We start from the raw sequence: 72,089 nt of genomic DNA on the forward strand, positions 1-72,089 counted from the left end.
TTGGAGCCTCGCCCTCTAGGACATCCTGAATGAATAATTGGAGCCTCGCCCTCTAGGACATCCTGAATGAATAATTGGAGCCTCGCCCTCTAGGACATCCTGAATGAATAATTGGAGCCTCGCCCTCTAGGACATCCTGAATGAATAATTGGAGCCTCGCCCTCTAGGACATCCTGAATGAATAATTGGAGCCTCGCCCTCTAGGACATCCTGAATGAATAATTGGAGCCTCGCCCTCTAGGACATCCTGAATGAATAATTGGAGCCTCGCCCTCGAGGACATCCTAAATGAATAATTGGAGCCTCGCCCTCTAGGACATCCTGAATGAAAAATTGGAGCCTCGCCCTCGAGGACATCCTGAATGAATAATTGGAGCCTCGCCCTCTAGGACATCCTGAATGAATAATTGGAGCCTCGCCCTCGAGGACATCCTGAATGAATAATTGGAGCCTCGCCCTCTAGGACATCCTGAATGAATAATTGGAGCCTCGCCCTCTAGGACATCCTGAATGAATAATTGGAGCCTCGCCCTCTAGGACATCCTGAATGAATAATTGGAGCCTCGCCCTCTAGGACATCCTGAATGAATAATTGTAGCCTCGCCCTCGAGGACATCCTAAATGAATAATTGGAGCCTCGCCCTCTAGGACATCCTGAATGAAAAATTGGAGCCTCGCCCTCGAGGACATCCTGAATGAATAATTGGAGCCTCGCCCTCTAGGACATCCTGAATGAATAATTGGAGCCTCGCCCTCGAGGACATCCTGAATGAATAATTGGAGCCTCGCCCTCTAGGACATCCTGAATGAATAATTGGAGCCTCGCCCTCTAGGACATCCTGAATGAATAATTGGAGCCTCGCCCTCTAGGACATCCTGAATGAATAATTGGAGCCTCGCCCTCTAGGACATCCTGAATGAATAATTGTAGCCTCGCCCTCGAGGACATCCTGATTGAATAATTGGAGCCTCGCCCTCTAGGACATCCTGAATGAAAAATTGGAGCCTCACCCTCTAGGACATCATGAATGAATAATTGGAGCCTCGCCCTCTAGGACATCCTGAATGAATAATTGGAGCCTCGCCCTCTAGGACATCCTGAATGAATAATTGGAGCCTCGCCTATCCCAACCCTATCCTCGCCTATCTTATGGAAGAGTTCCTAATCCTATGATAAAGGAAGACTCCACCTTTTTTCCTTGTTTGGTTTATTAAAACTCAAAAAGGGTAGGGCATAAACGAAATGATTCAAGATAATTACTATACTAAGAAACGAACTGAAATTTTAACAACACATCTTTTCCTGCCGGTCGTGGCACTCCAAGCTCCTCCAAAGCAGATCTTCCTCCGTTCCCCCTGGGTCAGCGTCATCCCTGGACACATCCCATATTAATAATGCAATTCACTTCATTTGCATAAAGCATACAACACTTCACCTTTACCAAAACACAATAATTTCAGTTCACCATTAAAATAATAAAACATCTGCAACATTTGGCAATACGTTTGCTTTGACACAAATGTTGACTTTTTTTATTGAAAAGAAGGGGCTGATCACTCGCTTTTGAAATTCAAGTATGAAACATGCTATGTTTGGTTTGGGAGTGCCCTCTAGGACATCCTGAATGAATAATTGGAGCCTCGCCCTCCAGGCCATCCTGAGTTTCTGACATCACATAATGTTGGCCATCAAGTTGGCCTGGACGAAAAATTTCTCATGAGATCTAATGAGCTTCTCAACACATTTCTTATCAGCTCTCGTGAGAAATGGTAGGAGATTATTGTTAGTGTGGTGGTGGTGCAGTCGTGTTTGATCGAACTACAGTTGAGAATGGGAGAGGGGAGGGATGCGGTGTTGGAGCTGAGAGAGGGGAGGATGTGGAATTGGAGTTGGAAGAGGGGAGGATGTGGAATTGGAGTTGGAAGAGGGGAGGATGTGGAATTGGAGTTGGGAGAGGGGAGGATGTGGAATTGGAGTTGGGAGAGGGGAGGAATGGAAATTGGAGTTGGGAGAGGGGGGATGTGGAATTGGAGTTGGGAGAGGGGAGGATGTGGAATTGGAGTTGGGAGTGGGGAGAATGTGGAATTGGAGTTGGAAGAGGGGAGGATGTGGAATTGGAGTTGGGAGAGGGGAGGATGTGGAATTGGAGTTGGGAGAGGGGAGGATGTGGAATTGGAGTTGGGAGAGGGGAGGAATGGAAATTGGAGTTGGGAGAGGGGGGATGTGGAATTGGAGTTGGGAGAGGGGAGGATGTGGAATTGGAGTTGGGAGAGGGGAGAATGTGGAATTGGAGTTGGGAGAGGGGAGGATGTGGAATTGGAGTTGGTAAAGGTGAGGATGTGGAATTGGAGTTGGGAGAAGGGAGGATGTGGAATTGGAGTTGGGAGAGGGGGGATGTGGAATTGGAGTTGGGAGAGGGGAGGATGTGGAATTGGAGTTGGGAGAGGGGAGGATGTGGAATTGGAGTTGGGAGAGGGGAGGATGTGGAATTGGAGTTGGGAGAGGGGAGGAATGGAAATTGGAGTTGGGAGAGGGGGGATGTGGAATTGGAGTTGGGAGAGGGGAGGATGTGGAATTGGAGTTGGGAGAGGGGAGAATGTGGAATTGGAGTTGGGAGAGGGGAGGATGTGGAATTGGAGTTGGTAAAGGTGAGGATGTGGAATTGGAGTTGGGAGAAGGGAGGATGTGGAATTGGAGTTGGGAGAGGGGGGATGTGGAATTGGAGTTGGGAGAGGGGAGGATGTGGAATTGGAGTTGGGAGTGGGGAAGATGTGGAATTGGAGTTGGGAGAGGGGAGGATGTGGAATTGGAGTTGGGAGAGGGGAGGATGTGGAATTGGAGTTGGGAGAGGGGAGGATGTGGAATTGGAGTTGGGAGAGGGGAGGATGTGGAATTGGAGTTGGGAGAGGGGGTGATGTGGAATTGGAGTTGGGAGAGGGGGGATGTGGAATTGGAGTTGGGAGAGGGGAGGATGTGGAATTGGAGTTGGGAGAAGGGAGGATGTGGAATTGGAGTTGGGAGAGGGGGGATGTGGAATTGGAGTTGGGAGAGGGGAGGATGTGGAATTGGAGTTGGGAGTGGGGAAGATGTGGAATTGGAGTTGGGAGAGGGGAGGATGTGGAATTGGAGTTGGGAGAGGGGAGGATGTGGAATTGGAGTTGGGAGAGGGGGTGATGTGGAATTGGAGTTGGGAGAGGGGGGATGTGGAATTGGAGTTGGGAGAGGGGAGGATGTGGATTTGGAGTTGGGAGAGGGGCTGATGTGGAATTGGAGTTGGGAGAGGGGAGGATGTGGAATTGGAGTTGGGAGAGGAGGAATGTGGAATTGGATTTGGACAAGGGGGGATGTGGAATCGGCGTTGGGAGAGGAGGGATGTGGAATTGAAGTTGGGAGAGGGGGGATGTGGAATTGGAGTTGGGAGAGGAGGGATGTGGAATTGGAGTTGGGAGAGGGGTGATGTGGAATTGGAGTTGGGAGAGGGGGTGATGTGGAATTGGAGTTGGGAGAGGGGGTGATGTGGAATTAGTGTTGGGAGAGGGGGTGATGTGGAATTGGAGTTGGGAGAGGGGGTGATGTGGAATTAGTGTTGGGAGAGGGGGTGATGTGGAATTGGAGTTGGGAGAGGAGGGATGTGGAATTGGAGTTGGGAGAGTGGGTGATGTGGAATTAGTGTTGGGAGAGGAGGGTGATGTGCAATTGGAGTTGGGAGAGGGGGTGATGTGGAATTGGAGTTGGGAGTGGGGGGATGTGGAATTGGAGTTGGGAGTGGGGGGGATGTGGAATTGGAGTTGGGAATGGGGGGATGTGGAATTGGAGTTGGGAGTGGGGGGGATGTGGAATTGGAGTTGGGAGAGGGGGTGATGTGGAATTGGAGTTGGGAGTGGGGAGATGTGGAATTGCAGTTGGGAGTGGGGGGGATGTGGAATTTGGAGTTGGGAGAGGGGGTGATGTGGAATTGGAGTTGGGAGTGGGGGGGATGTGGAATTGGAGTTGGGAGTGGGGGGGATGTGGAATTGGAGTTGGGAGTGGGGGGGATGTGGAATTGGAGTTGGGAGAGGGAGGGATGTGGAATTGGAGTTCGGAGAGGGAGGGATGTGGAATTGGAGTTGGGGGAGGAGGGATGTAGAATTAGATTTGGACGAGGGGGGATGTGGAATCGGCGTTGGGAGAGGAGGGATGTGGAATTGAAGTTGGGAGTGGGGGGATGTGGAATTGGAGTTGGGAGAGGGGCTGATGTGGAATTGGAGTTTGGAGAGGGGTGATGTGGAATTGGATTTGGGAGAGGGGGTGATGTGGAATTGGAGTTGGGAGAGGGGGTGATGTGGAATTGGAGTTCGGAGAGTGGTGGATGTGGAATTGGAGTTGGGAGAGGGGAGGATGTGGAATTGGAGTTGGGAGAGGGGCTGATGTGGAATTGGAGTTGGGAGAGGGGGTGATGTGGAATTAGTGTTGGGAGAGGGGGTGATGTGGAATTGGAGTTGGGAGAGGGGTGATGTGGAATTGGAGTTGGGAGAGGGGTGATGTGGAATTGGAGTTGGGAGAGGGGTGATGTGGAATTGGAGTTGGGAGAGGGGTGATGTGGAATTGAAGTTGGGAGTGGGGGGATGTGGAATTGGAGTTGGGAGAGGGAGGATGTGGAATTAGTGTTGGGAGAGGGGGTGATGTGGAATTGGAGTTGGGAGTGGGGGGATGTGGAATTGGAGTTGGGAGTGGGGGGGATGTGGAATTGGAGTTGAGAGAGGGAGGGATGTAGAATTGGGAGAGGGAGGGATGTGGAATTGGAGTTGGGAGAGGAGGGATGTGGAATTAGATTTGGATGAGGGGGGATGTGGAATCGGCGTTGGGAGAGGAGGGATGTGGAATTGAAGTTGGGAGTGGGGGGATGTGGAATTAGAGATGGGGGATGTGGAATTGGAGTTGGGGGAAGGGCTAAATTAAGCGTACCTTCCACAGGTACTTTTTGCCCTCGACATCGAGAGGGTCACCGATACTGTTTCCTCGTCATGTCACAGTGCCACTCAATTAAGTACTTACCTGTGCATCCACATCCCCAGTCATCCACTGAGCTACCCACTGTTGTCGGTCGAAGTCTCTTGGCCACTCTACTACTGCCACCATCAGCTTTGACGTCGGTGACCCTCAAGTCCTCAAGGGTGACAGAGACAAATGCAAAGCTCATGACAAGTATTTGGTTACTTGGATTTCTCCTGACAATGGATGGTGCCAACTCAGAAAATTTACCTGTTCTCAACTTCGAAGCAAAGCCTATGATGTTCGAGCATGTGATTGCTATCCTGTTGTGTCCACATTAATAGGCCAGGCCCCCGTTCACCCAGTTCGAGGCCGGGATGTAACTTCAGAGTCCGAGTCCGATTCTGAATCTACCTCACCTTAGCATCCTCCACAGGACACGGCAGGCCCTTCCGTGCCCATGCCAGGGTCCATCTCACAGGAGGCCCCATTACATGCAATGGGTCCTGCCCCCATCGGATTTGGTTATGCTGCCTACACCTCCGGAAGCTATTGTCAGACCACCAGATACACCCACTGGTGGCGTCTCAGCTGCTGAACCATCCAGTCCAAAGGAGACTTCTTCTCTCCTTCTCCACCTTCTCCACCTTCAAGGAGGTCGGGCAGTTCACGCCGCCCTCCGGCATGGCAGCAGAGTGGAGATTGGCTCTTGGAATCAAGCGAAGGATGAAGACAATTTTAATGTTGTTGGTTTTATTCCACTTTTACAAATGTTTGTTGTACCTCTCCAGAGCCCCCGCTGGGTATGTGGGTGGCCCCCTGCAAACCTCATGTGGGGCCCTTTCTATTGGAGGGCTAATAATATGTTGACAGATCTTCAGGTGAAGAATCGATTCATACCTTGGTTCCGGAGGGGTTAGCGAAGTATTAAAATGACCAGCTCTGTCTGTCTGTCTCTGCGTCTAGCTGTCTTTCTTCCTTCCGCAAGATGGAGGAAATGACGTAAAATCGAGTAAACGATTCAAAGTAAATTTCATTCGATTTTCTTTGAGGTTGTTGGAAAGCTATTTAACAAGTAATAAAAACATTGAAAAAAAACTAAAAAGGATGTCGGGATTGTAGTGAAACGTAGGCATCTAAGTTATAGCCCAGGTGTAGTAACATCTTCTGTCCACGAAAGTGCTCTCATAAATATCCGCTCGCTGACTGCGAGGGGCAGACCTGTGACCATTACGCACTTACTTAGGAAGGTGAGAAATCACGTTGGCATGAGGCTTGCTTATGTGTACCCTATATGATGTATACTCTTGATGCCTATTAGAGAACTGAAATGATGGTTGCCATGTATTCTTTCTAGATGCTGTTCAAGATTGATTCAGATTAAACTCGGACGAGAAAGCTGTTGTGAGACTCAGATTTTTACAACACTTAATCTGAATCATCTCCTGTCATCGTTCGAGATGCATAAGCTCCTGCAACTACCTACCTTCATTGGGGATCCTCAGGCGGATGACGCGGCGAGTCAGCTCACACATTGGTTATGTTTGCTTGAAAGCTACATGGAAACGTATACCGACATCACGGACGCACAGAAATGTGCTGTGCTCAACTGTCACGTGACTAACACCATTCACGATTACATCTCGCATTGCCCCACATATGCAACTTCGATAACAACGCTTCGAAGTATCTACATCAAGCCACGAAGTGTAGCTTATACCCGATACAAGCTCGCTACTCGGAGGCAGGACCCCACGGAATCGCTCGATCACTTCCTTCAAGAACTCCATCAGTTGGGGAAGGAATGTGCACATGAGGTCCGAACGCATGAACAAATGTGTGACGATTTAATGCAGGACACCTTTGTGTCCGGGCTCCATTCACCTTCAATTCATCCACCTTTGTTGGAAAAGCCCACCTTAACCCTACAAGAGGCGTATGATCAGGCATGAGTACTCCAGCTGGCACAGGCTCATCGGAGCCGTACGGTCGACCCTATGTAACTGCCGATCTCACTGGGGAGAGACGTTCAGAGAATTTCTCTACTATGGAGCACGAGGTTGCTGATACCCCTATGGAGTCGAGGCCATCAGATGACCTCGGAGCCGAAGGTACGAGTCTGGCGGCGACTGCCTCTTTCGGAGGCAACACTAAGTGTTTCTTCTGCGGCAATCGGAGGCACCCCAGAGCTACATGACCGGCACAGGATGCAACGTGTCACACGTGTGCTAAGAAAGGTCATTATGCGAAGGTTTGCCGCACTTTGAGAGGAGGGCGTCCGACTCTGGCGGGAATTACCTCTACGAGCGAGGCCTGACCTGAGCCTAAAGAAGTTCCAGCACTGCCTGGCCTGCGCGGTTTGGCAAGTGCCGTAGTACCGGTGCTGATCGAAGGACAGTCTGCTAACGCACTTGTGGACACTGGGTCGACGGAGAGCTACGTCGACTTGGGTCTTGTACGACGGCATGGATGGCCGATTCTTGGGACCTCGCGAAGAATCTTCATGGCCTCTCAGTCACTCTGGATGCGCACCAAAGGGGAATGCCGTGTCAAATTAGTGATTAATGGTACAATGTATCCGGATGTCCGTCTGATGATTCTGTCTACTTTATGCGCCGATGTACTGTTGGGACATGATTTCCTTCATCGGCATGGACATTTGGAAATGACGTTTAACGGTGACTCTACTCTCTCTGTGTGTGATTTGACCGGAATGACTATAGAGCTGCTGTCACTATTTCCGAGTCTAACCTCCGACTGCATGCCGGTCGCGATCAAGTTGAGATGTCACTCACGGGCCGATACACAATTCATTGCCGAAGAGACTGGGCGGCTTTTAAAAGAAGGGATTATCGAACAAAGTCGATCACCTTGGCGAGCACAAGTACTGGTAGTCCAAACTGAGAATCATCGTAAGCGGATGGTGATTGATTACTCACAAAGTATAAATGGATTTACGCAGCTGGATGCCTACCCACTTCCGGGTCTAGATGCGCTAGTTCGATCAGTGGTCGCTCAATACGCGGTCTACAGCACGCTCGATTTGCGCAGTGCATACCATCAGATTCCTATCCATGATGACGACAAAATCTATACGGCGTTCAAGTCGGGACAATGGTTGCATCAATTCACGCGTTTGCCCTTCGGTGTAACTAACGGATTTCATGCTTTCAAAGGGCAATTGACGACATAATTGCCAAAGAGCTATTAACAGATGTCTTTGTGTATCTTGATAATCTCACAGTGTGCAGTCGAGATCAAGCGGACCATGATGCTAATCTGCGATGCTTCTTACAGGTCGCGCGTCAGTATAATTTAACTTTCAACAAGGACAAATGTCCCTACTCCGCAAGGATGATTGATCTTTTAGGGTACACGGTTACCCAAGGGAAGACAACTCCCGACAAAGAGCGACCCTTGCTAGACATGGCGGTGCCGCATGATTGTGCATCCTTGAGAAGAGCTCTCGGTTTGTTTGCACATTATTTTCGTTGGGCCCAGAATTACTCCGAGAAGCTTCGTCCCCTCGTTGATTGTAAAACATTCCCAATGACCGAGGCAGCCAAGGCCGCATTTCAAAGGCTGAAGCTAGACATAGCTAGCGTGGCAGTCTCCTCTGTAGACGAAAACACACCCTTTGTCTTGGAAACTGGCGCGTCGGACTGTGCCATAGCGGCGACCCTGACTCAAGGGGGGAAACCGGTCGCCTTCTTCTCTCGTACTCTCCCAGATAGTGAGAGACGTCATTCAGCTGTCGAAAAGGAAGCCTATGCCATGGTGGAAGCGATATGACGATGGTGGCCATATTTGCTTGGCAAGACATTCAAAGTGATTACAGATCAACAGAGCGTTGTGTTCATGTACGACACGCGACACGCCCAGCGCATTAAAAACGAGAAAATTACTGGATGGCGTATCAAATTGGCTGACTATAGCTTCAAGATCAGGCTGACTATATCACGCGGGGCAGGAGGATTTAGCTGCAGATGCATTATCCAGGTCTGGGGTGTGCGTGGGTCTCACCACCGGTGAGGATCTTCACGAACTTCATGAATCGCTATGTCACCCAGGAGCAACACTATCAGCCCATTTCATGCGTAGTCGAAACTTACCCTACTCCGTGGAGGACATTCGTCATTTGTGCCGAGCGGGTCCTGTTTGCGCGGAACTGAAACCGCGCTTCTACAAACCTGAAATGGGGACTTTGATTCAAGCTAGTCGGCCGTGGGAGAGATTAGCCATGAATTTCAAAGGGCCTTTGCCAGCGTCCGGCTCATATCGTTATCTTCTCACGATTATCGATGAGTATTCCCAATTCCCGTTCACATTTCCGTGTCATGACATGTCTTCTGAGTTGGTTATTCGCTGCTTGAGGCTTGTTTGCGATGTTCGGCTATCCTGCGTTCATCCATACTGACAGGGGCGCTGTTTTCATGTCTCAGGACGTACGAGCATTTCTGTTGCAGCGGAATATTGCTTCTAGCTGCACCACACCATATCGCCCGCTAGTGAATGGACAAATTGAGGGATTTAAAGGCATCATATGGAGAGCCATTACCCTAGGGCTCAAGACCCGATGGTTGGGGATGGACAAATGGACTTGGGTGATGCCGGGGCTCTACATGCGATTCGGTCCCGACTGTGTACCGCTACAAATGAAATTCCTCATGATCGCCTATTTCGCTATCAGCGTCGTACAGGTAATGCACAGTCATTGCCCGCTTGGATCTCCACACCCGGACCGGTCTATCTCAAATGCGCCGTGCGTCCAAGCTAATACGATCCGCTCATTGACAAGGTACAGCTCATTCATGCTAATCCGGAATTCGCTCATGTCAAAATGCCGGATGGTCGTGAAACCATTGTGTCGGTGCGTCACCTGGCTCCTTGAGGGGAAGCTGATGAGACTGGGTCCAGTACAGAGGTTCTGATGGTTGGATCTCCGTCTCCTCCTCATCGGTCGCCCGACCCAACCGGGACTGTCGTACTGACTCAGACGCCTGAGGTGATTAGCAGTCCGACTGGGGAGGATTTAGATACACCCGCCGACAGCTCAGATGTGTATCCAACTCGCACGAGGAGAGAAAGTCATCGACCGGAGCGCTTCGGTTGGTAGTAACTCCTTGATAGGTGTTTTATGTTCTTTTGCATTCTACATACTTGTTTGCTGATTAGTGCTACGTGTATACATTTAAATGGCTTGCTTGCAAAGTTTTTGAACTCTGGGAGGAATGTAGTGAAACGTAGGCATCTAAGTTATAGCGCAGGTGTAGTAACATCTTCTGCCCACTAAAGTGCTCTCATAAATATCCGCTCGCTGATTGCGAGGGGCAGACATGTGACCATTTCGCGCGTACTTAGGAAGGTGAGAAATCACTTTGGCATGAGGCTTGCTTATGTGTACCCTATATGATGTATACTCTTGATCCCTATTAGAGAACTGAAATGATGGTTGCCATGTATTCTTTCGAGATGCTGTTCGAGATTGATTCAGATTAAACTCGGAACGAGAAAGCTGTTGTGAGACTCAGATTTTTACAAGAGGGATGTTACTGGAAAAAGTATGGAAACAAGAAGAAATCAAAACCGCGAACAATGATACCCCGGGGACCAAAACGCCCCATTCTGATTGGACAAGTGTGCAACAACGTCCTTCACCGCGGCAGCCCGAACCCGATTATGCAAAGTTTGAACTGAATTGATCCCAAAAATGAAGGAGGTGCAAGTTTTTCATGAAATCCAATATGGCCGCAATGCCACGTGACCTATGACATCATCCATCATGAAGTCCCATCCAGCCGCCTGGTCACGTGACCTATGACATCATTAATTTTGATCAATTTTGTTTTCTTTTTCATTGCCAGACCATGTGACCGATCAAATATATATTTTTGATATTCAAGTTCTTATTGATGAATAGAAACCACAAAAAAATGTTTTGTGTTAATCTGATTTTTTTTTTTTACCTCAACCTGGCTGCCAAACCGCTTCACCAATGACGTCATGTCATACAACTTTTTTGTGCCATGGGATCAAATCGATGGCATTTGCGGTTTTGGAGAAGAAGATTTTTAAAGTTTTCACTTAAATCCAAGCTAGTTGCCATGGTGATTGCAAAATCAAAATTTGGAAAAAATATGGCATGAATTCCCATTGGCCCCAACATTCCTGGAAAGTTTCAACTTGATCGTTGATTGGAGCAATAGTGCTGACACTACAGCTTCCACAAAATTTGGCAGAAAGAATAATAAGTCCAATAACAAAAGGAGACCAAGTCTCTTATAGATTTGGTCCCCTAATGAGCAATTATACTTGGAAATAAATCAATGTCTCTTTAAACATAAAGATACAGGTTTCTATTTTAAAAGTCCGTCTATCTTTCTGAATCGGATGAAGATGTTAATGTATGGTAAAAGGAACCATTTAAGATTTTAGAACAAAGCATGATGGACACGGAAGGAGCACAACACCAACAACAAGAACAACAACAGCAACAACAGCTCTGCCACGAAATGTCCAGTTTTTGCGTGTTTCATTGTGTTTTTCATCCTCATTGAAATTTACACATAGATATACCATGTGGTTGTGAAGTGCAACATGAAGTCTTTGATTAAATCCGTCAGTGAAGCGATTGGGAGCCGGTAGATATGTAGACTTGTGTTATTGGAAACGACTATGTTGCACAACTGGACTTTCAAGATGCTTTAGCTGATGTGGGAGGCCCCTCTTTGGGTGTGGCCACCAGCGGCTGCTGGCTCCGTGGGCGCCTAACGAAGGCTCTCACAACATAGTCTTTCTCCATTTAAGTACTTCACTGGGGCTTAAAATGCTTAATTTCAAAATGTTTGCTTTAAAATGCTTGCTTTGATGTGCTCACTCTAAAATGCTTACTTCAAAATGTTTGCTTTAAAATGCTTGCTTTGATGTGCTCATTCTAATATGCTTACTTCAAAATGCTTAATTTCAAAATGTTTGCTTGAATATGCTCATTTCAAAATGTTTAATTTGAAAATGTTTGCTTTAAAATGCTTACTTCAAAATGTTTAATTTGAAAATGTTTGCTTTAAAATGCTTACTTCAAAATGTTTAATTTGAAAATGTTTGCTTTAAAATGCTTACTTCAAAATGTTTAATTTGAAAATGTTTGCTTTAAAATGCTTACTTCAAAATGTTTAATTTCAATATGTTTGCTTTAATATGCTCATTTCAAAATATTTAATTTGAAAATGTTTGCTTTAAAATGCTTACTTCAAAATGTTTAATTTGAAAATGTTTGCTTTAAAATGCTTACTTCAAAATGTTTAATTTCAATATGTTTGCTTTAATATGCTCATTTCAAAATATTTAATTTGAAAATGTTTGCTTTAAAATGCTTACTTTAAAATGTTTAATTTGAAAATGTTTGCTTTAAAATGCTTACTTTAAAATGTTTAATTTGAAAATGTTTGCTTTAAAATGCTTACTTTAAAATGTTTAATTTGAAAATGTTTGCTTTAAAATGCTTACTTCAAAATGTTTAATTTGAAAATGTTTGCTTTAAAAATGCATACCTCAAAATGTTTAATTTGAAAATGTTTGCTTTAAAATGCTAACTTCAAAATGTTTAATTTGAAAATGTTTGCTTTAAAAATGCATACATCAAAATGTTTAATTTGAAAATGTTTGCTTTAAAATGCTAACTTCAAAATGTTTAATTTCAAAATGTTTGCTTTAAAATGTTAACTTCAAAATGTTTAATTTCGAAATGCTTGCTTTAAAATGCTAACTTCAAAATGTTTAATTTCAAAATGTTTGCTTTAAAATGTTAACTTCAAAATGTTTAATTTCAAAATGTGTGCTTTAATCTGCTTACTTCAAAATGATTCATTTCAAAATGTTTGCTTTAATCTGCTTACTTCAAAATGATTCATTTCAAAATGTTTGCTTTAAAATGCTAACTTCAAAATGTTTAATTTCAAAATGTTTGCTTTAAAATGCTAACTTCAAAATGTTTAATTTCAAAATGTTTGCTTTAATCTGCTTACTTCAAAATGATTCATTTCAAAATGTTTGCTTTAAAATGCTTACTTCAAAATGTTTAATTTCAAAATGTTTGCTTTAAAATGTTAACTTCAAAATGTTTAATTTCAAAATGTTTGCTTTAATCTGCTTACTTCAAAATGTTTAATTTCAAAATGTTTGCTTTAATCTGCTTACTTCAAAATGATTCATTTCAAAATGTTTGCTTTAAAATGCTAACTTCAAAATGTTTAATTTCAAAATGTTTGCTTTAATCTGCTTACTTCAAAATGTTTAATTTCAAAATGTTTGCTTTAAAATGCTAACTTCAAAATGATTCATTTCAAAATGTTTGCTTTAAAATGCTAACTTCAAAATGTTTAATTTCAAAATGTTTGCTTTAATCTGCTTACTTCAAAATGTTTAATTTCAAAATGTTTGCTTTAAAATGCTAACTTCAAAATTATTCATTTCAAAATGTTTGCTTTAAAATGCTAACTTCAAAATGTTTAATTTCAAAATGTTTGCTTTAAAATGCTAACTTCAAAATGTTTAATTTCAAAATGTTTGCTTTAATCTGCTTACTTCAAAATGATTCATTTCAAAATGTTTGCTTTAAAATGCTAACTTCAAAATGTTTAATTTCAAAATGTTTGCTTTAAAATGCTAACTTCAAAATGTTTAATTTCAAATTGCTTGCTTTAAAATGCTTACTTCAAAATGATTCATTTCAAAATGTTTGCTTTAAAATGCTAACTTCAAAATGTTTAATTTCAAAATGTTTGCTTTAAAATGCTAACTTCAAAATGTTTAATTTCAAAATGTTTGCTTTAAAATGTTAACTTCAAAATGTTTAATTTCAAAATGTTTGCTTTAATCTGCTTACTTCAAAATGTTTAATTTCAAAATGTTTGCTTTAATCTGCTTACTTCAAAATGATTCATTTCAAAATGTTTGCTTTAAAATGCTAACTTCAAAATGTTTAATTTCAAAATGTTTGCTTTAATCTGCTTACTTCAAAATGTTTAATTTCAAAATGTTTGCTTTAAAATGCTAACTTCAAAATGATTCATTTCAAAATGTTTGCTTTAAAATGCTAACTTCAAAATGTTTAATTTCAAAATGTTTGCTTTAATCTGCTTACTTCAAAATGTTTAATTTCAAAATGTTTGCTTTAAAATGCTAACTTCAAAATGATTCATTTCAAAATGTTTGCTTTAAAATGCTAACTTCAAAATGTTTAATTTCAAAATATTTGCTTTAAAATGCTAACTTCAAAATGTTTAATTTCAAAATATTTGCTTTAAAATGCTAACTTCAAAATGTTTAATTTCAAAATGTTTGCTTTAATCTGCTTACTTCAAAATGATTCATTTCAAAATGTTTGCTTTAAAATGCTAACTTCAAAATGTTTAATTTCAAAATGCTTGCTTTAAAATGCTTACTTCAAAATGATTCATTTCAAAATGTTTGCTTTAAAATGCTAACTTCAAAATGTTTAATTTCAAAATGTTTGCTTTAAAATGCTAACTTCAAAATGTTTAATTTCAAAATGTTTGCTTTAATCTGCTTACTTCAAAATGTTTAATTTCAAAATGTTTGCTTTAAAATGCTAACTTCAAAATGTTTAATTTCAAAATGTTTGCTTTAAAATGCTAACTTCAAAATGTTTAATTTCAAAATGTTTGCTTTAAAATGCTTACTTCAAAATGTTTAATTTCAAAATGTTTGCTTTAATCTGCTTACTTCAAAATGATTAATTTCAAAATGTTTGCTTTAAAATGCTAACTTCAAAATGTTTAATTTCAAAATGTTTGCTTTAAAATGCTTACTTCAAAATGATTAATTTCAATATGTTTGCTTTCAAATGCTAACTTCAAAATGTTTAATTTCGAAATGCTTGCTTTAAAATGCTAACTTCAAAATGTTTAATTTCAAAATGTTTGCTTTAAAATGCTTACTTCAAAATGTTTAATTTCGAAATGCTTGCTTTAAAATGCTAACTTCAAAATGTTTAATTTCAAAATGTTTGCTTTAAAATGCTAACTTCAAAATGTTTAATTTCAAAATGTTTGCTTTAAAATGCTTACTTCAAAATGTTTAATTTCAAAATGTTTGCTTTAAAATGCTAACTTCAAAATGTTTTATTTCAAAATGTTTGCTTTAAAATGCTAACTTCAAAATGTTTAATTTCAAAATGTTTGCTTTAAAATGCTAACTTCAAAATGTTTAATTTCAAAATGTTTGCTTTAAAATGCTTACTTCAAAATGTTTAATTTCGAAATGCTTGCTTTAAAATGCTAACTTCAAAATGTTTAATTTCAAAATGTTTGCTTTAAAATGCTAACTTCAAAATGTTTAATTTCAAAATGTTTGCTTTAAAATGCTTACTTCAAAATGTTTAATTTCAAAATGTTTGCTTTAAAATGCTTACTTCAAAATGTTTAATTTCGAAATGCTTGCTTTAAAATGCTAACTTCAAAATGTTTAATTTCAAAATGTTTGCTTTAATCTGCTTACTTCAAAATGTTTAATTTCAAAATGTTTGCTTTAAAATGCTTACTTCAAAATGTTTAATTTCAAAATGTTTGCTTTAAAATGCTTACTTCAAAATGTTTAATTTCAAAATGTTTGCTTTAAAATGCTTACTTCAAAATGTTTAATTTCAAAATGTTTGCTTTAAAATGCTAACTTCAAAATGATTAATTTCAAAATGTTTGCTTTAAAATGCTAACTTCAAAATGTTTAATTTCAAAATGTTTGCTTTAAAATGCTTACTTCAAAATGATTAATTTCAATATGTTTGCTTTCAAATGCTAACTTCAAAATGTTTAATTTCGAAATGCTTGCTTTAAAATGCTAACTTCAAAATGTTTAATTTCGAAATGCTTGCTTTAAAATGCTTACTTCAAAATGTTTAATTTCGAAATGCTTGCTTTAAAATGCTAACTTCAAAATGTTTAATTTCAAAATGTTTGCTTTAAAATGCTAACTTCAAAATGTTTAATTTCAAAATGTTTGCTTTAAAATGCTTACTTCAAAATGTTTAATTTCAAAATGTTTGCTTTAAAATGCTAACTTCAAAATGTTTAATTTCAAAATGTTTGCTTTAAAATGCTAACTTCAAAATGTTTAATTTCAAAATGTTTGCTTTAAAATGCTAACTTCAAAATGTTTAATTTCAAAATGTTTGCTTTAAAATGCTTACTTCAAAATGTTTAATTTCGAAATGCTTGCTTTAAAATGCTAACTTCAAAATGTTTAATTTCAAAATGTTTGCTTTAAAATGCTAACTTCAAAATGTTTAATTTCAAAATGTTTGCTTTAAAATGCTTACTTCAAAATGTTTAATTTCAAAATGTTTGCTTTAAAATGCTTACTTCAAAATGTTTAATTTCGAAATGTTTGCTTTAAAATGCTTACTTCAAAATGTTTAATTTCGAAATGCTTGCTTTAAAATGCTAACTTCAAAATGTTTAATTTCAAAATGTTTGCTTTAATCTGCTTACTTCAAAATGTTTAATTTCAAAATGTTTGCTTTAAAATGCTTACTTCAAAATGTTTAATTTCAAAATGTTTGCTTTAAAATGCTTACTTCAAAATGTTTAATTTCAAAATGTTTGCTTTAAAATGCTAACTTCAAAATGATTAATTTCAAAATGTTTGCTTTAAAATGCTTACTTCAAAATGTTTAATTTCGAAATGCTTGCTTTAAAATGCTAACTTCAAAATGTTTAATTTCAAAATGTTTGCTTTAAAATGCTAACTTCAAAATGTTTAATTTCAAAATGTTTGCTTTAAAATGCTTACTTCAAAATGTTTAATTTCAAAATGTTTGCTTTAAAATGCTTACTTCAAAATGTTTAATTTCAAAATGTTTGCTTTAAAATGCTTACTTCAAAATGTTTAATTTCGAAATGTTTGCTTTAAAATGCTTACTTCAAAATGATTAATTTCAATATGTTTGCTTTCAAATGCTAACTTCAAAATGTTTAATTTCGAAATGCTTGCTTTAAAATGCTAACTTCAAAATGTTTAATTTCAAAATGTTTGCTTTAAAATGCTTACTTCAAAATGTTTAATTTCGAAATGCTTGCTTTAAAATGCTAACTTCAAAATGTTTAATTTCAAAATGTTTGCTTTAAAATGCTAACTTCAAAATGTTTAATTTCAAAATGTTTGCTTTAAAATGCTTACTTCAAAATGTTTAATTTCAAAATGTTTGCTTTAAAATGCTAACTTCAAAATGTTTAATTTCAAAATGTTTGCTTTAAAATGCTAACTTCAAAATGTTTAATTTCAAAATGTTTGCTTTAAAATGCTAACTTCAAAATGTTTAATTTCAAAATGTTTGCTTTAAAATGCTTACTTCAAAATGTTTAATTTCGAAATGCTTGCTTTAAAATGCTAACTTCAAAATGTTTAATTTCAAAATGTTTGCTTTAAAATGCTAACTTCAAAATGTTTAATTTCAAAATGTTTGCTTTAAAATGCTTACTTCAAAATGTTTAATTTCAAAATGTTTGCTTTAAAATGCTTACTTCAAAATGTTTAATTTCAAAATGTTTGCTTTAAAATGCTAACTTCAAAATGTTTAATTTCAAAATGTTTGCTTTAAAATGCTTACTTCAAAATGTTTAATTTCAAAATGTTTGCTTTAAAATGCTTACTTCAAAATGTTTAATTTCGAAATGCTTGCTTTAAAATGCTAACTTCAAAATGTTTAATTTCAAAATGTTTGCTTTAATCTGCTTACTTCAAAATGTTTAATTTCAAAATGTTTGCTTTAAAATGCTTACTTCAAAATGTTTAATTTCAAAATGTTTGCTTTAAAATGCTTACTTCAAAATGTTTAATTTCAAAATGTTTGCTTTAAAATGCTAACTTCAAAATGATTAATTTCAAAATGTTTGCTTTAAAATGCTAACTTCAAAATGTTTAATTTCAAAATGTTTGCTTTAAAATGCTAACTTCAAAATGTTTAATTTCAAAATGTTTGCTTTAATCTGCTTACTTCAAAATGTTTAATTTCAAAATGTTTGCTTTAAAATGCTTACTTCAAAATGTTTAATTTCAAAATGTTTGCTTTAAAATGCTAACTTCAAAATGTTTAATTTCAAAATGTTTGCTTTAATCTGCTTACTTCAAAATGTTTAATTTCAAAATGTTTGCTTTAAAATGCTAACTTCAAAATGTTTAATTTCAAAATGTTTGCTTTAATCTGCTTACTTCAAAATGTTTAATTTAACAATATTTGCTTTTAAAATGCTAACTTCAAAATGTTTAATTTCAAAATGTTTGCTTTAAAATGCTAACTTCAAAATGTTTAATTTCAAAATGTTTGCTTTAAAATGCTTACTTCAAAATGTTTAATTTCAAAATGTTTGCTTTAAAATGCTAACTTCAAAATGTTTAATTTCAAAATGTTTGCTTTAAAATGCTAACTTCAAAATGTTTAATTTCAAAATGTTTGCTTTAAAATGCTAACTTCAAAATGTTTAATTTCAAAATGTTTGCTTTAAAATGCTTACTTCAAAATGTTTAATTTCGAAATGCTTGCTTTAAAATGCTAACTTCAAAATGTTTAATTTCAAAATGTTTGCTTTAAAATGCTAACTTCAAAATGTTTAATTTCAAAATGTTTGCTTTAAAATGCTTACTTCAAAATGTTTAATTTCAAAATGTTTGCTTTAAAATGCTTACTTCAAAATGTTTAATTTCAAAATGTTTGCTTTAAAATGCTAACTTCAAAATGTTTAATTTCAAAATGTTTGCTTTAAAATGCTTACTTCAAAATGTTTAATTTCAAAATGTTTGCTTTAAAATGCTTACTTCAAAATGTTTAATTTCGAAATGCTTGCTTTAAAATGCTAACTTCAAAATGTTTAATTTCAAAATGTTTGCTTTAATCTGCTTACTTCAAAATGTTTAATTTCAAAATGTTTGCTTTAAAATGCTTACTTCAAAATGTTTAATTTCAAAATGTTTGCTTTAAAATGCTTACTTCAAAATGTTTAATTTCAAAATGTTTGCTTTAAAATGCTAACTTCAAAATGATTAATTTCAAAATGTTTGCTTTAAAATGCTAACTTCAAAATGTTTAATTTCAAAATGTTTGCTTTAAAATGCTAACTTCAAAATGTTTAATTTCAAAATGTTTGCTTTAATCTGCTTACTTCAAAATGTTTAATTTCAAAATGTTTGCTTTAAAATGCTTACTTCAAAATGTTTAATTTCAAAATGTTTGCTTTAAAATGCTAACTTCAAAATGTTTAATTTCAAAATGTTTGCTTTAATCTGCTTACTTCAAAATGTTTAATTTCAAAATGTTTGCTTTAAAATGCTAACTTCAAAATGTTTAATTTCAAAATGTTTGCTTTAATCTGCTTACTTCAAAATGTTTAATTTAACAATATTTGCTTTTAAAATGCTAACTTCAAAATGTTTAATTTCAAAATGTTTGCTTTAAAATGCTAACTTCAAAATGTTTAATTTCAAAATGTTTGCTTTAATCTGCTTACTTCAAAATGATTAATTTCAAAATGTTTGCTTTAAAATGCTTACTTCAAAATGTTTAATTTCAAAATGTTTGCTTTAAAATGCTAACTTCAAAATGTTTAATTTCAAAATGTTTGCTTTAATCTGCTTACTTCAAAATGTTTAATTTCAAAATGTTTGCTTTAAAATGCTTACTTCAAAATGTTTAATTTCAAAATGTTTGCTTTAAAATGCTTACTTCAAAATGTTTAATTTCAAAATGTTTGCTTTAATCTGCTTACTTCAAAATGATTAATTTCAATATGTTTGCTTTCAAATGCTAACTTCAAAATGTTTAATTTCAAAATGTTTGCTTTAATATGCTAACTGCGAAATGTTTAATTTCGAAATGCCTGCTTTAAAATGCTAACTTCAAAATGTTTAATTTCAAAATGTTTGCTTTAAAATGCTAACTTCAAAATGTTTAATTTCAAAATGTTTGTTTTAAAATGCTGACTTCAAAATGTCTAATTTCAAAATGTTTGCTTTAAAATGCTTACTTCAAAATGTTTAATTTCGAAATGTTTGCTCTAAAATGCTTACCTTAAAATGTTTAATTTCAAAATGTTTGCTTTAAAATGCTTACTTCAAAATGTTTAATTTGAAAATGTTTGCTTTAAAATGCTTGATTTCAAAATGTTTGCTTTAAAATGCTCACTTCAAAATGCTTATTTGAAAATGTTCTATTTTAAAATAGCTTCCTTATGTCATTTGATTGATTGCCCCTGCAAATAAAAAACGGACTCACGGCCTTCCTTACGCCGTTCATTCACTCAGAACAACTCAGGGCCTTCCTTACGCCGTTCACTCGCTCAGAACAGCTCAGGGCCCTCCTTACACCGATTACTCATTTGGAACAACTCACGGCCTTCCTTATGCCGTTCACTTGCTCAGAACAACTCAGGGCCCTTCTTATGCCGTTCATTCGCTCAGAACAACTCATGGCCTTCCTTACACCATTCACTCGCTCAGAACAACTCACGGCCTTCCTTACGCCGTTCACTCGCTCAGAACAACTCAGGGCCCTCCTTATGCCGTTCACTTGCTCAGAACAATTCAGGGCCCTCCTTACACTGATTACTCTTTGGAACAACTCACGGCCTTCCTTACGCCATTCACACACACAGAACAACTCACGGCCTTCCTTAGGCCATTCATACACACACGGAACAACTCACGGCTCTCTTTCCCTCCCTTCCTCTCCCCCCCCCTCTCCAACCAGACCCAGGGAAACTAGACAGTGCTGAACAAATAGGGCCACGTCCGCCAATGGTATATGGCGAAGAGCCCTCAACAACGTGACACTTTTTGTTGTCACTTTTCATTTTCATCTAACATCACTTTTTGTAGTCAAATTGGTATTGGTATTGGTAGTTTAACTGCCATTATGGGGCATGAGTACGGACGATAAAGCAGAGCTAGAGGCTCCAGATTCCGTGACAAATCTTCTGGGTGCCAAGGCAATAGTCCCGTACAGAACAACGCAGTGTGGGACGGGGAACGAAGGTGGCCAACTGCACCCCAGTTATTAATGTCGTGGAGGTGAGGGATGAAAATGTCCGGTCGAACCGACCCCAGTGGGGGGCTCTAGGCTCTGATACGATTGGCCTGTTCCTGTTTATGAGATGGTCGATTGAAGTAGTGTAGATTTAGAGGCCTGGCGGAGGGCCATACACAAATTAATCAATCTTCATTTAGCTATCTAATCTTTGTCTTCCGAGGACATTGGACGCATGAGCCTGGTGAAACATCAGATCACCACTGGTGAAGTGGCCCAGCCTATTTTGTCAACCAGCCTGACAGCTCCCCTGGAGCAAGAGAGAGAGGAAGCTGATGAGCGGGTAGAAATGATGCTTGACGCAGTAGTCTTGATTCCTCGGTAAGTCCTTGGTTGTCACCGGTTGTGCTGGTTGTGCTAAAAAGAAAGATGGGACCATGCGTTTCTGCATGGACTATCGCCAGCTGAACAAGTGACATTCAAAGATTCCTATCCCTTGCCTAGAATTGACGATACCCTCAGTGTAGTTGCAGGCTCAAATTGGTTCTCAACCTTGGGCCTGAAGAGTGGGTATTGGCAAGTGGAGATGGACAAAGCAAGGAATGAGAAGATGGCATTTTCCACAAGTGAGCAACTATATCAGTTCAATGTGATGCCATTTGCTTTGTATAACGCTCCCGCTACTTTTGAGAGACTGATGGAGCGTGAGCTGGGCTGCCTGCCATGGCAATAATGTCTGATGTACCTGGTTGATGTCCAAGTGCATGCCAAAATATTTGAACAATCTATTATTAATTTGGACCAGGTGTTTGGGCACCTCAGACAGGCGGGCTCGAAATTGAGCCCTGGTAAGGGCACTTTTTTGCGAAACAAGTGGCCTATCTAGGTCACGTGCTTGGTCATGAGGGAGTGAAGACTGACCCAGCTAAGGTGAGAGCAGTAGAGGAGTGGCTCGTACCTCATAACATCAGAGGTGCAGGGATTTTTGGGACTCTGCTCCAACTATCGGTGTTTTGTGGCAAAGTTTGCAAAGATTTTCAGGCCCCTTCACCAGCTTATGGTTACGGGACGAGGTTTAATTTGATAAAGTGCCATGATGCCTTTGTTAAATTAAAGGGGTGTTTGACATCCACACCCACTTTAGCTTACCCCACTGATGACGGGACCTTTATCCTGGACATAGAGCAAGCCAGGAGGGATTGGGAGAGGTTTTGTCTCAAGCACAGGGGTGTGTGGAAAGAGTGATCACGTATTATAACCGGGCCATGAGTAGGCCGGAGAGGAAAGCTGTCGTGAGCTGCTGTGGGGCACCTCAGAAACAAGCTGGGCCATTGTGTGGAGGCCTCGGTACGAGTACAGTAGTCAGGACGTGAGGTCGAAGGTTGCTTTTCAGGACGCGAGGTCGAAGGTTGCTTGTCAGGATGTGAGATCTGGAGTGAAGCGAGTGTGCCATGAAGCCACTCCTCTATCAACACTCCATTGCCCTCCTCATTATAACGCCCTCCTCCCACCTATATTATTTGGCCCGATCCAGCCCCCTGGCAGGATGAGGTGAGACTGGAGTCGTTCCCATACTCCAAACTGCCTCTTTCATTCTTTTCTATCCTCTTCTTCATAGAATGAGTGACGGTACCATGTTATATGTGTATCTATACTCTATAGGATTGTATAAGAATACTGGCTTAGGATATGTCTGCTCTTTTGCACCTTTTAACTTTTTTTTTTTTTTTTTTGTAAATCCATGCCTTTTGCCTTTGATTTTGTTGGGTGAATAAAGAGCTATAAATAATTTGCTTTTCACCATTGCTTTGTAATAAATAAGAGTTGTGCATTTTTCATCTGCTTTGCTCTCATCCTTACTTTTATTGATCTGACACGGTGTGTATGTAGTGGATAGCCGGGAGTTCTACCCAACTGTTTCGCTTTGGTAGTGGTTAGTCAGTGCTGCACTTCTGTTCCACTCAGCAGTAATCCAAGTGCTAACTAAGGGCACGATCCTCGGTTAGTTGGGCCACGTCGCCACCAGGTAAATGGTGTCAGACGGGTACCCTGGTAGATTTGGCCTTCTAATTGACGTTTATGGTTGGTTCCAACCTGACAAGCCGCGGAGTTATCTGTGGCATGTCGTCGGCCTGCAGGGCCAGAGGTCAGGAGGAGTTTGAGGGATTTCCCCTTATGGCGAACCCCAGTTCCGTAACAATATACTCCATGATCCTAAACAATGCAATAATGCTTGACAACCTGTCATCACAGCAGTTACAGAGAAAGCCTTTATTGAATGAAAAAGAGTAGAAGCACCTTTAAAAAGCTAGTGTGTATGGAAAGAAATATGAGCGATTTAGGCAAACAGATTTTGAGTTTGATATTACAATGGCCAATGCCCATGCTGAATCCTCAAGGGATATAAAAATGCAACTTTCAGGAAAAATAGAGGAAAGGTTTGAAAGGGAATGACGTTTTAAACAATTAAGTGAATGAAAAGGAATACATCATATTTGTCGACGAGAAAATGCTTGCAAGGGCTTTTCCATCCTTAGCGTAAGTTGTTGCTATAGATCCTCGCAAACTCTGCAGACACAAGCAAGTGAGGATATTAAATAATTACCCAACAATATTCATCATAACTCTGATGATGCAAAAGTATTAAATCAAAGAAATTGTCTCAGAATTCATCATAAACTCTAAAATGGTGAGGAGTATTTCCAAACATACCACCATATTCGATCTTGCCATCCTTGTTTATGTCTGCCTCATCCAGCATCTTGTCAAAGTCTTCCGGTATTGGATAGGCAGCATCTCTCATCACGTTTAGTATTTCGTCCTTGGTTAAAAATCCAGAATTGTCCTAGAAGCACAAAAAAAACAAAATACCACTTATTACCTCCATAGCCGAAGGTGGGCAGAGGTTGTTTTCACTTTGTTTGTCTGTCTGTGAGCAGGATAACTCAAAAGGTTATGGACAGATTTGGAAAAACCTTAGTGGACATGTTGGGTGTGTGTCAAGGACGAAGTGATTCAATTTTGGTAAAGGTGCGGATCCGGATCCGGTCTATAAGTGGGATACAAAATGTAAAGTGTAGAGAGAGTGTCATTCTTGTTAATATTGTTGTAGTAATGCATTCTTGGGGGATAACTTTGCATATAGTATAGCGGTAGTTATTTCCCATTTTGGATGTTTTAACTTAAGCATGAGGTAATTCAATTTATATATTATACATATTTACCTCTGCCACCGAAGGTGGATGGAGGTTATGTTTTCGCCCCTGAACTAAAATAGCCCTGAGTAGGCTGACGGTCATCTTTCTGACGGTCAGAGGTTGTAGTTCATACCTCTGCTGATTTTGGGGGACTCCTCCCCTAGGTTCCTCCCTGATCCCCTAGGAGGCCCCCATGATGCGAAATAAAATAATCTAAGACCGAGTAATCCCGTGCACCATCAATTAGAATGGAAGTATCAGGTTTCAGAGCAATAATCAGCCAGATCGTTTGTTTGTGAACAAGATATCTCACAAAGTTGTGGACGGATTTGAACGAAATTTGGCAGAGATGTAGCGCATGTGAAAAGGACGAAAGGATTAGATTTTGTTGAAGATCCGGATTCGGATCCGGCTAGTAGAATTTTTAAGTGATTCTTCACCATTGGGAGGTAGGGCCAAAAACGATACGCAGCAGGATATCTCAGAAAGTTGTGAATGGATTTGGACGAAACTTGGTGGAGAGGTTGTGTGTGAGACAAGGAAGAATCGATTCAATTTTGGTGAATATCTGAATATGGATTCGGACATGAGGATTATTTAATTTCTAAGTGATTCTTCACCATTGAGTGATAGGGCTAAAACCAACATATAGCAGGATATATTTAAAAAGTCATGGACGGATTTGGACGAAACTTGGTGGACAGGTTGTGTGTGCGACAAGGAAGATTCGATTCAATTTTGATGAAGATCCGGATCCGGATCCGGCTAGAAGAATTTTTAAAGTGATTCTTCACCATTTGGAGATAGGGCCAACAACTATATTTTACCACCTTTAGAGGCCATTTTTCCGGTGTCGTTTTCCGGTGTTTTCCGGAAAGCTGAAATTTGGCTTGCCGACGGACATCAAAGCTGATACACCTGGAAAAGCGTTGGAACCATCGGAAAGTGTCCGTAAATGATAATTTACCTTTAAAAAAAAACCCATAAATGCATATTAAAAACAAACAAAAAAACCTCAATTGATATCTTGCATTTGAAAATTGTAATTTCTATAACTATGAACTGTGAAATAACACGACGAAAAAAACAAAAAATGTCATAGTCCCGCTGTGGTTTTAGTCATTTTGTTGTACGGAGTTAAAGCTGTCAGTTGGCCATCTTTGGTCGGATGACAAAACAAGCTGTTCTGCATATGTATACCCAAGTATTGTAATTGTGCCAAGTTTGAAGAAAATCTGACAATCAGAAATTGTTGGAGACACGTTTAAGTACCAAAATGGCCGCCAGTCTGCCATATTGAATCAGATCTCGGGAAAAAAAATTACGTGCACATGTAAGCCATAATTCATTATCTGTGTGCCAAGTTTAAACAACATCGACAACTGCATGCCCAAGAAGAGGTTGAGGACATGTTAAACACTGGGTTTTTTTACAACTAAAATGGCCAACAGTCGGCCCTCTTTGATTGCTTTGCAAAACAAAACAAAACTAGACGCCACTCAGTAGAGCGCATACTCCCGCCGTGGGTTTAGTTGGAATAATACGTTTTGTTTAACATCCCCTCTCCGCAAAACAATAAATGAAAAAGAAAGTAAGCCCTAACTGTCAGAGAATTTATTTTGATATATCTCGGAATTAGAGGAGAAAAACATTATTTAAGAATAAGATTAAAAGCTTTAATGCAGTAAAACAGAAAAAATCATTCCCAAAAAAATTTCCAAAAAAATTTCCTGGATCCGGAATAATATCCTGAGCTTCACCAAAAAATAATCAATTCTTCCTTATCCCAAGGGCAATCATCCCACCAACTTTCATCCAAATACGTTCAGAACTTTTCCAGATATCTTGTTCACAAACACACGAACACACGAACATACGAACACACACACACACACACACACACACACACACACACGAACATACACGATCGAATGCGTTACTCCCTCGCGGGAGTAATAAACCTGAAAATCGCAGAGCCAGAACCAGAATTATTTATTTGGTCTGGGAAGCCCATGCGAGGTTTCTTCTTCTTCAGCCTCTCACAACCCTGGGTGAATATGCGATCTTTTTTAAAAAGTTGGAATTTTGCCAAATCTGTTTTATTCGTTTGTTAATATACCTCAGCCATTGAAAAATCTGGAACTAAGTCTTTATAAGTTAATCAAATAGTGACACCGCGAATGACATTCGCTGAGCTAAATGTTGATATCTCTTCTGAGGTTCAAAAAAAACAGTTTTAAAGCATTATAGGTATCAAACGATACATTTTATGAAACGGGGAAACCTAATACACACTTTGGTGGTTTTAAAATGACAGAATATGTCTTTATTAGAAAGAAAAAAAAGAACATTGAAGACGACGCTGCTAACAAAATACACCGCTCTAACGCATAACCACGAGTTTAAACTACATTTACAACAAATATGAAAACTATTTTCATATCACAATGTTAAATATAGAATATATAGAAGATAATGTAAAAAAAAAATGAGTCCTATCTTCCAATGGTAAACAATCTTTCAAAACATTCCTGGATCGGGAATAATATCCTGAGCTTCACCGAAAAACTAATCAATTCTTCCTTATCCCAAGGGCAATCATCCCACCAACTTTCATCCAAATCCGTTCAGAACTTTTCCAGATCTCTTGTTCACAAACACACGAACACACACACACACACACACACACACACACACGGACACAAGTGAATGCATTACTCCCTGGCAGGAGTAATGATGTGCATACGTATACCGTCATGCATTGCCTTTGTGCGACATGTGAACAAAATCAGTCCATACATCTCCAAAATATCATTGCAGACGAATGGGAGGATGGACCAGACCAAATCCATAAGCCCCCGTTTTGGACAAAGTCCAAAGGGGGGCTAAAATAGCCCTGAGTAGGCTGACGGTCATCTTTCTGACGGTCAGAGGTTGTAGTTCATACCTCTGCTGATTTTGGGGGACTCCTACCCTAGGTTCCTCCCTGATCCCCCAGGAGGCCCCCATGATGCGAAATAAAATAATCTAAGACCGAGTAATCCCATGCACCATCAATTAGAATGGATGTATCAGGTGTCAGAGCAATCGGTGAGTAAATAAGAGAGGAGTCGGGATCCAAAATTCCTCCCCTGGGAGCTGTCATGATCTGAAATCGAAAAAGTCGAAGCCCGAGTGATTGTGCTACAGTCTTGTAATCATGTGTTACGTTTCAGAATAATCAGCCAGATCATAAGGAAGGAGTAGAAAAAAATAGCAATAGGTTCAATGGACAGACGGACGGACAGACTCTGCTTTGTTGTGCTCTGTTGATATCCCCATATTTTCCGTTTTACCTCTAACCCGAATGGTAAGTGTTCAAGAAGTGAGAAATAAACCTTTAAGCTTAATCAAACCACAAGATGATCGAACACGTGGGCCCAAGGCTGCTCGCCATGACCAAGCACATGACTCGTGTAGTCCTCACCGGAACCGGAAATGGTTACACAAGACCCCATGTTTAATACACAGTTGTTTTGCAGTACGTAACATCTCATCCATCTAAGCCTCATGCACATTACACAGACAGAGAAAGAAACGATCAAATGGATCTTTAATAGCATAAGGTATAAAAAAGACAAAAGGGAATGAATCCAAAATAATACTCACTTTATCTGCCGCGATAAAACACTTATTCACATCGGTTTGGCTGCACGTAAAAGCCTGGGAAAGACAGAGGTAAACATCACTTACTGGATGGTGAATGATAGTTCGAATACAGTGTTGTAATTCTTTGTACGTCATAGTCCGTTCATACTACAGCATTTGTTAAACCGATTGGCTTTAGGCTTTTGGACATTGATTGCTAAAATTAGTGCAGGAACACACACACACACACACACACACACACACACACACACACACACACACACACACACACACACACACACACACACACACACACACACACACACACACACACACACACACACACACACACACACACACGCTTAAATAATGCAGAAATCAATAAAATGACCAAATACCAGGACCTCAAAAATAACGTCAAGAGATTTTGTGCATCGAACATCGAAATTGTACCAGTGATCACTGGAGTAACAGGATTGACAAAGAAGAACCTCACTTCGAATTTAAAAACCATCCCCGGGAATATTACAACAAATGAACTACAACTGGAGGCAATCCAGGGTTCAGTGACAATCCTTAAAAGAGCCATTGGAACAAAACTATGAAAAGTTGAACAGCTTGGTCCATGAACTGTGATCCCGTACCGAAGAGGAGGTGGATACTTTGGGTCCTGGAAGGACTCCGTTCCACCTCCTGAAACCCGCAAATGGAGATAACAACCAACGATACATACATATACATACACACATACATACATACATACATACACACATACATACATACATACATACACACATACATACATACATACATACACATACATACATACATACATACACACATACATACACACATACATACATACACACATACATACATACATACATACACACACACATACATACATACATACATACATACATACACACATACATACATACATACACACATACATACATACATACATACATACATACATACATACACACACACATACATACATACATACATACATACATACATACATACACACATACATATACATACACACATACATACATACATACATACATACATACATACACACATACATACATACATACATACATACATACATACAAACATACATACATACACACATACATACACACACACACACATACAAACATACATACACACATACATATATACATAGATACATACATATACATATATACATACACACACATACACACACATACAAACATGCATACACACACATACATACATACATACATACATACACACATACACATACATACATAGATATATACATACATACATGTACATATACATATATACATACACACACATACACACACATAAACACACACACACACACACACACACGTACAGTCACGTGAAAAAGTAAGTCCACCCCATGTAAAGTTTTGACTTTTTCAACATATTTCAACATACCGTTATTTGATCTTCATTTCAACAATATTGATAGATAAAGGTGATATAATATAACAAATATCATGAAACATTTACATTTTGTAGTCCATTGTCTAATTTAAATAAACATAAATGCAAATTTCACATGTGGAAAAAGTAAGTACACCCCTACATTTTTCACTACTTCAAATACCTAAAATGAGAATCAGATGCACCAGCTCAGGTGCAAATGATTAGAACATCGTCAGAGAGGATCTTGGAGGAACCTGTCTTATTTAAACCTCAGACATTTAGTTTGGTTTGCTCTTTGTTGTTGAAGTGTGCGGCGTCACCATGCCTAGATCAAAAGAGCTCTCTGAGGCCTTCAGAAAGAAGGTTCTAGATGCCTATGAGTCTGGGAAGGGATTTAAAAAGATCTCCAAACAATTTAAAATCAATCATTCGACTGTCCGGAAGATCATCTACAAGTGGAGAAGATTCCAAACAACTGCCGACTTGTTCAGGCCAGGCCGCCCCAGCAAGTTCAGCCCGAGAGCAGACCGCAAGATGCTGAAAGAAGTCTCTCAGAACCCCAGAATGTCATCACGGGAGCTACAGGTAGCTTTTGCCACTGTTGATGTCAAAGTTCACGAGTCTACCATTAGAAAGAGGCTGCACAAATTTGATCTACATGGGAGGTGTGCCAGGAGGAAACCTTTGCTGTCCAGAAAGAACATCAGGGCAAGACTAAAGTTTGCCAATGAACATCAAGGCAAAGACCAGCACTTCTGGAACAATGTGCTCTGGACAGGTGAGTCAAAGGTAGAGCTATTTGGCCACAGTACCAGAAGACATGTTTGGCAAAAACCAAAGACAGCATTTGACCACAAGAACCTGATACCAACTGTAAAGCATGGTGGTGGAAATATTATGGTTTGGGGCAGCTTTGCTGCATCAGGGCCTGGGCAGCTCACCATCATAGAATCCACTATGAATTCTTCATTGTACCAGAGGGTGCTTGAGGATAATGTGAGGCCATCTGTCGGAAAGTTGAAGCTCAACCGAAGGTGGACCGTGCAAGATGACAATGACCCTAAACATACCAGTAAATCCACCAAGGAATGGCTGAAAAGAAAGAAATGGAGGGTTCTGGAATGGCCAAGTCAAAGCCGGGATCTAAATCCCATCAAGATGTTGTGGGGGGATTTGAAACGAGCTGTGCATGCAAGAAACCCCTCAAACATCGCACAGCTGAAATAATTCTGCATGGGGGAGTGGGCAAAAAATTCTCCCAGTCGATGTCAGAGACTGTTAGACAGTTATAAGAAATGCCTACTTGAGGTTGTTTCTGCCAAAGGGGGCAAAACCACCTATTAGAGCCAAGGGTGTACTTACTTTGTCCACATGCGAAATTTGCATTTATGTTTATTTAAATTATACAATGGACTACAAAATGTAAATGTTTCATGATATTTGTTATATTATATCACCTTTATCTATCAATATTGTTGAAATGAAGATCAAATAGCTGTATGTTGAAATAGTCAAAACTTTACATGGGTTGTCCTTACTTTTTCACGTGAATGAACATACAGACATACATACATACATATATACATACATACATACATACACGCACATACACACACATACATACATATCCACACACACATACAAAAATAAATAAATACATACACACACACAAAACCTCTTGAGGGGATAAATGGATCAATAATTTTTTAATGTATTGTGTCCTTGAAACATTCTTCATCATCGGCATTCTCCATTCAGGAGAGCATTTCCACGTATAAATTCCCCGTTCTGCAAAGCAACACTATTCTCTCTTTTGTCAGAATTTTTTTAAATGAAGATGTCAGTGTTCGTCCATCTGAGCACATGAGACGTGGTGCAGTGAGGACACAAGACACAATCACTGGCACAGCTGCAGAAATTGCCTGAAGCCCAAAGAAGTCGATCCGACGCCTTTCAGCAGAAAGAGTTGTCCGCCAAAGAAGTCTCGGACGTATACTCCACGAAGAGATCTTCACCTATGGCAATATAAAATCCAGGTAGTTCAGAAATTTGACCATGCTGATTTAACAAAGTGCAAGAATTTTTGTCATTGGTTACTTGACGGATGTGAATAGGATGGCAATTTCATAAACTGTTTCTTAATGACAGATGAATCCCATTTCCATCTTACTTGTGGGTTCTGGGCTTAGGAAAAACCCAAAGAGTTGCATCAAAGATGGCCGCTCCATGTGAAAGTCACGTGGTGTGCTACACAGCTGCAGGGTGCATCATTGGGGCACATTTCTTGGAAAATAATGAAGTGACTGCGACAGTCAACTTGGCCATGCTGCAGAACTTTCTCTTTCCTGAATTTTGTGGAGTAGAGTTTGTATTTTGTGGAGCAGAACTTTCTCTTTCCTGAATTTTGTGGAGTAGAGTTTGTATTTTGTGGAGCAGAACTTTCTCTTTCCTGAATTTTGTGGAGTAGAGTTTGTATTTTGTGGAGCAGAACTTTCTCTTTCCTGAATTTTGTGGAGTAGAGTTTGTATTTTGTTTAGCAGAACTTTCTCTTTCCTGAATTTTGTGGAGTAGAGTTTGTATTTTGTGGAGCAGAACTTTCTCTTTCCTGAATTTTGTGGAGTAGAGTTTGTATTTTGTGGAGCAGAACTTTCTCTTTCCTGAATTTTGTGGATTGATGGAGCAACATGCCATACTGCAAGAATCGTTGTGAAATTTCCAAGGGAACAGCTTGGGGAAAAGAGAATCTCTCGGTTTGGGAATGTTTATGGCCACCCTGATCCCCAGATTTAACCCCAGCTGATTTCTTCTTCTGGGGATTTTACAAGACGTGTCCCACAAGTACAGGTAAACTTAATATCGTTATTGATAAAGACACATTGGAAGCAGCAATGAACAATGTACTGGTTTGATGCAGGGAGTGATCAGTTGTAATGGACAGCATTTAAAAGATGTAGTTTTAAAGAAGTACAGAGCGGGGGTTGTGTGTATTGCAGAAATACATACATATATTACATATACATATACATATACATATATTATTACATATTATACATATATTACAGAAACAGATGTGTCAGATATTAATGCCACGCCCTGTATAATACACATTGTGTGTCCGGCAGGGTGGTGTCCAGGTGGTGCACTTACCTTTGCGCTGTTTTGTCTGGGTTCAATTCTCGACCCGACAATGAACTGTCAGGATTGGTGCTTGGCAGACAGGGCGTTTCATTGCAAAGTGCTTCGTCCATCCGATAGACGTTAAGCTGGGTGCCCAATCTGCTAGTATTTGTGGGTGAACGTTAAATAGCTCACAGTGTCTTTTGCAAAGAGCATAGGGGAGTTATCGATAACACCATGAACAAATTACATATTCTTGGCCAAATCACCTTCAGTCAAACGTCTGTCCTGGCCAGCTCGTTCATGAAAGACTTAGGCCAAAAACATTCCTCAGTCTCATTCCTCAGTTCAAAGTACACCACCCCCATGCCAAATAAATAAATAACATCCTCCAGCGCAGCATTGCCCGGGCGCCTTCAGCGGTTGGAGATACCGCTGTGCAGGATATAGAGACTGTATTGGGAGAGAGAAAACCACCGTTTAGAGGCCATTTTTCCCCGCAAAGCTGGGGTTGGCCTTTTCGGGGACCGTGGTTGTTGTTGTTATCTTGCCAAAACGAAGTTTTTGCAAGATGTATCAGTCAGCTTGTATGTTTGTTTGTTTGTTTGTTTGTTTTTTTGTTTGTTTTTTTGTTTGTGGTTAATCATTTTTTTTTCACGTTTAGATCACTCTGTAGACCACAGTTATTATTGGAAACTCCTGTAACTTCGCAGATCAGAGTCCTATAGAGATACCCTTCAGCACACAAAATTTTGAAGGTCAAAGGTCAAAGGTCAAGGTCACTTTGCGGTCAATCATGGAGGTCAACGAAACCCTTATTTTTTGAGTAACTTTGATCTTATGATCTCCAAACTTGGTGGGTATATAGGGTGTGGTATGGCGCTCAGCTGATTAGTTTTTGGTGTCGATCGGCCTTGACCTTCAAGGTCATTTTGAAGGTCATTCAATTTTGACCAAAAGGTAAAATTTTCAAGTTTCAGTTACCATATCGAGTAGTACCTCAAATTGAAGCCCTTGTTGAGTGCTTTCCAAACATATAACTAGTTTGACAATGTGACGTCATTTGACGGCGTTATGACGAAAAAACTGCACTTTTCATGTATATTGTATTGCTTTAGTTCGCATTGTTTAGGTCACTCTGTAGACCACAGTTATTATTGGAAACTCCTGTAACTTCGCATATCAGAGTCCTATAGAGATACCCTTCAGCACACAAAATTTTGAAGGTCAAGGTCAAAGGTCAAGGTCACTTTGTGGTCAATCATGGAGGTCGACGAAACACTAATTTTTTGAGTAACTTTGATCGGATCGTCTCCAAACTTCATGGGAATCTAGTATATGGTCCGGCGCTCAGCTGATTAGTTTTTGGTGGCGATCGGCCTTGACCTTCATGGTTAGCGCTGGAGGTCGAAAATTATTGACCCCAAGGTCAAATTTTGAAATCGTAGGTACCATATCGAGTAATACCTCATATGAATGCCCTTGATGAGTGCTTCCCAGATCTGTAAACAGTTTGACGCTATGACGTCATTTGATGACGTCATGACGAAAAAACGGAATTTTCATGAAAGAATTATTTCCTCAGTTCTCATCAAAATCTTTCAATATTTCATGTGCGTTGGTCATGAAGACATACTATTCACCATACGAAATTATTAAGGTCAAGGTCAAATGGCAAGATACGGTTCACCCTGTGGGTGACATATGTTCATTTTTTGGTCCCCTTTTTGAAGTAGGATATAGAGACTGTATTGGGAGAGAGAGGTGTACCATAATTGATTGATTGCGTAATTAAAATAAATAAATAATAATCGTGAAATAATTAATTTCTTAATCAATTGGCTAATAATATACGTAAACCACCAGTGTTTCATCCGAATCTGTAATGTTTTGAAAATTAATAAAATAATTAATTAATCGGAAAAAATACTTAATCGATTAATTTATTAATCAATAAATAATTAATCGAGTAATTGATTAATCAAATAAAAAACATCCTTTATAGTGAAATCACTTGATGAGTGTCATGTCCAAAGATCAAATAACTAGCGGAAAAGGTGCCTGAGATATTGCCCAGATGTGAAAGAAAATATATAAGTGATTAATAATGAAATAAATAAATAACAATCGAAAAATAATTATATTATTAATAAATTGGCTAATAGAATACCTAAACCACCACCATTTCATTTAAATCTGCAACTTTTTGAAAATTAATCAATTATGTAATTAATTGAATCATTAATCGATTAATTGATAAATCAATACATCAAAATACCCTTTACAGCCAAATCACTTGGTCATTGTGGTGTCGAAATATCAGCTTCCTCGCTCAAAAGGTGCCTGAGGTGTTGCCCAGATGAGAAAGGAAATAAAAAAGTATTTAATTAATCGATAATAATTAAGTACTTAATCAATTAATTGGTTAATGAAAATATAAAAGATACTGGTTTGCCGAAGCACGTCCACATTATTGTGCCAAAATTTCAGCTTCCGAGGTCAAAGGATGGCTGAGATATCGCCGGGACAAACAAACAAACAAACAAACAAGAAACTAGAATGCCACTCAGTGGAGCGCATACTCCCGCCGTGGGTCAAGTTGGAATAGTACGATTTCACAAAAGTTTGAGGAAGTAGTTCAGTGACAACACAAGACAAGACAACACAAGACAGACACTGCACAGATATATATATTTAGAATATATAGAAGATTGAAGGAGCGGTGCTCCAACGCGAGTCGAAAGGATTTGACGCGACCAAAGACGGAAATTCATCCGAGTTGCTTTATTGCATGTATCACACTCGCGTACTCTCAAAAGCCCGTTTATCGGGCAGCAATATATATACACATTTATGCCGGAGCGTTTGCCCGGGAAAAGCGAGACCGGGCATGCCCGGGTGTCAAGGGCGAGTCCTGGAAAGGCGAGTCTGGACATGCCCGGGCGTCCTGGACGCGGCCTGGCAAGTCGAGGCTGGGCGTGCCCGGGCGCTCTGGGCGAGCCCTGGAAAGGCGAGAGCGGGCATGCCCGGACGCTCTGGGCGAGCCCTGGAAAGGCGAGTCTGGACATGCCCGGGCGTCCTGGACGCGGCCTGGCAAGTCGAGGCTGGGCGTGCCCGGGCGCTCGGAAAGGCGAGAGCGGGCATGCCCGGGAAAGACGAGACCGGGCGTGCCCGGGAGGTTCGGGCGTGCCCGGGAACAGCGAGTCCGGGCATGCCCGGGAGAGGCGCGTCGGGGCCCGTCCGGACGAGCCCGGCATGGCGATTGCGCCCTGGCAGGTGCAAGGCGATTGTGTACATCCAGCGGGAACCGCTACACACGCCCCTCCAGAATCGACCTGCACCGGCAGGGTCAATTTAAGGGGGGTCCGGATGACCCGGCCGAAGCGACCCGTGGAGGGTCGTGGGGGGGGGGGGGGTCCGATGTGGTGGTGGGTGGTCGAGCTGGGGGAACTGTGGATGGGGGGCGGCCTCGCCGTGGAGGAAGGGCCACCCGTGGCGGTCGGTCGACGTCCACGTGCGCCGGTTTGAGGCGGTCCACAGAAATCCGGTCCGACCGGCCGCCGAAGTCGACGACGAATGACTTGTCGCCCCGTCGCAGGACCCGGAAGGGCCCGTGGTACGGCGGCCGGAGTGGCCCCCGGTGTGCGTCATGACGCACAAAGACGTACTCCGCTGTGCGAAGCGCCGGGGGGACGTAGGACTGGGGGCCACCATGGCGGGACGTTGGCACGGGGGCAAATCGGCAGGCGGCCTCCTGGAGGTCCGAGCGCTGGTGTGCGGCGGACCAGGGACTGGTAGCGTCGGGCACGAACTCGCCCGGGACGCGGACCGGCTGGCCGTAGACAAGCTCGGCGGCGGACGCCCGGAGGTCCTCCTTGGGGGCCATGCGGAGGCCCAAAAGGACCCACGGCAGCTGGTCGGCCCAACCGTCGTCCTGAAGGCCGGCCATGAGTGCGGCCTTCATGGAGCGGTGAAACCGCTCGCACAACCCGTTGGCTTGGGGGTGGTAGGCCGTGGTGCGGTGCAGCATGACCCCCAATGAGCGGGCGACCACGCCCCAAAGTGCGGACGTGAACTGTGGGCCGCGGTCGGACGAGATGTCCGCCGGTGCGCCGAAGCGCGCGACCCAGGTGGCGATGAACGCCTGCACCACGTTGGCGGTGGTGGTGGAGGTGAGGGGAACGGCCTCCGGCCACCTGGTGGTCCTGTCCACCATGGTGAGCAGGTGGGTGAACCCCCGCGATGGGGGCAGGGGACCCACCAGGTCCACGTGGACGAGGTCGAAACGCCGTTCAGGCATGGTGAAAGGTGCCAGCGGGGCCTGGGTGTGGCGGTGGACCTTGGCCCGCTGGCAGGCCGTGCAGGCGTTGGCCCAGTCGCGGACGTCCCGTCGAAGGCCGTGCCAGACGAAACGCGCCGACACCAGCTTCTGAGAAGCTTTCCGGCCCGGGTGAGAAAGGCCGTGGATGGAGGCGAAGATGCGGCGCTGGCAGGTAACGGGCACGATGGGGCGAGGCTGGCCCTGGGAGACATCGCAGAGCAGGACAGTGTCCGCGAAGGGGATGTCGGCCAGGCGGAGGCCCGTGTCCGCCGCCCGGAGGGCCTGCACCGAGGTGTCGGTGGTCTGGTCGGCCGCCATGAGCGCGAAGTCCACGCCGAGGTGGACCGCGTTCGCGCTGGCCCGAGAAAGACAGTCGGCCACGGCGTTGTCTTTGCCGGCGACGTGCCGGATGTCCGTGGTGAATTCCGACACGACGGAGAGGTGGCGCTGCTGGCGGGCCGACCACGGCTCCGTGACTTTGGCCATTGCGTAGACCAACGGCTTGTGGTCGACGAAAGCCGTGAACGGGCGGCCCTCCAGGACGTGTCGGAAATGGCGAACGGCCAGGAATAGACCTAGCAGCTTGCGGTCGAATGTGCTGTATTCCAACTCGTTCGGCCGGAGTTGCCGGCTGAAAAAAGCGAGTGGCTGCCAAACCCCGTCCACCCATTGTTCATGGACGGCGCCCACCGCGTAGTTGGAGGCGTCCGTAGTGAGGGCGATGGGCGCATTGAGCACCGGGTGAGCCAGCAGCGTTGCGTCGGCGAGGGCCCGCTTTGCGCTCGCGAAGGCTGCGTCCATGGCCGCGGACCAAACGATGTCATGCTTGGCCGGCTTGCCCCGGAGAGCCTCGTAAAGGGGCCGCATGAGCTGAGCAGCACGGGGCACGAATCGGTGATAAAAATTCACCATTGCCGAGGAACTCTTGTAGGGCCTTGATGGAGCGGGGACGCGGGAACGTGGTGATGGCCTCGACCTTGGTCGGCAGCGGCACGGCCCCGGTCTTGGTGATGCGGTGGCCCAAAAAGTCAACGGTCGTCGTGCCGAAGTGGCATTTCGCCGGGTTGACAATTAAGCCGTGCTCGCTGAGGCGACCGAACAGTGTTCGGAGGTGGAGGAGGTGCTCGGCGCGGGACGTGCTGGCGACGAGGATGTCGTCCAGATAGACGAAAAGAAATGGCAGGTCGCGCAGCACGCCGTCCATCAAGCGTTGGAACGCCTGGGCCGTGTTCTTGAGGCCAAACGGCATCCTCAAAAATTCGAACAGGCCGAACAGCGTGATGACGGCCATCTTCGGGATGTCGGCCGCCCGGACAGGTACCTGGTGGTATCCCCGTATCAGGTCAATTTTTGAAAATATGACCCGTCCGGCCAAACGGGCGGAAAAGTCCTGGATGTGCGGGATCGGGTACCTGTCGGGGGTGGTAGAGTCGTTGAGGCGGCGGTAGTCGCCACACAGGCGCCATCCGCCCCCCGGCTTTGGCACGATGTGCAGTGGTGAGGCCCACGCGCTATCGGAGCGCCGCACGATGCCGAGGCGCTCCAACGCATTGAACTCGGCCTTTGCCACGGCGAGCTTGGCCGGGTCGAGGCGGCGGGCCCTGGCGTAGACCGGCGGGCCCGTAGTGGGTATGTGGTGCTCGATCCCATGCCGCACTGCGACGGCCGAAAACGTCGGCCGCGTGAGGGCCGGGAATTCCGCGAGCAGGCGAGCGAACTCGTTCGCCGTCGGGAGGGCGCATGCCAGTTCGGTCGGCGCGGGGCTGCTCATCGTACACGCCAGGGAGCTGAAGGTCTCGGCGTTGACAAGGCAACGTCGTTTGACGTCGACCAGCAGCACGTGCGCGCAGAGGAAGTCGGCGCCCAGCAAAGCCATGGGGACGCTGGCGGTCACAAAGGTCCACTGAAAGCGCTGGCTGCCGAAGCAGAGGGTGACGTCGCGCGGGCCGAAAGTGCGTATGGCCGAGCCTTTAGCAGCGACCAAAGAGGGGCCGCAAACGGCGTTGCGCCTGTCCTGCTCAGAGGCGGGTATGACGCTTAGTTGGGCACCGGTGTCACAAAGGAAACGCCGCCCGGACGCTTTGTCCCGAATAAAAAGCAAGTTGCCCGAGTGGCCGGCGCTCATGGCTGGGAATGAACGCCGGCCCGGCCGTTTCCCGACTTGCCGAAAGTGCACGGGGGTCGGCATGTCCGAGCCTTGTGTCCGAACCTGGCGTGGTAATAACACCACGGCTGGTCAGGTGGAGGCCCCGGCCGTCGTGTCGGAAGCGGTCGGCGCGGCGCGGCGGCCGCCAGTCGCACCGGCAGTTCGGCCTCCAACCGCGCAGGGCGCTCGGGCGTCGTGGGCGTCGCCTCGGACGGCGGCGAGCTCCAGGTAGCCGCTCCGATGTGCTGGCCCGCCGAGGAGATCTTGTCGGCTTCCCTGGCGAGGGTGCGGGGATCTGTGATCGACGTGCCAGCCAGGGCGAGGCATACCGGGTGAGGCAGCTGGCGAAGGAACAGCTCGCGGAACAGAAAATCCGGAGAGTGCTCACCGAGCAACGAGAGCATATAGTCCATGCGCTCGGACGGGCACGTGTCGCCGAGCCCGGGCAGGTCGAGCAGGCGCCGTGCGCGTGCCGCCGGTGAGAGGGCGAAAGCATCGAGGAGGAGCGTCTTCAGCGCGTCATACTTGTCAGCAGCCGGCGGGTGCTCGAGGACGCTCAGGGCGCGGGCCGCGGTGGCGGAACCGAGCGCTGCCACGACATGGTGGAAGCGGGTGTCGTCCGCGGAGATGCCTCGCAGGGCGAACTGGGAGTCCGCCTGGGCGAACCAAACAGCCGCGTGAGCCTCCCAGAAGGTAGGCAGTTTAAGAGTCACTGCCGTGTCCATGTCGGTAGGTCACCAATGAAGGAGCGGTTCTCCAACGCGAGTCGAAAGGATTTGACGCGACCAAAGACGGAAATTCATCCGAGTTGCTTTATTGCATGTATCACACTCGGGTACTCTCAAAAGCCCATTTATCGGGCAGCAATATATATACACATTTATGCCGGAGCGTTTGCCCAGGAAAAGCGAGACCGGGCATGCCCGGGTGTCAAGGGCGAGTCCTGGAAAGGCGAGTCTGGACATGCCCGGGCGTCCTGGACGCGGCCTGGCAAGTCAAGGCTGGGCCTGCCCGGGCGCTCTGGGCGTGCCCTGGAAAGGCGAGAGCGGGCATGCCCGGACGCTCTGGGCGAGCCCTGGAAAGGCGAGTCTGGACATGCCCGGGCATCCTGGACGCGGCCTGGCAAGTCGAGGCTGGGCGTGCCCGGGCGCTCGGAAAGGCGAGAGCGGGCATGCCCGGGAAAGACGAGACCGGGTGTGCCCGGGAGGTTCGGGCGTGCCCGGGAACAGCGAGTCCGGGCATGCCCGGGAGAGGCGCGTCTGGGCCCGTCCGGACGAGCCCGGCATGGCGATTGCGCCCTGGCCGCATCCTGGCAGGTGCAAGGCGATTGTGTACATCCAGCGGGAACCGCTACAAGATAATGTTTTTAAAAAACAAGGCAATTTCACTTACATTTTCGGATTCAGCGTTCGATTCCATATAAAAGAGTGTATTTTGAGGCATGTGTGACTTCAAATAAAACTGTAAGCCAGAAAAACGTTCGTTTCATTCCTTCGGGATACAACATGTAAAACTGGCCCAAACGCCAAAATAAAACTCGCTCATTTTAAGTCGTACAAGCTAATGCGACCACTCGTTCTTCTGGGAAGAATCCCGTGTACATGCTTGTCACACTTATAACTCACCTAAGTCTTTATAAGTTCATCAAATACTGACACCGCGATTGACATTCACTGAGGTAAACTAAATGTTGACATCTCTTCTGAGGTTTAAAAAAAAACAGTTTTAAAGCATTATACGTATCAAACGATACATTTTATGAAACGGGGCAACCTAATACACACTTTGGTGGTTTCAAAATGACAGAATATGTCTTTATTAGAAAGAAAAAAAAACCTTGAAGACGACGCTGCTAACAAAATACACTGCTCTAATGCATAACCACGAGTTTAGACTACATTTACAACAAATATGAAAACTATTTTCATATCACAATGTTAAATATAGAATATATAGAAGATAATGTTAAAAAAAATGAGCCCTATCTTCCAATGGTAAACAATCCTTCAAAAAATTCCTGTATCCAGAATAATATCCTGAGCTTCACCAAAAACTAATCAATTCTTCCTTATCCCAAGGGCAATCATCCCACCAACTTTCATCCAAATCCGTTCAGAACTTTTCCAGATATCTTGTTCACAAACACACGAACACACACACGTACACACACACGCACACACGGACACGATTGAATGCATTACTCCCTGGCGGGAGTAAAAAAACAACTGAGTACTCCCTTTCGACGTGCGTCATCGCCGGGTCCCCTTTGGTGCCCGACGATGACGTCATGCAGCGCCTGGAGGTGGAATAGGAAAGGAGCGGTGTACAAAAAGGAATCATTAACGTATTGGTAGTAGTATGACAGTATACTGTATGGTATAGGCATATCGTCGACCCTTCGTGAAGGTTACCGTGGAATTTTTAACGTTCAATAATACTGGCGAGGATGGGGGGGGGGGGGGAGGGGAGGGGAGGAGGTGTGCCCAGTTTGGCGGTCTAACGTTCATGTGAGGGACACCACACATATTGACCAATCACCGTGCATGAAAACGATCAGGTGGTAGTTTATAGCTCGGTCGAGATTCGAACGCAGGGTGGATAGCTCACAAATGTCTGGTCTGTCCCTCCAGCCCCTTTATATTTAAATAATCAAGTCACAAAATAATATAATTATAGGGATCGATGCATAACAGAAGCTCAAACTACAATTACGAAATACGGATTTAACAAAATGTTATGCGAAAGAGGAAAATGTAAATGTTATGAAAACGACTCAGCAAAGTCAATTAAATCCAGCATTTCATCATTGTCTGTTACATGTGTTGCTTGTTGGACAGAAACATCGACAAACTGGGAGACTTACCATAATGAGCTTGTTTTGCTTCCACTCCAATGATAAATTGTTATACTTTGTCCCCGGCTCACTTTGCCCTTTATATACCTTTCCATCCTCCAAGTGCAATTCCTCCTCTACACCCCTCCTTACATTCTCCCCCTCCTCCCATCTCCGCCTACATTCTCCCACCCAACATTCCCACCCGTAAATGCATCATCGGGTTCCTCTTGTTTATTTATGCACATTGTCCCCTTCTTGAACTCCATGTGTGACTAAGGTTTGTTTGAATCACCGTTGGTTGTTGTTGTTGTTGTTGTTGTTGTTGTTGTTGTTGTTGTTGTTGTTGTTGTATAGCTCTGGACAGTTCTCTCGAACAACCCAGATATCCTCCACATCCAGGATAGTGTACCCCCACCTTTACGAAGCCAGTGCCACGACATCGTTTGAGTGAGACGAGAGAGACAAAGAGAGGGAGAGGGAAAGGACCTGGGGGTAGGGAGCGATCAGCACTCTGACCATGACCGCGCTGCACTCACAAAACTGGGGCAGCAGGGAGGAATGGGGAAGATTTGGCCCCCGACTTCCGTTGTGGGGTACAACCGTACAACCACCACAAAGGTAGGCTCCCGATAGGTTTCTGGTAGTTATGTCCATATTTTGGCTTTAGGAAGTGGGAGGAAGTTCTCCCAGAACTCCAAATCTCCACCTCCAGCTTTGGTCCAAACACGCTTTTTACAATCCTCACTGAACCTCCTTCAGCCTCCATTTGGACCTCGTTTTTAATGATATTCCCCGGAATGACAAGTTTCTAGTAAGGGTTTTCTTGATCATCCCTGTTGCTCCGACTATCTCTGGTACAACTTCAGCTTCTTCAATTTCCAAGTTTTCTCATTTTTCAGCTCTTGCTATTTCATCAATTTCCTGGTTTCTCAAGCATTTAGTCCAAAGTCTTTGGGAACTGAAATCTCAATCAACAGTGACATCTTTTCCATTTTGGGTTTGAGCTATATGTCCGGTCTCAATGCTACACGTGCAATGTCTACATTTGATGGGATAATCTTGTCATGCGTGAGCACGATATAGTATGGTCGTTTGAGGGTCAAAATCATGGGCTACCGGGAAAAAATTGTTACCTAAGCATATTTGGCATCAATCAAAGCGTATTTGTGTGCTCTTTAACATGGTGAAAACTCCTCTTCAATCCTCCTTGGGGAAAAAAGTTATAGTCGTTTTAGTGAATGACCCTTTTTCAGTCAAATTTCAATGGCTTCCCATGTCAGAAACCACAAACACGATGTAAGCATACTATACATGATTACACCAGACTACTATAAGCATACTATACATGATTACACCAGACTACTATAAGCATACTATACATGATTACACCTGACTACTATAAGCATACTATACATGATTACACCAGACTACTATAAGCATACTATACATGATTACACCTGACTACTATAAGCAGACTATACATGATTACACCAGACTACTATAAGCATACTATACATGATTACACCTGACTACTATAAGCATACTATACATGATTACACCAGACTACTATAAGCATACTATACATGATTACACCAGACTACTATAAGCATACTATACATGATTACACCAGACTACTATAAGCATACTATACATGATTACACCAGACTACTATAAGCATACTATACATGATTACACCTGACTACTATAAGCAGACTATACATGATTACACCAGACTACTATAAGCATACTATACATGATTACACCAGACTAGTATAACCATACTATACATGATTACACCAGACTACTATAAGCAGACTATACATGATTACACCAGACTACTATAACCATACTATACATGATTACACCAGACTACTATAACCATACTATACATGATTACACCAGACTAGTATAACCATACTATACGTGATTACACCAGACTACTATAAGCATACTATACATGATTACACCAGACTACTATAAGCATACTATACATGATTACACCAGACTACTATAAGCATACTATACATGATTACACCAGACTACTATAAGCATACTATACATGATTACACCAGACTACTATAAGCATACTATACATGATTACACCAGACTACTATAAGCATACTATACATGATTACACCAGACTACTATAAGCATACTATACATGATTACACCAGACTACTATAAGCATACTATACATGATTACACCAGACTACTATAAACATACTATACATGATTACACCAGACTACTATAAGCATACTATACATGATTACACCAGACTACTATAAGCATACTATACATGATTACACCAGACTACTATAAGCATACTATACATGATTACACCAGACTACTATAAGCATACTATACATGATTACACCAGACTACTATAAGCATACTATACATGATTACACCAGACTACTATAAGCATACTATACATGATTACACCAGACTACTATAAGCATACTATACATGATTACACCAGACTACTATAAGCATACTATACATGATTACACCAGACTACTATAAGCATACTATACATGATTACACCAGACTACTATAAGCATACTATACATGATTACACCAGACTAGTATAAGCATACTATACATGATTACACCAGACTACTATAAGCATACTATACATGATTACACCAGACTACTATAAGCATACTATACATGATTACACCAGACTACTATAACCATACTATACATGATTACACCAGACTACTATAACCATACTATACATTACACCAGACTACTATAAGCATACTATACATGATTACACCAGACTACTATAAGCATACTATACATGATTACACCTGACTACTATAACCATACTATACATGATTACACCAGACTACTATAAGCATACTATACATGATTACACCAGACTACTATAACCATACTATACATGATTACACCAGACTACTATAAGCATACTATACATGATTACACCAGACTACTATAAGCATACTATACATTATTACACCAGACTACTATAACCATACTATACATGATTACACCAGACTACTATAAGCATACTATACATGATTACACCAGACTACTATAAGCATACTATACATGATTACACCAGACTACTATAACCATACTATACATGATTACACCAGACTACTATAAGCATACTATACATGATTACACCAGACTACTATAACCATACTATACATGATTACACCAGACTACTATAAGCATACTATACATGATTACACCAGACTACTATAAGCATACTATACATGATTACACCAGACTACTATAACCATACTATACATGATTACACCAGACTACTATAAGCATACTATACATGATTACACCTGACTACTATAAGCATACTATACATGATTACACCAGACTACTATAAGCATACTATACATGATTACACCAGACTACTATAAGCATACTATACATGATTACACCAGACTACTATAAGCATACTATACATGATTACACCAGGCTACTATAAGCATACTATACATGATTACACCAGACTAGTATAAGTATACTATACATGATTACACCAGACTACTATAAGCATACTATACATGATTACACCAGACTACTATAAGCATACTATACGTGATTACACCAGACTACTATAAGCATACTATACATGATTACACCAGACTACTATAAGCATACTATACATGATTACACCAGACTACTATAAGCATACTATACATGATTACACCAGACTACTATAACCATACTATACATGATTACACCAGACTACTATAACCATACTATACATGATTACACCAGACTACTATAAGCATACTATACGTGATTACACCAGACTACTATAACCATACTATACATGATTACACCAGACTACTATAACCATACTATACATGATTACACCAGACTACTATAACCATACTATACATGATTACACCAGACTACTATAAGCATACTATACGTGATTACACCAGACTACTATAACCATACTATACATGATTACACCAGACTACTATAAGCATACTATACATGATTACACCAGACTACTATAAGCATACTATACATGATTACACCAGACTACTATAAGCAGACTATACATGATTACACCAGACTACTATAACCATACTATACATGATTACACCAGACTACTATAACCATACTATACATGATTACACCAGACTAGTATAACCATACTATACATGATTACACCAGACTACTATAAGCATACTATACGTGATTACACCAGACTACTATAAGCATACTATACATGATTACACCAGACTACTATAAGCATACTATACATGATTACACCAGACTACTATAAGCATACTATACATGATTACACCAGACTACTATAAGCATACTATACATGATTACACCAGACTACTATAAGCATACTATACATGATTACACCAGACTACTATAACCATACTATACATGATTACACCAGACTACTATAACCATACTATACATGATTACACCAGACTACTATAACCATACTATACATTACACCAGACTACTATAAGCATACTATACATGATTACACCAGACTACTATAAGCATACTATACATGATTACACCTGACTACTATAACCATACTATACATGATTACACCAGACTACTATAAGCATACTATACATGATTACACCAGACTACTATAACCATACTATACATGATTACACCAGACTACTATAAGCATACTATACATGATTACACCAGACTACTATAAGCATACTATACATTATTACACCAGACTACTATAACCATACTATACATGATTACACCAGACTACTATAACCATACTATACATGATTACACCAGACTACTATAACCATACTATACATGATTACACCAGACTACTATAACCATACTATACATTACACCAGACTACTATAAGCATACTATACATGATTACACCAGACTACTATAAGCATACTATACATGATTACACCTGACTACTATAACCATACTATACATGATTACACCAGACTACTATAAGCATACTATACATGATTACACCAGACTACTATAACCATACTATACATGATTACACCAGACTACTATAAGCATACTATACATGATTACACCAGACTACTATAAGCATACTATACATTATTACACCAGACTACTATAACCATACTATACATTATTACACCAGACTACTATAACCATACTATACATGATTACACCAGACTACTATAAGCATACTATACGTGATTACACCAGACTACTATAACCATACTATACATGATTACACCAGACTACTATAACCATACTATACATGATTACACCAGACTACTATAACCATACTATACATGATTACACCAGACTACTATAAGCATACTATACGTGATTACACCAGACTACTATAACCATACTATACATGATTACACCAGACTACTATAAGCATACTATACATGATTACACCAGACTACTATAAGCATACTATACATGATTACACCAGACTACTATAAGCAGACTATACATGATTACACCAGACTACTATAACCATACTATACATGATTACACCAGACTACTATAACCATACTATACATGATTACACCAGACTAGTATAACCATACTATACATGATTACACCAGACTACTATAAGCATACTATACGTGATTACACCAGACTACTATAAGCATACTATACATGATTACACCAGACTACTATAAGCATACTATACATGATTACACCAGACTACTATAAGCATACTATACATGATTACACCAGACTACTATAAGCATACTATACATGATTACACCAGACTACTATAAGCATACTATACATGATTACACCAGACTACTATAACCATACTATACATGATTACACCAGACTACTATAACCATACTATACATGATTACACCAGACTACTATAACCATACTATACATTACACCAGACTACTATAAGCATACTATACATGATTACACCAGACTACTATAAGCATACTATACATGATTACACCTGACTACTATAACCATACTATACATGATTACACCAGACTACTATAAGCATACTATACATGATTACACCAGACTACTATAACCATACTATACATGATTACACCAGACTACTATAAGCATACTATACATGATTACACCAGACTACTATAAGCATACTATACATTATTACACCAGACTACTATAACCATACTATACATGATTACACCAGACTACTATAAGCATACTATACATGATTACACCAGACTACTATAAGCATACTATACATGATTACACCATACTACTATAACCATACTATACATGATTACACCAGACTACTATAAGCATACTATACATGATTACACCAGACTACTATAACCATACTATACATGATTACACCAGACTACTATAAGCATACTATACATGATTACACCAGACTACTATAAGCATACTATACATGATTACACCAGACTACTATAACCATACTATACATGATTACACCAGACTACTATAAGCATACTATACATGATTACACCTGACTACTATAAGCATACTATACATGATTACACCAGACTACTATAAGCATACTATACATGATTACACCAGACTACTATAAGCATACTATACATGATTACACCAGACTACTATAAGCATACTATACATGATTACACCAGGCTACTATAAGCATACTATACATGATTACACCAGACTAGTATAAGTATACTATACATGATTACACCAGACTACTATAAGCATACTATACATGATTACACCAGACTACTATAAGCATACTATACGTGATTACACCAGACTACTATAAGCATACTATACATGATTACACCAGACTACTATAAGCATACTATACATGATTACACCAGACTACTATAAGCATACTATACATGATTACACCAGACTACTATAACCATACTATACATGATTACACCAGACTACTATAACCATACTATACATGATTACACCAGACTACTATAAGCATACTATACATGATTACACCTGACTACTATAAGCATACTATACATGATTACACCAGACTACTATAAGCATACTATACATGATTACACCAGACTACTATAAGCATACTATACATGATTACACCAGACTACTATAAGCATACTATACATGATTACACCAGGCTACTATAAGCATACTATACATGATTACACCAGACTAGTATAAGTATACTATACATGATTACACCAGACTACTATAAGCATACTATACATGATTACACCAGACTACTATAAGCATACTATACGTGATTACACCAGACTACTATAAGCATACTATACATGATTACACCAGACTACTATAAGCATACTATACATGATTACACCAGACTACTATAAGCATACTATACATGATTACACCAGACTACTATAACCATACTATACATGATTACACCAGACTACTATAACCATACTATACATGATTACACCAGACTACTATAAGCATACTATACGTGATTACACCAGACTACTATAACCATACTATACATGATTACACCAGACTACTATAACCATACTATACATGATTACACCAGACTACTATAACCATACTATACATGATTACACCAGACTACTATAAGCATACTATACGTGATTACACCAGACTACTATAACCATACTATACATGATTACACCAGACTACTATAAGCATACTATACATGATTACACCAGACTACTATAAGCATACTATACATGATTACACCAGACTACTATAAGCAGACTATACATGATTACACCAGACTACTATAACCATACTATACATGATTACACCAGACTACTATAACCATACTATACATGATTACACCAGACTAGTATAACCATACTATACATGATTACACCAGACTACTATAAGCATACTATACGTGATTACACCAGACTACTATAAGCATACTATACATGATTACACCAGACTACTATAAGCATACTATACATGATTACACCAGACTACTATAAGCATACTATACATGATTACACCAGACTACTATAAGCATACTATACATGATTACACCAGACTACTATAAGCATACTATACATGATTACACCAGACTACTATAACCATACTATACATGATTACACCAGACTACTATAAGCATACTATACATGATTACACCAGACTACTATAAGCATACTATACATGATTACACCAGACTACTATAAGCATACTATACATGATTACACCAGACTACTATAACCATACTATACATGATTACACCAGACTACTATAAGCATACTATACATGATTACACCAGACTACTATAAGCATACTATACATGATTACACCAGACTACTATAACCATACTATACATGATTACACCAGACTACTATAAGCATACTATACATGATTACACCAGACTACTATAACCATACTATACATGATTACACCAGACTACTATAAGCATACTATACATGATTACACCAGACTACTATAAGCATACTATACATGATTACACCTGACTACTATAAGCATACTATACATGATTACACCAGACTACTATAAGCATACTATACATGATTACACCTGACTACTATAAGCATACTATACATGATTACACCAGACTACTATAAGCATACTATACATGATTACACCAGACTACTATAACCATACTATACATGATTACACCAGACTACTATAAGCATACTATACATGATTACACCAGACTACTATAAGCATACTATACATGATTACACCAGACTACTATAAGCATACTATACGTGATTACACCAGACTACTATAAGCATACTATACATGATTACACCAGACTACTATAAGCATACTATACGTGATTACACCAGACTACTATAAGCATACTATACATGATTTGTGCCTATATGTATTATCAAAGTTCTTTAATCCAACGCCTTTCATATATTTTAACAGTAAGTCATGTGACTTAATTTAATTAGCGTATTTACTAAAATGTTTATTTTAAACTTTGGGTTTATTTAATGTTTTTTGGTGGATTTTGATATTTATTACATCAATTGATTAATATATTACGGTAGTTTTATTATTCCAGTCCTTGAATATGTCAAACAACCCGAGAAGGATCGAGATCATTGGTACAAAATATCCGATTTTGTGACCGCGATTTCGGTTATTTCTTGTGAACAACTACTATAAGTAGTATAAGTAGAACAACTACAACTACTATAAGTTTATACCTCTCCCACCCCCCCCCCCCCCCGTTCCCATGCCTCCCCCCTAAAGCCCTCTCCCTCCCACAGATCTCTCGATGTCTCCATGTCTCTCGGTCCCTGCTCTCAAATGTTGTGTTTGTGTCCTTCCCCCTCTCTCCCCATCTTGTCTACCGCTCCCGATGTTATTTGTTTTGTGTGTCTGTTTGTCTTTCTGTGTGATTAATGTTCGCTCTTTCACGAGCCTCGATCTTGTATACAAAAAAACAAAAAAAACAAAACAAAAACAAACAAACAAACATTCTTGACGACAGTTCGTGCATGCGTCAAATATTTGCGAACGACGTATGTGACACGAGGTTGTTCACCTGCAGCTTATTCGTGAGTGAATAGTGTAATTAACTTCACGTACAGCCGGCGGGGAATTCCAGCGTGCTTTCGAATGTCGAGGTAAATGCTTGATGTCGGGGTGGCCTAAGCTCCGTAGAGTTCGGGTTTTTATCATCGTCAGTGGCGGAGATTCTGGGGGTGGTAGGGGGCATGCCCCCTACGAAAATCCCACTCGGTTGTTTCAGACTGAGTCGGTCAATTCGCGGCAACCTAAGAAGAGAAGTGAATGAAGAATCTTGGAAATGGTTACAGACAAAATATGAAAAAACGACATTGTCATGTATACCAGTCCCAAATGTCTATAAGGCGAGCCGATATATTTGCTACCGTCAAATTCTGCGCTATACAGGGTTGATTAAAACGATATATATTTTGTACAATTAGTCTTCCATAATCGATTAAATAAGCCCCACAAATGTGTACACCGGGGCCCCTAGGCAGCCCCGGGCCCCCAGCCCATTGATAGTAATATTTTTATGCTGCATATATTTTTTATCAACGATTCATATTTTTCTATATATTCTATAGTAAGTCCTGTTAAGTGTTTTTGATGTGGTTTTTGATGTATTTTATACGCAAGGAGGTCTATTTGTTTATTTTCCCTTTCCAGGTAACAAAATGGACACGGCTCCCAGCGAAGAAAGCCTTGTCTTCAATGAAAACAGCTGTGTTATATGTCGAAATGGCTTCCAGGCACCGGGTGATGCGGTACAGGTCACTAGGGGTCTGCCAAATCTGATCATCTTCAGTGAGGTACGTGGCCAACTTGATCTTCGCGATTATCTTCACCAGCGAGAGTGAAGCTTCACCTTCACTTCGCGTAATGTAATCTTCACCAGCTTCACCTTCACTTCGCGATTTCCACACCTTGTGGAAAAGTTCTTGTTCATAGGGAATGCCGACGCACCTTCGTTGACAAGAAGAGGTTGAAGCGCCCAAGTGGGGAAAAGGAAACATTGAGTCCAAAGAAACAGAACTTGCGATCCGGCAGAGAACCATTCCAGTGGAGGGAGAACTGTTTCTTTTGCAACAGTGAAGTGAAAGTTGATAAACGACACCCAGACCGCGATGAATCTAGAGTTGTGCGCACGATTCCTTTTCGCGAAGAAATGCTTGCAAAATGTCAGAAAAGGCAAGACACTTGGGCTAAGGATGTGCGCATGCGCCTTCAGGACTGCATTGATCTTGTTGCAGCTGAGGCAGTGTATCACAAATCTTGCTACTCTCGATTTTACTCTGACAAAGACCTAGCCTCTCCCAAAGGAGCTTCGAAAGCTGCTGGTCGCCCTGAAAGCCAATACATGTTTGAGCAATTCAACAAGTTGTGTGCATGGCTTGAGAGAGAAGCTGAACTGTATACTCTTCCAGAACTGTATTCAAAAATGATCGAGATTGCTGGTAGCAGTGATGTGTATTCTGTAATGGGAATAAAACAGAAATTGCAAGATCGATACAAGGACTTCATTTTCTTTGCTGAAGTTGATGGAAGAAAAAACGTTGTGTGCTTCCGGAATACGGCCAACTTCATCATTAACGAGAAGTGGTACAAAGAAAAAAGACTGAACATTGAGGACGAAGCAGACAGGATCGTTCTCGCTGCGGCAAAGATAATCAAGGCCCAAATCCGGGCAATGTCGTATTCCAAGGATAAGTATCCAACCGCTGACGATATTCGAAACGGCCTTGAGTGGCTGCCACATAGCCTGCGGATTTTTATGGAGAACATTTTTACTTCCGACACCAAGCAAGCTTCAATAGGACAGTGTATCAATGTATCATCCATGCGGCAAGACCTCGCTCTATCATCCCCCCTTTGGTATTTGGCTTGGGTGTTGAGCTTGACCATGCATACGGTTCCAAATGGCTCATCAATGAACGAGCCAGATTAGGGTATTCAATATCCTATGATGAGGTGACGAGGTTCAAGCAGTCAGTGGTTCATACTGAGAACTTCGATGATCTAATTCCTGCTTATCCTGGAAGTTTTACCCAGTGGGTTGGTGATAATATTGACCACAACGTTGCAACTCTGGACGGTCGTGGAACATTTCATGGAATGGGTGTGATTGCAGTGTCGACGTTTGGCAGACCTGTTCCTCAAGTGACACCTCAGGCTATCGAGCGACGCAAGATAATGCAAGTTAAGACAGTTGTGGTTAAGACAAGTTAAGACAAGGGAATTCCCATCCAATCGTATGACGAGCCAGACACTCCTGGCCTCTCTTCAACGGTCTACAAGCCTCTCATTGAGCTGCAATTCCCTTACATTCTGCCACCTTCTGTAAACTCAGAATTGCTTTGGCACTCCGGTTGGTACTTTAGAAACTCCACAAGCCCACGGCCAAACTGGTCAGGATTCATGCAGGACGTCTCAACTGGTAGACATCCACCACAATCTCGTGTGCAGATGTTGCCAATAATCGACTTAAACCCTGCTGATGAAACCTGTATCTATTCTACATTGCTGTACATGCAGAGCCAAGCTGAGAAGTTGAACATTCCTACACCGTGCATCACGTTTGACCAGCCACTCTGGAGAAAAGATGTCGAAATCATCGATGCCAAGTCACTGAACATAGTCTGCAGGTTAGGAGGCTTTCATACCATGATGAGCTTTCTCGGCAGCATCAGCAACTTGATGGAAGGTTCAGGCTTGTCGGACTTGCTTGAAACTGTTTATGGTGTGAATGCTGTGACACACATGATGTCGGGGAAGGCTGTTTCAAGAGCTGTAAGAGGACACTTTTTAGTTGAAGCAGCACTTATGGCCAGACTCATAGAAGCGGTGCTTCCGAGGAAATCATGCCAGGACAACGACGGTGATCCTGTCGTGATGCATCACAGGACAACCGTGGAGACGGGTGATGAAGATAGGGGAGAATTCACTTTTGAGGACGAAAGTGAGGAAGCTTCCAGTGACGCTGACTCGGAATGTCACGAGGAGTTTGGCATCACTTTGGATGAACTTGACTGCGATTTAGAGGAGTCCACCAAGAGGCTGAATGAGACTGAAGTAGAAGATCTACGTTGGTACTACGAACAGCTTAGAAATCACGAAATCGATGTTGAGAGTATTGGCGAGTCACCTGCCCTCCTGAAGCTGAAAGACATCATGGAAGCCATTAAGTGTGAGCAAAAGAAGTGTTGAAGAACGGCAAAATTGTGGCTGACTTACATGGAGTACATCGACACTTTAAAGCTGTCCATTCGTGCAGAGAGGACTGGTAGTTGGAATATGCATATCATCGCAGTTAGTCGTATGCTGAACCTATTTGCTGCCACTGGCCACTTCAACTATGCCAAAAGTGCTCGCCTGTATCTCCAGTGGATGTTAGAGCTGCCTTCTAGCCACCCCTGGTTGTATGCAAAATTTTCAGAGCATGGGTATCACACAGTGCGCCGCAGCGATCGGTTTTGGGCCGACTTGTGGACAGATCTCACAATTGAGCAAGTAATGATGCGATCTATAAAGAGCCGAGGAGGGTTAACTAGAGGACGAGGGATCACAGACACGGTGAGATTATTATGGATATACAGTATGCATAAGTGTACCGAGGTGCACGAGGCCATGACCGATGTCACAGGACTTGTCCACAGAACCAGTGAGCAGCATGTGGAGCTGGGGGGCGCCCGCTGTAATCGTGATTTTGAGGATTTTAACAGAATCTTCAACTGCCTTGCTCAGCATGATCCCTTTGATGTTCAGAAGCACGAATTGAGATCGCTATCAGGGTTAACTGCTACCGATGGTGACGGTGTCAATTGTGACGAGGTCGAAGAAGTTGGTTTGTCGCTCCAAGAAAAACTTGATAATGTCAAGGTTCACGAAGCATCGATGAAACGCGGTCAGAACGTCCGCACTTTGATTCATTTGAAAAAAGGAATCAAGATCAATCAGCAGACGGTGCATGTTGATCCACTTATTCTGTTTTCAAGACTGCTGGTCATTCTAGAACGATGCGGAGACACAGCACCCTACTTTCAGTACGAGCTTACTCCGTTCCCGACATCTCTGTTCAAAGACTTTGCCATGCATAAGCCGAATAAGGCCGTTTTGGCCAACAGATTGACTAGTCGCTTAAGCATGGTGAGAGCATTACAAAACACGACGTATGTTTTAGATGGAGGGGCCTTGCTTCATCGAGTACGATGCCTGGCTGGAAAGACGTACAAAGAAGTGATCATGCAGTACCTTTTGTATGTCCGTTCCAAGTATGGAATATGTAGCATCGTTTTTGATGGTTATGAAAGTGGACCCTCAGTCAAAGACCACGAGCACCAGAGAAGGGCTGGAAAAGCTTCAGCAGATGTTCAGATTAGCGAAGAAATGCACGCTCACAGAAATCAACAGCTCTTTCTCGCGAACGAAAAAAACAAGACCCAGTTCATCAATTTACTCAGCCACTATCTCAGGTTGGACGGTCATGAAGTGGTTCAGAGTGAGAGCGATGCTGATACCCAGATCGTTTCTGCAGCCCTTGACCTAGCTTCAGCTGGCCAGCATGCCACAGTGGTAGCTGATGACACTGACGTCCTTGTTCTTCTGCTCTTTCACTGGAACACAGACATGGCTGATATTCACTTACGATCAGAACCCAGGAAAGCACAGAAGAGACCTTTGAAGCTCATTAATATCAAAGAAGCTGTAGGACACTTAGAGCAGACTATTCTTCATCACCTTCTAGTAATTCACGCATGGGGTGGCTGCGATACAACCTCTGCTGTTTTTGGTCACGAAAAATGCAGGATCCTCAAGCTTGTCCAGAATTCGCAAGAAGTGCGACAATGGTGTGCAGTAGTTGCGCAGGAGGATGCGACCCAGGATGCTGTCGGAGAAGCCGTTGCACGGATTTTCATCAAGATGTATGGCGGAAAGCCAGACGACTCATTGACCAAATTACGACATGCTCGCTACAGGGAGCTTGCAGCTTCCACGATGCGACCAGAGCGACTTCCCCCGACGGAACGAGCTGCATTCCAACATAGCCTCAGAGTGCATCTGCAGGTTATGATATGGAAAAGTCTGAATGTATCTCAAATAGAACCGTGTGAATGGGGGTGGATGGTGGAGAATGGTAGATTGGCGTCTGTCATGACCGACATGGAACCTGCCCCCGATGATCTTTTGAAGTATGTGTGCTGCAAATGTAAGGCATCGTCATGAAATCCCTGCAGCACCAATCTTTGTTCCTGTCGGAAAAGTGGGCTCAGTTGTGTAACTGCTTGTCGTGACTGTCGAGGTGAAGAGTGTCAGAATGCTGCTCCAGTGCAACCGGAAGAAGACGAAATGCCTGTGGACGCGAACATCTTTGAGATACTACTTTAGATTTATTTCCTACATAGTACATATGATTTACATCTTCCGTAGAAAGTAAGCCATTCCAGTTTGTTCCCTGTTATTTTTTTGCAATGTTGCTTGGTAATGGCCTGACTATACGCCGGACGTGTAATATTTTTTTCCCATGGTGGTACAGGGCAATTATACTGTACTATACTATATTTTAATGACAATTGCCCTGTACCATCATGGGGAAAAAATTCGCACCCTGGACACAAGGCTGTTACCATGCTGGATAAATCGTGCTGTAAAAAGTTTTCCCCAAAGAGGATCAAAGAGGAGTTTTCACCATCTTGTAGAGCATAAAATTGCGCTTCTTTTGATGCCATATATGCTTTGGTAACAATTTTTTTCCCGGTACATCAATCAAACGACCAGACTAATATGGTCATTTTCAAGGATTGGATTTGATTTGCGTTTCCATGATTGTTCTGGAACCAGAATGTTGAAATGTTTACAGATGTGCCAGTGGATTACTCTGCAGACATTGTCATGTCTTTCTGTGTATAACTGTTCCGACATGAGTTTTTTACATCCTGAAAGGAGGTGACTGGTACTTTCTGTTTCCACCCCACAAAACCTGCATTTGTCAGATTAGCTCAATCCTGCCATTTTAAAAATCCATTAGTGTGGTGTCCTTGATCATTTATGAAGACTCGTTCTCCATCCCAATTAATTTGACCGTTTATTAGCCATTCCAATGAGACTTCCTTGTCAATCCCTGTTCTGTCAGGCTCTTTTTTTTGTCGCCGGAAGCATTATGTTTTCGGGTTGTCCGTCCATCCGTCCATTTGTACGGGCTAAACCTCGTTTTTCTCAGCAACCACATGTCCGATTGAGACTAAAATTTCAGGGTAGGAATGACACTTATGCAGAATGTTTTAATGATAATTTTGACGTCATAGGTCACGTTGTATGGCAGCCATCTTGGATTAAAAGCAAAAAAAATAAGAAATTATTTATTGGAAACCGCTAAATGGAAAAATTTTAAACTTGGCACATTGTCAAGTACTCTCAATGGGGAACAAAAGCATGATAATGATATCATTGGTGAAGTGGCATACCAGTCAAAAATGTTTTAATCGAATTCCTCAGCCTAAAAATCTGAAATTCCATGCACATGATCTATGACTCATTTGTATTGAAATATTAAATTTATGACGTCATAGGTCACATGGTTTGGCAACCATATGGGATTGAAGGAAATTATTAAATAATTATATCTCTGAAACCGCTCACCCTATCGATGTGAAATTTTACAAATACCATCTAACAGCACTGTTGCATACAGTGTGAAAATGATGATGTCATATGTCACGTGGTTTGGCAGCCATATTGGATAGAAAAACGAACCTTATCCAATCAACACGAAACTTCACAAACGTGATCCCCTACCCATACATATGCAGAGTGATGGCATCTACCCGTTGTGGGACTATGCGGAGGCATATTGGCGACAGTCGCATTGTTCTAGTTTAATCTTTCTTTTCTTTTGTCATTCTCCCATTTGTCAGAGTATATCTACTGATATTGGTTCACGAGTTATCAAACAGAGTGACCACTATATTCGTCATGGGTGTGTGTCTGTGTGTCTGTCTGTCCGCAGCATAACTACCCGATGATATCATCCGATCTTGATGAAACTTGGGTGGGAAGTTGATATCATGATCTAGTTGTGTCCTGCCTAGAGTGGGCGTATTGCGCCCATTGTGGGCGGAGCGACGCCCAAAAAAGATGTCTTTTTAGGGGGTAATCAAGTTCAAGCTACATCTTCTCCGAGGGAGTTGGTGGAATCTGACAGGGGTTTTGGTATTGGTTAGGCCAATGTCATGTGTCTAACCCCACGGAGCTCGCCTTTTCATTTTCGCCCCAAGGTCAAGGTCACAAGGTCACGAAATTTCGAAAAGTCGATTTTTGATGGTTTTATTACATTGTTCGCTTCCTGATAGGGTGAAATGTCGTACTTTTGAAATGTCGTACTTGTCGATAATTTTTATATTATCACATACATCATGGAATACAAGTTTTCCAACAAATTTCAGAATCTTCGACCTTTGACCTTTGAAGGTCACAAAGGTCAAATTTTCAAAGTTGTCGGAACTGAACCGAATTTTTGGTAATGTGTAGCTAACTAACCTCATAATTGATTATACATTATTTTATATCTCATTTCAAGGTCAGTAACCTTAGTTTTGACCTGTGAAGGTCACAAAGGTCAAATTTTCAACGTTGTTGGAATCGAACCAAATTTTCGGTATTGTGTAGCTATCTAACCTCATAACTGATTATACATTATTTTCTATCTCATTTCAGGGTCAGTAACCTTCGTTTTGACATTTCAAGGTCACAAAGGTCAAATTTTCAAAGTTGTCGGAATCGAACCGAATTTTCGGTATTGTGTAGCTAACTAGTCTCATAACAGATAATACATTCCTATTTATATATTTTCAATGTCGGTTTTGACCTTTGTCATTGAATACCGCTTGCTCGTGAACCATCGTCGTATCCTGACTTGTTTATTTTTGTAGTTTTCCATTTTCTTGTTTGCGATCATTGGGACTGCATTTGTTTCTGTTTCGTTTTCCTGTGTAGTATCCTGCACCTGTTTTTGAAAGTTTGTTGCTAAATGGATTAAGGATACTTTTTCTGATTTGACGTTTTCTTGCTCGTGTACAAATCTCGATCTCGATTCAAAATTCGATAGTCTGTTGAGCTTTTCACATGCAATACTGTGTGCATCCTGCACACAGGTTGTTCTGTGCACCTGATTCAGCTCCATCAGACCGCCTCCTCCTTCTTGTCTCGGCAAGTAAAACCCCAGAATGCATTGGTTTTTAGCTCACCTGGACGAAGTTCAGGGGAGCTTATGTGATGGCGCGTCGTCCGTCCATCCGTCCGTCCATCCGTCCGTCCGTCCGTCCGTCAGTCCGTCAGTCCGTCCATTAGTTCCTCAGTTCGCAAGTCTGTCAGTCCGTCTGTTCCTAAACACTTGAAACTTCTTCTCTGAAACCGCTGATGGGATTGCGACCAAGTTTGGCACAAATGATATGGTTGTGACTAACGTTTGTTCACGGCATTAAAAAAAATCGGGGTCTGAGGGGGGTCTCCTGAGAGTCAACGTGGATCCAGGTTTGACCCCCCAAAATAGGAATTTGCTGTTTCCTCTGAAACTACACACACGATTTCGATGAAACTTCACCGCAACCTTCAACGCCCGTGATGTGCCAAAGTTTGTTCCTGGCATTAAAATAATCTGCCCCTTTAGAGGGGTTACGGGGGGTCAAAGTGGGTCCAGGTTTGATCCCCCCAAAATAGACATTTACTTTCTTCTCTGAAATGATTTCGATGAAACCTGACCACAACCTTCACCACCTGTGGTGTACCAAAGATTGTTCACGGCATTAAAAAAAATCTTCCCCTTTGGGGATTTATGGGGGAGGGGGGGGGGGGTTCCCCCCTAAAATCGGTATTTGTTTTATTCTCAGAAACGACACATACGTAGATCCCATAGACCACATCCTTAATCACCCATGTTGTACCAAAGTTTGTTCCTGGCATTTTTAAAAATCGGGGTCTAAGGAGGTCTATGGGATGGGGGGTGGGGGGGGGGGGGGGTCTTCACCCCAAAAATAGGTATTTGCTTTTTTTTCTCAGAACATACACACACAATTTTTATGAAACTTCACTACAACCTTCTTCATCTGTGATGTACCAACGTTTTTTTTTAGGGGTGGTCTGCCTTACCTCTCTTCTGATGCATTGGGGAGGGGATTTTGTGCTTTGTTTCACCACATCCCCCTTCAGATACGTTGAGTACCTCATGCTATTGCTGTACATCCTCACCTTGAACGTTCGGATGCTGAAGCCACTACCAGGAAGCTTCTTGGAAGCTGAGAAGAGAGCAGCACACACTACCAACTTGCCTGTCGTCACCTGCACCATGCCTCACATTAAGGCACACGAGACTTTTTGGCATTGTGCCATGTCGTTGAGACGAAGGGACATTTGCCCTGTTTTTAGTTGTTGAATATTTGGAATTTGCAATTTGTGCCTAATTACCTCTGTGTAATGCATATCAAATAGAAATGTGTTTTAGGTTAAGTCGGGGAAGGGTAGGTGACCTGGCATTCGTTCAGGATAGATAATATGGCAGATTTGTGTCCTGTGATGGCACCTCCTCGTCGTGATTTTTTGTTGTTGTTGTTGTTGTTGTTGATGTTGTTGTGGTTGCGAGCCGGGACGGCTCTGGAGGAGGAAAGGGGGTCGTGTTACGTTTGTGTGAACGTCAATCATTTAGGAGTCGTGTTGTTTCGGGTGTATTGCATAGAAGTGCCAGTTCAGCTGTGGATCCCCAATAGGACCTTTTCGTATTTATTTTTCCTTTTTCCCTTTACGCCACGTGATTTTAACTGTTAGTGTTGGTGCACAAAACAGCATTGGAAACGGTTCAACCCTTTCTCTTTCAAGCATTGGAAAAATTGGGATCTGAGGAGGCACATGGGGTGGGAGGGTTGACCCCCAAAACAGGTATTTGTTTGTTTGTTTGTTTAAGGTCTTGTGATTATGTTAGTATGATTCTACATGCTGCCCTGTCTTCTAGCAAGCATTCAAATTGGTTTAAAATACCTTTAGTCAGTGCAGTATACTGTTTATTCCACCAGGTGAGCGCCAGGGGTATTTGCCATGTGTTTGTAGAATATCTTGTGAATAGTTCGAAGTTTCCTTGTTTTGGTGTCTTAGTTGTTGATCTCCGATTGTGGCCGGTTTATAATTGCACAGCTATACTGGAATACCGGTACTGCAAGTTACTTTATGGCTTGGATTTTGTTCATTGGAGAGAGGGATGACTTCAGAATTAGTCTTACTCGTGTGACTCAGCATGCTCCGTGCGCCTCACCACACGCCGTTTCAGAGGGAAAGGCATCTTTGACCATTTAGGTGTATTTTGGGTCTTCGGGGTCTTCGGTGTCTTTTTGGGTCTTCAGAGTCTTTTAGGTTTTTCGGGTATTTTTGGGTCTTTTTTGGGTCTTTCAGTTCTTTTTGGGGTCTTTGGGGTCTTTTTGGTCTTTAAGGGTATTTTGGGTCTTCAGGGGTCTTGGGGAACTTAAAGGATTGTGAAAGGTCTAAGGGGTCGCAGCAGTATAAACGTAATTAAGAGTTCACGGATTGTGTTTTGGGTGTGAATTTAATTTGAAGAAGAAGAAGAAGACATTTTAGTGGACTATAAACATAACCATATACGTTTGCTCTATTATAATAAGATTCTTTGTCGGTAATCTTTGATGATTGTTTTACGCATTGTTTTGTGCTGTACCTGGGAACTTCTCCTATCCCGAGGTATTTGTATGACGCTTATTTTTCTAGTTCGTGTGTTGTTGTACTTTCATAATTACTAAGTTATTGTGTTTTTTATTTTTATTTTACCAGATAAAAATATACATTTGGCACATTTGTCAAGACCAAATTCCATTTGAATATCCTCCGAGTACCGCTTTACTCGTTTCAGGTGATCTGTAATTTGTCATAATTTGGTGCGGAGTTTTAGATCATCCATGTACAGTCGATGTGTCACCTTTCTCGGATTTTTAGTCATTTTTCATGTCGCATGTTTGATTGTATCCGTGTCCTTGTTTATTGATGAGGTTACTCAGTGGGTCCAGAGCCAGACAAAACAGTAGGTATCTTTACTCCTGCATACCACGTCCTATCTTTTCTCCTGGGATTTCAATATTTCCTTCCAAGTGAGGTTGTCCCAGCTTTGCATTCCAGAGCGTCATTGCATTCTATATCAGTTTAACTATTCGGGGGTTAACTTTGTTAACTTGCATGCATTTTATAATCCATGAATGTGGGACGCTATCAAAGGCTTTTTTGTAATCTATCCAAGTTGTGGAAAAGTTGGTTTGTTGAAATTTGCAATTTTCGAGTATAGTCTTGTTCAATAACAAATGGTCTATCATTCCATAACAGCTTCTCCTGAATCCTTTCTGCTCTGCGTCTAAGGCTCCTTACTGAGTGAGGTGTTAAATTCTCCCATTATGAACTTTGCTCCAACATCCCATGGTTTATAGCTGTTTTAATCTCACCTAATCCCCTGCTCGAAGGACAAGGGTCACAAGATATTCATTTACCTACACATCAAAGTACACCAATTTTCAAACATACCAAAATTAAGCTGAGAACACACACTTTCAGAATCTGCGAGCAATGTTTATTCATTTTTCTCAGTGTTTTTCCAGCTCTGCAAACACAACTTGAAAAGCAGATTCCAAGCGAAGGGATCATCCGAGCGAAGTGAAACTTTTACAGCAGGTGCAAAACAATGTACTCCACCAAAACAGCCAAAAAAAACCCGTTAATCATACACGAGGTCAGATATGGGTTCAAAGGTCAATCACGTGGGTTTTTCTAAGGGTTCTTCCTACAGGGGTTATTATTATCAGTATAAAAGCCCGTCAAAAACAATGTTATTGATTGCAAACCACAAGACTGTTTATTCTAACGCACGTTTCCATCAACACATCTCCGACTCAGTGAAGATGGCGTCTCCTCCCACTCTCCCACAATGCCACTTCCTCTTACGTCATCATGTCCCTTCCCAGAAATCCCTCAACATCCGGCAATTCAACAACATAATCAGAAATAATATAGCACAAAAGAAAGAGCACAACAGATATGAAAGTTAAACTTTCAGGGAAAAAGAGGAAAGGTTTGAAAAGGAATGACGTTTTAAACAATTAAGTGAATGAAAAAGAATACATCTATATTTGTGGACGGGAAAATGCTTGGAAGGGCTTTTCCATCCTTAGCGTAAGTTGTTGCTGTAGATCCTCGCAAACTCTGCAGACACAAGGAAGTGAGGATATTAAATAACTTCCCAACAATATTCATCATAACTCTGATGATGCAAAATGATGAAATCTAAGAAATTATCTCAGAAATCATCATAAAGTCTAAAATGGTGAGGAGTATTTGCAAACATACCACCATATTCGATCTTGCCATCCTTGTTTAAATCCACACCATCCAGCATCTTGTCAAAGTCTTCCGGTATTGGATAGGCAGCATCTCTCATCACTTTAAGTATTTCTTCCTTAGACAACATTCCCGATTTGTCCTAGAAGCACAAAACACAAAATACCAGACAACGTTCCCGCACCTCCACCGCCGAAAGTGGGCAGAGGTTATGTTTTCACCTTTGTCAGTCTCTGAGCAGGATAACTCAAAAGGTTATGGACGGACTTTCTGGACAGGAATGCTGGTTGACATGGATGAAATGATTAGATTTTGGTGAAGATATGGATCTGAGAGAGGTGGGTAGTATTGGGATTCTCATGTATGTACTACTTATGAATGTTTATAGCTGTAGAAGAATCCAGGTTGGGTCGAAAATAATAAAAGGCTTACCTTGTCGAGCTTTTCATAGTTGCTTTATGCAGCTTTCTTTGGCTAGAAGAGCTTGGGAATATATATACAGTCACGTGAAAAAGTAAGTACACCCCATGTAAAGTTTTGACTTTTTCAACATATTTCAACATACAGCTATTTGATCTTCATTTCAACAATATTGATAGATAAAGGTGATATAATATAACAAATATCATGAAACATTTACATTTTGTAGTACATTGTATAATTTAAATAAACATAAATGCAAATTTCGCATGTGGAAAAAGTAAGTACACCCTTGGCTCTAATAGGTGGTACTGCCCCCTTTGGCATAAACAACCTCAAGTAGGCATTTCTTATAACTGTCTACCAGTCTCTGACATCCACTGGGAGAAATTTTTGTCCACTCCTCCATGCAGAATTCTTTCAGCTGTGCGATGTTTGAGGGGTTTCTTGCATGCACAGCTCGTTTCATACCCCCCCACAACATCTTGATGGGATTTAGATCCGGCTTTGACTTGGCCATTCCAGAACCCTCCATTTCTTTCTTTTCAGCCATTCCTTGGTGGATTTACTGGTATGTTTAGGGTCATTGTCATGTTGCAAAGTCCACCTTCCGTTGAGCTTCAACTTTCCGACAGATGGCCTCACATTATCCTCAAGCACCCTCTGGTACAATGAAGAATACATAGTGGATTCTATGATGGTGAGCTTCCCAGGCCCTGATGCAGCAAAGCTGCCCCAAACCATAATATTTCCAGCTTTACAGTTGGTATCAGGTTATAAATAAAAAATAACCACATTTAGAGGCCATTTTTCCCCGCAAAGCGGGGGTTGGCCTTTTTCGGGCACCGTGGTTGTTGTTGTTTTTTTGGTCCCCTTTTTGAAGCAATGTTTTATGGCCGGATGCCCTTCCTGCCGCCAACCCTTTTTGTCGCCTTTTACAACAAGCAGGGAATTACCAGTGAACTGGTACTCAATTAGCCGACCTCGGAAGGATGACAGGCTGAGTCAACCCCCCTGGCGTTAATTCAGCGATCGACCGGGATTCGAACCCAGGATCCTGGGATCCTAAGCTGGCACCCTAGCTGCTAGCCGCCCAACACCAGGCTTGGTTGGTATCAGGTTCTTGTGGTCAAATGCTGTCTTTGGTTTTCGCCAAACATGTCTTCTGGTACTGTGGCCAAATAGCTCTACCTTTGACTCATCTGTCCAGAGCACATTGTTCCAGAAGTGCTGGTCTTTGCCTAGATGTTCATTGGCAAACTTTAGTCTTGCCCTGATGTTCTTTCTGGACAGCAAAGGTTTCCTCTTGGCACACCTCCCATGTAGATCAAATTTGTGCAGCCTCTTTCTGATGGTAGACTCGTGCACTTTGACATCAACAGTGGCAAGAGCTACCTGTAGGTCCTGTGATGACATTCTGGGGTTCTTCGAGACTTCTTTCAGCATCTTGTGGTCTGCTCTTGGGCTGAACTTGCTGGGGTGGCCTGGCCTGAACAAGTTGGCAGTTGTTTGGAATCTTCTCCACTTGTAGATGATGTTCTGGACAGTCGAATGATTGATTTAAAATAGTTTGGAGATCTTTTTAAATCCCTTCCCAGACTCGTAAGCATCTATAACCTTCTTTCTGAAGGCCTCAGAGAGCTCTTTTGATCTAGGCATGGTGATGCCTCACACTTCAACAACAAAGAGCAAACCAAACTAAATGTCTGAGGTTTAAAGAAGACAGGTTCCTCCAAGATCCTCTCTAACGATGTTCTCATCATTTGCACCTGAGCTGGTGCACCTGATTCTAATTTTAGGCATTTGAAGTAGTGATAAATGTCGGGGTGTACTTACTTTTTCCGCATGCGAAATTTGCATTTATGTTCATTTAAATTATACAATGTACTACAAAATGTAAATGTTTCATGATATTTGTTATATTATATCACCTTTATCTATCAATATTGTTGAAATGAAGATTAAATAGCTGTATGTTGAAATATGTTGAAAAAGTCAAAACTTTACATGGGGTGTACTTACTTTTTCACGTGACTGTACATATTGAAGAGTCTGGGTCGTTCCATATTCTTTCCACTTCCTAATGGTGGAGCTCACTGCCCTGTTGGGAACTTTAAATACTCTAGAAATTGTTTTATATCCTTCCCCAGAACTATGCCTCCTCCCAAATTATATCTCGGAGTTCTACAGAGAGTTCCTTGGACTTAATGGTGGAGTTTCTGCTCTGACATGCACTGTCAACTGTTGCCAGCATTAGTTGGTGGATGTTAAAGATCCCACGGTGTCCTTTGCATAGAGTAAGCGAGCTATCTCCGGCACCTTGAACAAATTACAAATTTCTGCCCTAACCGACAGAGAGCATTGCATCGTTGGCACAGCTGCACCCTCAGGCAATGATGCCACCCTGTAGCATTGTGCTCCACATTAAATAATAATGATAAGAAGGTGCCACAATGGGATGGTTTACTTCATAAAGGAATTTGTCGCATTCCAATCACACATCTTTGGTGTGTTTGCAGCACCTTTCAACACCCGCTCAGCAGGTAATGGAATGCTCATCTGAGATCGGAGGGCATTTTTCCATGTAGACAGGGACCTTATATAGAAAGGCGTGTTTCTTTTTAAATCATGTCCAACTGGAACGGCACTCGGTAGAGAGCATACCTCCGCCAGGATGAAGATATCTGAAATTGTATCCCACTGATAGGATGGATCTGGATTCGGACCTGAACCAAAATCTAAACGGCCTGTACTTATCACCTAACCAACTCATCCACCTATATTTGTCATAATCCGTGCACAAAATTTAGAGATATCTCGTTCACAGACAAACAAACAGACAGCGGTGAAAACATAACTTCCATAGATCTCCAGTGGCGGAGGTAGTGAATTTAATTGGCCACAGGTAGGTGGACTCCAATCAAGTTGTGGAGACATCTCAAGGATAAAAAAATATAAAAAAACACCTTTCGAGGCCATTTTTCCCCGCAAAGCGGGGGTTGGTCTTTTTCGGGCACCGTGGTTGTTGTTGTTTGTTGTTGTTGGTCCCCTTTTTGAAGCAATGTTTTGCGGCCGGATGCCCTTCCTGCCGCCAACCCTGTTTGTCGCCTTTTACGACAAACAGGGAATTACCAGTGAACTGGTACTCAATTAGCCGACCTCGGAAGGATGACAGGCTGAGTCAACCCCCCTGGCGTTAATTCAGCGATCGACGGGATTCGAACCCAGGATCCTAAGATCTTAAGCTGGCACAAGCTGGCACCCTAGCCGCTAAGCCAACACCAGGTTAGACATCTCAAGGATGATAAAAGGAAATTGGTTGCACCTGAGTTCAATTTGGAGTGTCATCGCAAAGGGGTTGAATACTTATTGACTCAAGACATCTGACTTTTTGACTCAAGACATTTCAGCTTTTCATTATTCATTAATTTCAAAAAATTCCAAAAAAAAAAAATTCCCCTGACATTGTCAGGTAATTTGTGTAGATCAAAAACAAAAAAAAATCAATTAAATCCATTTCAAAATTCAGGCTGTAAGAACAAAATATGGAAAAGTCAAGAGGTGTAAAGACTTTCTGATGGCTTTGCTCATGTTCAAGAAGTCAGAAATAAACGTTTAAGCTTAATCAAACCACACGATGATCGAACACGCGGGCCCAAGTCTGCTTGCTCGCCATGACCGAGCACGTGACTCATTCTCCTCACCGGAACCGGAAATGGTTACATTAGACGCCATGCTTAATACACAGTTGTTTTGCAGTATCTAACACCTCATTCATCTAAGCCTCATGTACATTACACAGACAGAGAAATAAACGATCAAATGGATCTTTAATACCATAAGGTATAAAAAAGACAAAAGGGAATGAATCAAAAATAATACTCACTTTATCTGCCGCGATAAAACACTTATTCACATCTCTTTGGTCGCACTTAAAAGCCTGGAAAAGACAAAGGTAAACATCACTTACTGGATGGTGAATGATAGTTCGAGTACAGTATTGTAATACTTTGTACGTCATGGTCCATTCATACTGCAGCATCTGTTAAACCTCATGGCTTTGGTTTGATGGGTCTTATGGATATTGATTGATTACATTAGTGTAGAAACACACATACATACACACACACACACACACACACAGACACACACACACACACACACACACACACACACACACACACACACACACACACACACACACACACACACACACACACACACACACAATATTTTTACTTGCAAAATCGAAGATTTTTCAAGTATACCACTTGACCAACAGTATGTGGACACTCGAACATCTCATTGAAAAATCCCCTCTGGGCCGATGCTCCTGCCTCATACCTAGCTCGGCTTCACAATGTTGAAACCAAAGCTTTCATAATCATTGGAATCTCCCGCGATGAATCTAACTCTGAGGGCCTTTCACTCACTCACCGCAGGCAGGTTGGTGGTCTTTCTGTCTTCTACCGACTCCCATCAGGCCGAGCTCCCCCAGCTCTGTCTGTGCTCTGTCCCCCAAATATTCCTACAGGTCGCACAAGATCTGCCAGCAACCCTCTTATGGTTAAACTGCCAAAATCAAGACTCTCTATTCACCTTCACTCTTTCATTCCTCTTTTCTCCTGCCTCTGGAACAAACTGCCTCACTCTCTGCAAATCCCACTCCTCCCTCCAGGTCTTCAAAACAGCTGTTCACCACCATCTCTGATCTTCCCCCTTCCAAAACCTTGATCTTTTCTACCCCCGTTAATTCACCCCAGATCTACCTTTTTGAAATACCGACTTCTTTCCTGGAAGTCCTAGCAATATCCATGTGTTTTTTTGTTTTTTTACCTCTCCCACCCCCCTTCCCATGCCCCTCCCCCAAGCCCTTTCCCTCCCACAGATCTCCCGATGTCCCTGTGCTCAAATGTTGTACTGATGTGCTTCCCTCTCTCTCCCCATCTTGTCTCCCGCTCCCTTTATCATATGTTTTATGTGTCAGTTTGTCTTTTTGTGATCAATGTTGGCTCTTACATGAGCTATCACAGCCTCCACTCTTCTGGGAAGACTTTCCGCTAGATGTTGGAACATTGCTCCACGGATTTGCTTCCATTCCTCCACAAGAGCATTACTGAGGTCAGGCACTGATGTTGGGCGATTCGGTCTGGCTTGCAGTCGGCGTTCCAATTCATCCCAAAGGTGTTCAATGGGGTTGAGTTCAGGGCTCTGTCCAAGCCAGTCAAGTTCTTCCACACCGATCTCGACAAACCATTTTTGTATGGACTTCACTTTGTGCACGGGGGCACTGTCATGCTGAAACAGGAAAGGGACTTCCCCAAACTGTTGCCACAAAGTTGGAAACACACAATCGCCTAGAATGTCATTGTATGCTATAGCGTTAAGATTTCCCTTCACTGGAACTCAGGACCCGAACCATGAAAAACAGCCCCGGACCATTATTCCTCCTCCACCAAACTTTACAGCTGGCACTATGCATTCAGGTAGGAAGCGTTCTTCTGGCATCTGCCAAACCCAGACTTTTCCATCGGACTGCCAGATGGTGAAGCGTGATTCATCACTCCAGAGAACACGTTTCCACGGCTCCAGAGTCCAATGACGGCAAGCTTTACACCACTCCAGCTGACACTTGGCATTGCACATGGTGATCTTAAGCTTGTGTGTGGCTACTCAGCCATGGAAACCCATTTCATGAAGCTCCCGCCGAACAGTTATGCTGACGTTGCTTCCAGAGGAAGTTTGGAACTCGGTAGTGAGTGTTGCACCTGAGGACAGACAATTTTTACGAGCTACACGCTTCAGCACTCGGCGGTCCTGTTCTGTGAGCTTGTGTGGCCTACCACTTCGCGGCTGAGCTCTTGTTGCTCATAGACGTTTCCACTTCATAATAACAGCATTTAAAGTTGATCGGGGCAGCTCTAGCAGGGCAGAAATTTGACAAACTGACTTGTTGGAAAGGTGGCATCCTATGACGGTGCCACGTTGAAAGTCACTGAGCTCTTCGGTACGGCCCATTCTCCTGCCAATGTTTGTCTGTGGAGATTGCATGGCTGTGTGCTTGATCATATATACCTGTCAGCAATAGGTGTGGTTGAAACAGCCGAATCCACTAATTAGAAGGGGTGTCCACATACTTTTGGACATGTAGTGTATATTGGTTAGTCTTGTGCGTTATTCTGTCTGTCTGTTTGTCAATCGCCTACAGGTCACAATTTTAAAAGGATCTTCACGACACTTCACCAGATGGTAGAATTGGTCATCAGGAAGAAGCCTATTGATTGAGGTCAAATGTCACCTTGAGGTGAAATTTCTAAAAGTCATTTTTCATCAGATTGACTTGAAAATTGAACAGCGTTGGCATATTGAGTCACTAAATTTGGAAACCAACTATTTTTCAGGTCCAAAGGTCAAAGGTCAACTCAAGGTCAAACTTCCAAAATTAATTTTAATCTGAAAAAATCGTCACTTTTCATCCTATTAACTTGAAAATTAAACAGCAATTACATAGTGCCTGAATGATTTGGGAAACCAACTATTTTAAAGGTCAAAAGGTTAAAGGTCAACTCAAGGTCAAACTTTTAATATCATCAATTTTCCTATGAAAAATCATCAATTTTAATCCGATTGACCCGAGCTTTGATTAAGATCATCAATTTTAATCTCAATGAAATGGACAATTTGATGTATCCATGGTAACTTTTTATTTTGGGGAGGGGTGGATTTTGCAAGTGTTGTGCTCTGCATTGAAACGTTTTTCATCATTGGCATTTTGCATGCTCATGTAATGCATATTGTTTTGTCCATGTATGTGTCCGACAGGATGGTGTGCACGTGGTGTACTCACTTACCATTGCGCTGTTTAGTCTCAGTTCGATTCTTGACCCGACCATGAACTGTCAGGATTGGTACTTGGCATGCATGGCGTTTCATTGGAAAGTGCTTCGTCCCTCGGATAAGACGTTAAGCTGGGTGTCCAATGTGCTAGCATTTGTGGGTGAACGTTAAAGATCTGACAGTCTTTTGCAAAGAGTAGAGGGGAGTTATTGACAAAACCATGAACAAATTACACATTCCTGGCCAAATCACCTTCAGTCGAACGTCTAACCTGGCCAGCCGATTCATGAAAGACTTAGGCCAAAAACATTCCTCAACCGACCTCACAAGGTGAGAATAATCGGAATCATTGACGTATTCTTAGTTGTTTGATAGTATTGTATAGTAGTGTAGGATATAGGTATATTAGATATATAGTTAAAAAAAAACAGTGCTATATGTAGGTTGTCCTTGCACAAGCAAATCCAAAGAGGCCATTGACATGAAACATGGGAATTCCACCTCGTCAATTTGTTAATAGCGCAGAAGCTGCTGCTCAAACAACAACCACACTCAGGGGTAGCAAGCGGTGTAACTTAATGTCAAGGAACCTCCAATAGGAACAGAGCGCATGCGACCAGCAGGTTAGGGCAGCAGTTTGGAATTTGTTTCTGGTGCCGGCGATAACTCGCACACTCGTCGTGAAGGTCACCGTGGGATCTTTAACATCCACCAAGTAAGCACACATTGACCAATCACCGTGCATGAAAACGATCAGGTGGTAGTTTATAGCTCGGTCGAGATTCGAACCCAGGGTGGATAGCTCACAGGTGTGTGTACACATGTCTGGTCTGTCCCTCCAGCCCCTTTATATTTAAATAACCAAGTCACAAAATAATATAATTACAGGGATCGATGTATAACAGAAGCTCAAACTACAATTACGAAATACGGATTTAACAAAATGTTATGCGAAAGAGGAAAATGTAAATGTTATTAAAACGACTCAGCAAAGACAATTCAATCCAGCATTTCATCATCGTCTGTTACATGTGTTGCTTGTTGGACAGAAACATCGACAAACTGGGAGACTTACCATAATGAGCTTGTTTTGCTTCCACTCCAATGATAAATTGTTATACTTTGTCCCCGGCTCACTTTGCCCTTTATATACCTTGCCACCCTCCAACTGTAATCCCTCCGGCCTACATTCCCCCTCCACACCCCACCTTACCCCCAGAGACCCACCCATAATACATCACAGCGTTCCTCTCATGCACGTCGTCCCCTCCTTTACTCCATGTTTCACCAAAGTTTCTTAAAATCCTCCATTATGAAATTTGCTCCAACATGCCATGGTTGTTTTAATCCCACCTTTATTGCCCG

General features: G+C 41.5%; 2 protein-coding genes across 2 annotated transcripts; both read right to left on the bottom strand.

Moving 5' to 3' along the window:
- Window positions 1-23,261: 23,261 nt before the first annotated feature.
- On the bottom strand, window positions 23,262-41,849 carry LOC137427006 (uncharacterized). The gene is made up of 4 exons (XM_068116098.2): window positions 41,726-41,849; window positions 27,851-27,904; window positions 23,718-23,850; window positions 23,262-23,573 (listed from the first exon to the last, which is right to left on the bottom strand). Exons 1-4 carry the CDS (start codon window positions 41,726-41,728, stop codon window positions 23,539-23,541), a joined length of 225 nt encoding a protein of 74 aa, XP_067972199.2. The 5' UTR covers window positions 41,729-41,849; the 3' UTR covers window positions 23,262-23,538.
- Window positions 41,850-62,681: 20,832 nt separating this feature from the next.
- Window positions 62,682-72,075, bottom strand: LOC137427004 (calhepatin). The gene is made up of 4 exons (XM_068116096.2): window positions 71,800-72,075; window positions 67,774-67,827; window positions 63,477-63,609; window positions 62,682-63,332 (listed from the first exon to the last, which is right to left on the bottom strand). The coding sequence occupies exons 1-4, from the start codon at window positions 71,953-71,955 to the stop codon at window positions 63,298-63,300; spliced, it is 378 nt and encodes a 125-aa protein (XP_067972197.2). The 5' UTR covers window positions 71,956-72,075; the 3' UTR covers window positions 62,682-63,297.
- Between the last annotated feature and the right edge of the window lie 14 nt (window positions 72,076-72,089).

The sequence above is a fragment of the Myxine glutinosa genome, chromosome 5 (assembly GCF_964187855.1).
Source record: "Myxine glutinosa chromosome 5, kmMyxGlut1.1, whole genome shotgun sequence".
NCBI lineage: Eukaryota > Metazoa > Chordata > Myxini > Myxiniformes > Myxinidae > Myxine > Myxine glutinosa.

Coding starts and splice junctions, on each gene's coding strand:
- LOC137427006 (XM_068116098.2), bottom strand. Junction 23,851..27,850: donor GTTTTATCGCGGCAGATAAA/GTGAGTATTATT, acceptor TTGTGCTTCTAG/GACAATTCTGGATTTTTAAC. Junction 23,574..23,717: donor TGGCAAGATCGAATATGGTG/GTATGTTTGGAA, acceptor TTGTGTCTGCAG/AGTTTGCGAGGATCTATAGC.
- LOC137427004 (XM_068116096.2), bottom strand. CDS start 71,955: ATGGGTGGGTCTCTGGGGGTAAGGTGGGGTGTGGAGGGGGAATGTAGG. Junction 67,828..71,799: donor AGCAAAACAAGCTCATTATG/GTAAGTCTCCCA, acceptor TGTCTTTTCCAG/GCTTTTAAGTGCGACCAAAG. Junction 63,610..67,773: donor GTTTTATCGCGGCAGATAAA/GTGAGTATTATT, acceptor TTGTGCTTCTAG/GACAAATCGGGAATGTTGTC.